The 62,413-nt window shown below is 39.4% G+C and overlaps 1 protein-coding gene across 1 annotated transcript; it reads right to left on the reverse strand.

Annotated features, from left to right (window-relative positions):
- Positions 1-26,598: 26,598 nt before the first annotated feature.
- On the reverse strand, positions 26,599-60,661 carry dos (daughter of sevenless). The gene is made up of 4 exons (XM_068364870.1): positions 60,381-60,661; positions 57,272-57,397; positions 50,662-52,383; positions 26,599-31,348 (listed from the first exon to the last, which is right to left on the reverse strand). Exons 1-4 carry the CDS (start codon positions 60,456-60,458, stop codon positions 31,124-31,126), a joined length of 2,151 nt encoding a protein of 716 aa, XP_068220971.1. The 5' UTR covers positions 60,459-60,661; the 3' UTR covers positions 26,599-31,123.
- Between the last annotated feature and the right edge of the window lie 1,752 nt (positions 60,662-62,413).

The raw sequence follows: 62,413 nt of genomic DNA on the forward strand, positions 1-62,413 counted from the left end.
AAAAAAAAGTCTTTGAATACAGTTTTCTTGAGTTGACTAAAGAAATGCTTTTTTATTGGCATTAAAGTGGGGAGTATACTTGAAATTCTCTCTTTTGCAGGTTCTATAGTAGGGATTATTTCAACTTTTATAGAATACTGAAATCAAGGTAGAATGAAAGATTTAAAACATTTTAAGGATAAACTGATCAAGAAAAATCTTATAAGACTTTTTCAATAAGCTATTTTTTTGTGTATTTAAATAAGAAAAAAATGCAATGTGCTTCTCAAAATTAAATTTGCAATCATAATTTGAGTTTTGTTAGGGTTCAAATTCATGCCCCATAATTTGCACCATGCACTGATTTTAGTTGATTCCGTGTATTATGTATGTACAGCAGTCCTTTGGTAATTAAAATTTACTATATTGTATAAATTAGAAATTTGGTAATAAAGTAATATTTAGAAAACTTAATCTGGATTTTAGAGTACCCTAAACCAAGACTACAGTTAAGTTTAGAACATTTAATTGATGATAGGAAACTAAATACCATATCTCTTTCCTTCACTGGTTACCCACCTCCACTAGACTGTTGGCATCAGCAATATGAACATCAGGGGATGTTCATAGATATAAGTGGAATCTTGATTATGAAATTTGTTACTGTATTGCTATACTCGCGTGATGCTCATATACATGCTCACCCTCCTCTCCACTACTAGTGGCGGCAAGAGAAAGGAGAATTTTTTCGACTTTCAGACAGCAGACAATGATACAACACGTAGCATGTTATTGTTGGTAGGTGCCGTTAGTCTCATTGTTTACTGGAGGCATTAGTATATTGAAAGGAAAGAAAATTGGTAATTTTTTCAGTTTAATGGGTAATCTTTACATAATCAGGCTTCCAGAGACTAAAGCAATATGTATATAAGGGAAGTATAGAAATGACAAATTTCATTATTGGAATTCCATTGTTTCACCACAAAGTTGTTTCTTATAACTAGTCCACATTCATGGCATTTTGAATGTTGCAAACACTTAAGTCTTTGGTTCAATAAATAAAATAAGAACGACTACCCGTGCAACATGTCCCTATGGATTGTTGTCTGCAGCACTCAATTACTGTACCTCATAGTGCGTGCTTCATGCAGCTCAACTAAGTCATCAGATTTTTTGCAGAGGCTCCCTAAAATTTTTTAACTTATTCAAGAAATTCAGCTCCCTTTACACATCTACAGTATTTCATCCATTCACCTTTCTATTTTGTCAAGGTGATAAAGATTGATGATAACTTTTTAGCTTGGTAGATTTTATCTTTATTGAATGGTGAGTTTTTGTTGTCTATCTAAATGATGGCTAGCAAGAACTGATTGTTAATACTGTACCTTTAATTGATTATTGAAGAAGATAACACTATTTTGCTATTATGTATAATTCTGCTGTAAAAACAGAAGCTTGCTAAGTCTGGGAAATTGGTATTTTTTGTTGGGCAATATAGGTGTCGGTTTACTGTATATTACAGGGCTTGAACCTTAATGTCTTGCATGCTGTTTTTTATTCTGGGTATATTTAATATGTATAATCCAAGGTAATTTTAATATTGGACAAATTTAATCTGTCGTATTAATTATCCTTAGATATTCTGCCTCTTGTTATGTATTTTACTAGTAGACTTTATTGTACATTTGTTTGAGGTAATGTTTCTATAGCATCCATATTTAAAATGTATACTGCATGTGTATTTTCATATGCTATTCAGCGAGTCTAGTCATCTTCCAATTTAATGCTTTGTTTTCAGTAGTTTGAACAATGTGTCCGACGATAAGGGGCTTCGTATTCAGAAAGGGTTGGATGAAAAGACCTGGGGATAGACATACGTGCAACATGGGAAAAAGGCATTATAATGAATTGTTTTTGTGTTTTTGCAGGTACTGTACTTACATTGTTGCATTTCTTTTGTGTGTAGTTCTTATAATCTCATGTAAATTTTGTAGAGATCGGAGTGCAGAACATGTGAGGTTGTGTTGGTGTTTAGAGAAATCAGTATCAGAAAAAGATCAAATTACATACAAACCTGTTAACAACACAAAATGAACTTGGGCTTTAGAGAAATATCTCTTCATCTAGCACTGTAATTTAGACCACAACCTAATACTGTAATATTGATTATGTAATGGGTCCAGGGTTATTTTAGTCCCAAATTAGACTAAGAATATTAAAGCTTTTTTTCACCAACTTAGTATCTTAAAACATTCAATAAAGGATTTGAATTATAATTTAGTTTAATTGTACAGTATTGATTAATGTAAACTTATTGCCATTTTAGTTAAAGTTAACTGCCAACACATGAGTCAGCTTGTTCCTACACAAAATACAAACCATTGTCCTTAGGTTGGAATGTTTTCAGCACAAGCTGGACGGCCATTGAATCACTTAACGAGCAAGTAAGCGACAGGTGGAAGTGGAAGCGAGGAGGCCTGCCTCTATACCTCAGTCTCTTTTCATTTGTTTTCGGCTGCATCAGTAGCAGACATACTGATGTGCACTTAATTAAACTTTTCATTTTTTTTTCCTTTTAAGAAGTGAATGCTGGCTGTTGATTGATATGATATGAAGCAAGACACTCATAGATGGAAGGAGGGACTTTACATCTGGTTTTTGTTAAACTATCTGAAAAGCCACGCTCTCTCTCTACTTGTTGCTAGGAGAATGGTTGTTCACAATCATCCTAGTGTGCCAATTGTAGGTCATGGCCTCGCTCCTATGCTTTGTCAGGCGTATGCTTTGAGAGGGAGGAAGAGAGCTGTACTTCTTTGTTGGGAGTGTTTGCTAATGCCACTCTTGCAATTACACCCTTGATATGATCTCTTGGAGTAGGCCTATGTGTTAGTGGCAAGGAGCCCTCATAGCTACATTGGCGGACTTTCATGTTCTGGTAGCGTGTAGAGTGCCCTGGTGTTCAGCGCACCCCATTGTAGGTCGGAGGATCTTTTCCGTTTGAGATACCGCTAACGTCACATGTGACCTAAGGAAGGTTTTGGCCAAGTTAGGTCTTGCAGGTAGGTTCTCAGTGCCAGTGTCTTCCTTGGTTGACGCCAGTGGTGAAGGTCGTGGTTATTGCGTTCCCAGTGTCGGTATCTCTTGTGATGTCTGCAGTGGTTACCCCCCCCCCACCCACTTCCCCTGTCCCTTCACTGCAACTCTTGTGCTTATGGGGTCTGGGGTTACTGCTCCCCCGTAAGTGTGACTACCCCTTCCCGTGACAGTGTTATGGATCTGTTGGAACAACCTCTCTGGTTTCACCCCTTGTGGGAGAGTCGTCTGGATATCTCAGACTTCAACACCTCTGCTTACATAATTTGAGGGAAGGGTTGGAAAGAGGAAGAAACGTGTGTTCTTCCTCACAGTTCTCTACAACTTCTGACTGTATTCCCAATTCTTCTAAGAAGTAGAGGAAGAAGTGCAGTCAGCCAGAGGCCATGACCCCATGTCACAGCTTATGGCAAGTGAAGAGACTTACACTTTAACTGGAAAGGCGGTAGGGTTCCTCGCCCTCACTCCCACCTGTTGCTTAACTGCTCATTAAAACGATTCAACTACTGTCCAGCTCGCACTGAAAACATATTCCCTGCCTAAAAGACTCATGTTTCTGTAGCTAGGAAAATACAAATCACTTTAAAAGTTTGTGATATTAGTTGTAGAGTTGATGTTACTGTATCTTTCATTTCCTTGAATATGTATATTATAGTTTTAAACTCCACGTGCTTTTCCTACCAAATATCTCATTTGAGGGCAATAGATTAGGATACGTACAGATTGTTAACATATTTCTAGTCTAGCCATATATATTTGTCAGAATTACCTGTATGAATTTATTGATTTTATCACGTAAGGTTGGTGATTTACAATGTTATATGTTTTTAGTTGTTTGAAATTTTTCATTATTTAAATTGGCCTAGTATTCCTTAATAGAATTTTTATAATTTTCCATTAGGTTCCCTTTTTGTGTTATGATTGGTTGAAATTCATTTCAAAATTTTATTTCTTACACATGCAACCTTTTTGTGATATGTCTATTGGTGCTTTATTTCTGAATTTGGAAGTGTTAAGTGTCTTCTTGTGTCAGTGTATTGGCTTGTTGTGTTGATTTTTATTAATGTAATTATTATTTTTATGAAACTCCCCTGATCATTATGCTTCTCCCTCAAAGCCTGGTTTCAATACTGATGTTTATCCTAGAATAAAAATTTCCAATTTTCTTAACTTTCAATAGATATAGACAATTTGGTGGTTAATGGCAATAACCTTTGCTTGAGTACACCACCGATCATTTGTCTTTTTACTTCCCTTTTCTCCCTCAAGTTCTGCAGGCAGAAGGCTTTCCCAATTTTATCAGGTAGAGAAAAGTCTGCATCTCAAGTAATGGATGCTGTCCATGGTCAAAGACAGCTATTGAATCCAGAGCTATTTGAATTCCTCAGTCTTCTGAACCTTATCCAAGAAACCAATACCTTTTCCAAATGTTTTGAAAATAGGGATTGTCAAACTCACAGAGATAAATGATATAGAAGGACTTCAATCCATTTCCAGGGTTTTACAGCTGATTGTTCTTGGTATCTAAAGCATCAGGAGATTGGAGACTGGATCTAGATGTTTCAACTCTAAACAGGTTTATGGTTCTTGCCAAGGTTTTGGTGGAAATTCCCTCAATAGTCTTGGGAGCAGTAAAGAAAAGAATTTGGATGTTTAAAATAGATTTGAGATATGAGTACTGTACTTTCACATTCCATTCCTATTCATCAAAATTCAAGCAATATCCAGTTTGTAAAATAGTTACCATGGTTCTAGGCTAAGAGGTGAATTTCAGGTGCTAGATAAGTTTATTATTTTAGGACTTTACATTACCTATCTCCATCAGTCTGTAGGAGTCAGCATGATGAACAGCAGGGAATTTAATAGAAATGCATGTTATTTTAATAATTAAATTCATTATTTTTATACTCCACTGATGTCAAGAGGATAAGGATTTCATTTCAACTTCGAGACTAAAAAGACGAAGATTCAGCAACTTACGAAAGCCGAGGGAACTGCCATTAACCGCCAGATTATCTCAATATTGTACTTGAGCAAAGGAAAATGGAAATGGTTTTACGGTGAACTTTGGTATTAAACCAAGCTTTGAAAGGGAAGCATGAACATCAGGCAAGTATATAGAAATAGTAAATTTTTATCACTAAAATAACTTTTATTAATTTTTCATTATTGGGGGTTTCCTTTACTATTAGTATATTAAAATATCATGTTTGTATGTACAAGGTATTCTACATTTTCTTCTGATATTAGCAGGTATAATAGTTTGTTATCTTTCGTTAGAATATTTGCTGATTTTTTTCCTTGTCTAACATAACTTTTCAATCTACAGTACTGTAATGATTAATATTCTTAGTTTCTGGTCAATTTGTGCAAGTTGCATTTATTTTCAAAAAATTTTTCTTTCATATCATGTTTCAATTCGTGTTTTTTTTAAAAGCTTTTGTGGTTAGTGGCATTTTTAAAGCATTTAAGGAGGCCGGCCGCCTAATGCCGTTTTTTAAGGACAGGACTTTGACATTCATACCACTTAATAAGGTGACTTAGACCATCTCCAAACTGCATAGGATTTTTGCCTCTTTTGACCTTCGGTTTTGCAACGCCAGGCCGATCTATCCAGAAAATGAGTGTCTTTCAAATTCTATCTCCTCCCTTATTAATTAATATTAAAACCTGGGATTACTACCTTATATAGACCTGATGTAGACCTCCAATCAAATGCAGTTTTTTTAAGAAAAAAATACAAAACAAAAATTGGAAAAAGGATAACATCTTATTGTTTTAAAATATCTTCTAAGTTATATACCCAATTTCAATGCTATATCTTAAAAACTAAGGGAGAAGATAGAATTTGAAGGTCAATAAATATAGTTTTGAGATACGGACGTTCAAAGTTTTCGTTTGTATTTTTACAAAGACAATATTAATAAATTATGATTATTATGAATTTTATGTTCTTTTTTGGATATTAATCTTGCTTCTTAAGCTCCTGTCAGTCAAGGTGACCGCGCCTCCATCCACATCACTCTCCCTCTCTCTCTCTGTCACTAATTTCGCCGTTATTACCCACTTCTGAACTCTTATTAGAGCCAATTTTCTTCTTCCTTATGTTAGCAAGATGTTGAAGTTTTCTTTTCCTCTTTGGCATGAGGAACTTCTTACAAAAAAGAAGAAGAAAAAAAAAATAGGTCAGAGGTCAAACTCAAACCTTTACTCTCCCTGAGGTTTATACTACCACTGATGGCCAAAGGGTGTAATTTTTTGTCTTGTGACTCCTGGAATCTATACAAATGCCATTTTGCTCAATTTTTCTTTTTATATTAAAATATGGTCACCAAAATTTACAATAACAGAAGAAATCCTTTATTTTCTTGTAGGGATCAATTTTTTCAGCTTATTGAGTTACTTTTACTAATTACCATGTAACTATGAAAGTAAGAGGAATTTTGACAAAGATATCGTATAAGCTTTTTCCATTGTCATACGAAGCTCAGTGAATTTTTTCAGGATTTTGTTTTTTGTCCTATACCCCCATATATTGGGATACTGGCCGGGCCCCTTAAGTATATTTTTAAAGTATTTGAGTGAAGGGCATTTATTTCAATATTTAGTTTTCCTTCTGACATTTTTGGTACTCATTTCCACTCCCCATCATGTTTTGGTAATGATGTTTGCCTGGATGTGTGGACATATCAAGCCCTTAATCATCCCAATCCTGTATTGTAAATGAAAAACTTGAGAAAATTAGTTTGCAGTTCATGCCACAGTTTTTGTATTTTGTTCCATTTCAGTACCAACTACCTGAAAAAATAGTACAGTACTACCTTCTCTATAGTGGATAATTTCATTTCTATAAAGAGTTTTGGGTAAACTGTAGCTCCTCCTATCTTGTCCAAGTAATTTTAGTTTTCAATCTGCTGTAGCATGTGTGCAATAAATTTGATGATGCCAATTTATAAATGTCTTAAATGGAAGATAAATAATTAATTCTTGATAGATGATTCATATTGGTGGATTTAGAATTTGCAACTTGTCCTGATAAACAATAGAATTTGGTGTAGATTAATATTTGAAAACATTGATTTGATAATGAATTTTATTGTTTTAGCTTCCATTGGTTTGTGATAGCTTTGATCAAATCATTAATTGTTAATAATAGTTTGTTCCAACACGGAGTACTTACCTCGAACTACTTTCTTAGGAGTATCTGGGATCTCCTCCCAACCGACCAGAATTCTGTGTAGTTTACCCTACTCCCGTTTTCTATGTGGGGTAACCTCTGGCGGAGTTATACGAGCCATGAGGCAACCCGGGGTTAGAGAGCATGCTTGCTCAGGTCTCGATCTCCAGTAAGTTTTTTGGTCGCGTTGCGTTAACACCTCGACGCGCTCTCCTTATCCAGTGCGACCCTTTGTGTCTCACGCGGTCCCCACGTGGTCCCATTGTGCTCTCTCCTTACCCTTTCTTACCCTTTCCCTCTGTGTTCCTGTGTCTCGCGGTGCCTTACTAGTGCGTGATGGAGCATCCTCATCGTTGTCCCGGGCCTATGGCCGGAAAATCGTGTGGCGCTTTTCTGTCGAAGCCTAGTCGACCCACATTCCTTGTGTTCGTCATGTAGGGGCACCGTGTGTTCCCCTACGGCCACGTGTCCGGAGTGCGAGTCCTGGAACGAGGTGCAGTGGGTGCGATATGGCACCAAGAAGAAGAAGGCGTCCAAGAGGTCGCCTAGGAAGCCGAGCATCTCCTCGCCACTTACTTCCCCCGGTGCTTCGTCGGATAGAGCTTCTCAGCCGTCTTCCTCTACCCAGAGTAGGGGAAGAGGCCTATTGCTCTTCCCCAGGAGTCTGAGATACCTAAAAGTGGGGATGTTTTGTCGGTCCAGGCAAGTGGGGGGTCTGAGGAAGGGACGGGATTGTGTTCGGAGGACGGAGTCCTGGTGCCAGCAGGGCCGGTCTCTTCCGACAATCCTATGTGGGGGAAGGCTGCTGTAGCCTCTTCCCCCGCTTCATGGTCCTGTATTTCAGGTATGTCTACAGCCAGGGGAGATGCCGAGAAAGAGGACTCGCCGCCGTCGGATCCCCTCACATGAGCGCCGCCAAGGACGCCCTTCAGATCGCCCATGAGGCTGGAGGAAGCGTTCAAGGCCTGGTTCCCCAGCAAGAAGTTGCCTCGCTCTCCCCAGCGCCTACAGCAATGCTCCCGCCCATCTTCATGGAGCCCTCGTCGCCTACGGATCGTCATGTGGAACCACCAGAGACGCGGGATGACTCGGACCCTTCGGTGCGGTCCTATAGGTTGTCAGGCTCCTCGTTCGAGGCTTACTCTTACTCCTCGGAGGAAGGAGCCCCAAGGGACCATAGGAGAAGACAAGACAGGTCCCGCAGAAGGCGGTCCCGTTCCCGTTCCCGCTCAAGATCTCGGCACGCCAGGAGGCACGCTAGATCCCCCAGGAGGAAGTACAGAAGGAGTCGCTCCCCTAGAGAAGAATGGGTGCGTGTTGCCATTCCACGCAGCCAACTCCTGGGAACTTCAGCAGTTCCGGGTACCTCTGGCTGGCTCCCAAGGGCTCGTTCTCCCACAACGAAGTACGTTCAATGCAGGAGGCCTGAGCGGCGAAGAGAGTCCCCAGTTCAGGCCCCAGGAGACAGGCATAAGTCCGCGAAGGTTCCGGCTCCATCCACCCAGCGGAGAGAGTCGCCCCTTCGGCCAAGCAGCTGTGTCCCAGCCTCCAAGTCTTTGACGAGCCGGCAGGAACGCGAGAGACATTCAGCAGACGTGAGGAAGCCCGTAGTAGCCTGGTCCTCCTTGGGGAGAGACAAGCCTAGGACGGAGGCCTCCGTCCCAGCGGCGATGCCCGTCCTCCATCCAGAACCGCCGAGGGGTATGCCACGACAAGAAGATGCCTCCTCCTCAAGCGCCACCCTCCGTCAGGGGTGCCCCTTTTCAGGCAGAGGAACATTCGAAGGAGGGCCTACGAGACGGTGCGGAGGGCTCAGCGGCCGAGGTCTCGGCATACAGGAAGGTGATAGCTCTCATTAGACGGCACCACAGACTGGACGAGCCGAAGCCCGCTACAAACGACGACTGGCTCTTGGGCCTTAGCAGGTTGGTTGATACCCCCGTGCAGCAGAGGCCTTCACTGGCGCTTCCCCTGGCGAGAGACGTTAGACTGGGCATGGCTCATATTGACAGGATAGTGGCCAGCCATGCGGACGCCCCCAAGAGTAAGAGCGCTTCCAAGCTCCTCCAGGGCCTCAAGACCCAGAATAGGTTCTACCTCCCTGAAGGGCGCCGTGCCGGGCCCTGTATTGTAGAACCTGCAGTCGCCATCCTAGGTCAGGGGGCCACACAAGAGAGAGCTACCGCCGCCCCAGTTTGCTTCAACCCGTCGGAGACCTCCATGATGGAGGATTTAGCCATGGATCTGGTCTACGTCTCATCGTTGCTAGATTGGTGGGCCTGCACCCTGGTGGGTTTTCAGGCCTCGCACGACCTCTCGGTTCCGGAGAATCAAACATTACTGAAGGAGCTGATTAGCTCAGGCGGTAAGGCCCTCAAATTCCTGTCATACCAGTCCCTCTCACAGGCGGCCAATTGGGTCCTTCGCAAGAGGGACACGGTCCTCAGCAAATTGGTCAGGAGGCTCCCGGACAGGGAAGCGAGGGCCTTTAGGAACTTACCCCTGTGGGGTGAGTCAGTGTTCCCTCTGCAGGCGGTGGAGGAGACAGTAGAGAGGGTCAGGAAGCTCAAGGATGCGGTTGAACTCAGACCCCCTCCAACAAGAAGACCTGCCCATAGAAGACCATCCTCCGACGTCTCTCTCCCTCCCCGCGCTTCACCTAGCCAACCCAGAAGGCAGAAGGGACCCCCCGACTACGGTCTGGCCCCAGCCTTCGCAGCCCACCCATCGAGGAGCCCCGACTTTGCAGTCAACCTTCAGGCCTTCCTATTCGGGCTCCAGGACAGGGCGTTCAGGCCGCGCCTCTCGAAGGAAGTAGGAGGAGAGGCCCCCTACTCCTGCCGACGCCTCAGGTGGGGGGATGCCTCAAACGATCTTGGCAAGCATGGCGGGATCAAGGAGCGGATCCGTGGACCGTAGCTGTACTAAAGGAAGGGTACTAGCTGCCCTTCTCAGCGGAACCCCCACCTCTGATCCCAGATCAACAGGCAGAGTGGTTGGCACCCAAGGACCCCTTGAGAGTAGCAGCGTTACAGGAAGAAGTCTCGGCAATGCTGGCGAAGGGTGCAGTGGAACCAGTCAAGAACCCAGGTCCGGGGTTCTACAGCAGACTCTTCCTGGTGGAGAAAGCGACAGGGGGCTGGAGACCGGTCATAGACCTCTCAGCCCTCAACAAGTTTGTGTGCAAGACCGATTTCAAGATGGACACCCCGAAGTCGGTCCTAGCGGCCTTGAGGGAGGAGGACTTCATGATGTCCATAGACCTCAAGGACGCCTACTTCCAGGTCCCTGTCCATCCCTCCAGCAGGAAGTTCCTAAGAGTGAAATGGGGTACTCAAATGTTGCAGTTCAAGACCCTCTGCTTCAGACTTTCGACAGCTCCTCAGGTCTTCACGAGGATCTTCGCAACAGTTTCAGCCTGGGCACACGAACAGGGCATCCCCCTGATTTGGTACCTAGACGACTGGTTGTAGCTTTCAGCCTCAGAGGAAGTACTGAGGGAGCAAGGCGCGAAGCTCCTGCAGTTCTACAATGTTTTGGGTATCATCATCACCCTGCAAAAGTCCCAGCTGATACCCTCCACCAGGTTGACCTACCTCGGAATGGTCCTAGACTCCCGGTTGGCGAGAGCCTTCCCTTCCGCGGAGAGACTGGACAACCTGGAACAGATCCTCCGCCCTTCCTGTCGGGCCATCCCAGGAGAGCCAAGGACTGGCAGAGATTGATAGGCCATCTTGTGTCGTTGGAGAAGTTAGTCCCCCAGGGGAGGCTCAAACTCAGGGGAGTGCAGTGGAACCTGAAGGAGCTCTGGAGCCAGGGGGACTCCCCACACAAGATAGTCCCGGTGTCCTCGGAGACGAAGGAAGTCCTGGAGTGGTGGTATGTCAGATCGAACACCCTCAAAGGAATGCCCTTCCAAGCCAACCCTCCGGAGATGCTTCTGTTCACGGACGCATCCAAGGAGGGTTGGGGTGCCCATCTCCTCGACAAGACAGCAAAAGGAAAATGGGAAGGCGAGGAGATGAGCCTGCACATGAATGTGCTAGAGATGATGGCAGTACAAAGGGCGTACCTAGAGTTCGTCCAACTGCTCCGGGGAAACACCGTGGCGCTGATGTGCGACAACGCCACGGTGGTGGCCTACGTGAAAAAGTAAGGAGGACTGAAGTCGAAGGAACTGTGCAGTCTCACGATGGAGTTCCTAGAATGGGCCGAAGTAGAGCAAATCAAAATCTCAGCCAGGTTCATTCCGGGGAAGAGAAACGTCCTGGCCGACGGCCTCAGCAGGATGGGTCAAGTGCTAGGGTCCGAGTGGTCTCTGCACCCAGAAGTGGCCAAGTCCCTCATTCTGAAGTGGGGCTCGCCGGTGATAGATCTCTTTGCCACGAGACTGAACGCACTGCTCCCCATATTTTGTTCTCCTGTGCCAGATCCAGCAGCAGCCTTCGAGGACGCCTTCCAGCACCCTTAGGACAACCTCGACATTTACGCCTTCCCTCCCTTCGGGATGCTCAGACAGGTCCTCAACAGAGTAAGACTGACGGACAGCCTGTGGATGACTTTGGTAGCACCCTGGTGGCCAGAGAGAGAGTGGTTCGCAGATCTAAAGGAACTGGCTCGCCTTCCACCTTGGCCTCTTCCGGACAGACCAGACCTTCTCCGGCAGCCTCACTTCCAAAGGTTCCACGAAAACCCTCGGTCCCCCTGCCTTCACGTGTGGAGGTTATCGAGCGTCTCCTTCATCGAGGACGGCGTCGAGGATGTCAGGGTGCCTGAGACGTTCGTCAGTCGCGGTATACCAGGCGAAGTGGGCTACCTTCACTAAGTGGTGCTCCTCGAAGAACATCAGGCCGTTAGGGGCCTCCATTCCCGAGGTAGCAGACTTCCTGGTCTACCTTAGGGACGAAGTGGGTACTTCCATCCCAGCCATCAAAGGAGTCCGGGGAGCCCTGGGGCAGGTCTTCCTCCTGAAGGGCATCGACTTAGGAGCCTCCAGACATATCTGGATGCTCATCAAGAGCTTCGAGCAGTCGTGCCCCCACCAGGCTGTTAGAGTGCCCCAGTGGGACGTGGCTAGGGTACTGAAGATGCTTTCGAAACCTCCCTTCGAGCCCCTCAAGGACATCTTGGATAAGGAGCTCACCCTCAAGATGATCTTTCTGTTAGCTCTGGCATCAGCAAAACGAGTAGGTGAGATTCATGGGCTGTCTTATGAAGTCTCACACTCGAAGGGATGGCGAGAAGCTACCTTCAGATTCTTACCCTCCTTCGTAGACCGGACTCAGAATCCAGCGGTTTGGGACCCCAGGTTTGAAGGATTCTCGGTGCCAGCTATCCCTCGTTCGGACAACCCGAGGGACTTGCTTCTTTGTCCAGTCAGGGCAGTACGTAAGTACCTCGAGAGGACGGCCAAACTTCGCCCCCAAACCAAGAGTCTGTTCATCTCCTTGGGACTGGTAAAGAAACCAGTCTCCAGAAATACGATCTCCTTCTGGCTGCAGCAGGTGATCATGAGAGCCTACAGTAGTGCAGGGGTTCCTCTTCCGGGGAAGCCTAGACCCCGCGACATTAGAGGGCTAAGTACTTCGTTGGCCTTTGAGTAGAACATGGCAGTGGGCCAAATCCTGAGGGCAGGTACATGGTCTAGTCAATCAACCTTCACAGCTCACTACTTAAAGGATTGTTCGAGGAGGTCCCTGGACGGATTCTCTCTGTCCCGTCAGTTTTGGGTAGTTTTCCCTATTTCTCGTGTTTTCCTTTGGGGGTCAGCAGAACCTGGCCTCCTATCTCGGTTCCTTTTTCTCTCCTCATCACGGTCGCTGGGTCCTGAGGGACACTCCCACCTCCCAAGGTATAAATCTCCTAAGAAAGTAGTTCGAGGTAAGTACTGTACTCCGTGTTGGAACAAATCACAAATTTTAAGTAATTTGTATTTTTCCTAACAGTACTTGCCTTGAACTACTTTCGAGTTATGGCCTGCCCATCCTACCCCGAGTGCCTTACAGGACTTAGTAGAAACCTATCTGTCAAAACTTACTGGAGATCGAGACCTGAGCAAGCATGCTCTCTGACCCCGGGTCGCCTCATGGCTCGAATCACTCTGCCAGAGGTTACCCCGCATAGAAAACGGGCGTAGGGTAAACTACACAAAATTCTGGTCGGTTGGGAGGAGATCCCAGATACTCCTAAGAAAGTAGTTCGAGGTAGGTACTGTTAGGAAAAATACAAATAACTTAAAATTTGTGATTTCTAACATTTTGTTTGTCTTCCAGCTTTGCATTACAGATTTGTCTTTAAAATCTTGTCTCCTTTTCCATCTTTTGTGTGTAGAGCATGCAGTTATTTATACTTAGGCCTTTGCTTTGTTTTCAGGTTGAGTTTTCAGTCTTCATATACTTTACAGGCTTCAGTTTATCACCTTAACATTTTAAGTTTGTTCTTGTGATAACAATCAAGGTCAGCAGCTTCTTTAGATCAATTCCAGCCTCAGGGAAAGGTTTGACACGAGTTTTACTTTACTTAAGTAAGTCATGAGGTACTAAAGTTCTAGTGTATTAAGGTATGTTGCCAATTTTTAGTCATGTTGAGGCTGGACTATTTTTCTTAAGACATGGTGAATGCTATAAATTCCTATGTACTGTATTCTTACACAAATACAAAATTTTAGTCAGATTATTCAGGGCAACCTGGAACAGCCATTGAATCCTAAACAAGGTAGTTGGGTAACACTTGGGGGGGGGGGTGAAGGGGATTTACTCTCCTAGATGTCTGGGTGCCTTGGGGTCACTTTCTTAGTTGGGTGCATACAGTGAGGAAATTTTTTTCATCATTCTGTTTTTGCTGTAGGAGCTTTCTCCTTTACTTTGGCCTTACTGCTTTTTACTGTTCATCTTTGCAATGGATGAAATGATGCAAAGTTGTCCCAGTAAAGAAAAAGTCCATTGATCCCCATTCTCTTTGTACCTTATACCTGTGTGCAAGGCTCCTCATATGATGACCATAGGCCATAGTCCCTTTCTCAGTACCAAGGTTTGGCAGAAAGAGGAAGGAGGTTTAGAAGGTTTTGCAATCATATTCGGGCAGGAATACGCATGTCCTTAATGAGGAAAATTTCTGGTTCTTTTCCCTCCCATTCCCAGAATTAACCTGTTTCTAAGATGGTCACTCCTGGGGTTCAGTCTTCTCAGAGTAAGCATAAGGAGAAGGATGGCTTTAGAATTCCCTCAGTTCATGGCTCCAGTTGTTCACCTTGACACTCTAACCAAGTGAGGGATTCATGCCTTTGCAGCATTGAGACATGCTTGTGTCCGACCTGCCCAGTGCAGATGATGATGTTTGTCTTAAAGAGCCTGTAGCCATTTTTGGCCATTTCAGGAAAACCTGTGTGAGTTCTTAGAGGGAAGCTCTGGTTATGACCATTGTGGCTATATATCCAAGCAGATGAGGATTCCCTTGCAGTTTCCCCCTCAGAGGGAGTACTTTCGTCATCCAAACGAGCACCTGAGTCGGAGAGAGGACAGACTTCTTCACTTTTATCAAGATCCTCAGATCTTGAAAAACTTGGAGTTTTGTTTCATTGATCCAGAAGACTATTTGCAAAGACTGCGAGATGATACCAGTGTGAAGACCTACGTTGCTGTTGATAGACGATGCAGAGGACCTTGAATTGGTACACAGGTTACGGTTGCCTGTTCCTGTTGATAACGTCCTTGCCTGGTTATCGCTAGACTGGGGTTCAAGTCCTGCTCAAGCTCGTTAGTTCCTTTGGTCAATGCAACCTCACCATCCTTGTAAGCTAAGGATGAGGGGGTTTTTGGGGGAGCCTATAGGTCAATCTGCTGAGTCATCAGCAGCCATTGCCTGGTCCTCTTGGGCAGTGTCCTTGACTCTTGCAGAACGACGATGTTTACCCGAAGGAGAAGGACTCCAAGAAGGAAACCTGGATCGCTTGTCAGGTCGTCTCGTCAAAGAGCATACAGAAGAAGCACTGGACCTAGGAGACTGAGCACAAGCGTAACTGGAGCACAAAGGTGAATAATGACTGGAGCACGAAGGTGAGGCACAGTAAGAGCACGATGGAGAAGAGCTCCGATTGACTCCTGATGGAATAGAACTGTAGGAGTGCATCGGCAAAGCTCTTCTAGAGCGTTGAGGTGGTGAGAGCCTATAGCACAACGGCGATGAACGATCGTAGAGAGGAGATTGCCTGGAGCATGAAGGCAAACACTAGCTGCAATGACGTGAAATGCTTTGAATCTGCCGATGGAGTGAGGTCCTCTGCAGCGGTAACCTGGAATACTTACGTCATCTGCGAGGAGAAGCCAAAGAGCTAAGTTTAGGTGAGACTGAAGTAGGAGCATCAGGAGAGCACTCCTTGCCCTAACAGGATAGGTCCTATGACCCGAAGGTCTTGAAGGCAAAGCTCTAGCAGAAGGAGGCGGAGGAGCAGGCAAAGCTCTAGCAGGAGAGGGTCTTGAAGAGATCATCGGAGACTGCTTACGAGAGGACAGTCTAAGAACCTACACCGGAGAGACAAGATCGGTCCCAGGCTGAGAAACAGCCATGCAGGAGGGCACCGTAAAGCTGCGAGATGCCCCAGGGGAACAAGGAGCAGCAGAGAGGAAGACATCCGACGAGAAGACTACTCCAGCGTAAGAGGTCCTGCGGAGGCCAAATAGGAGCAAGAGCTGCCTGCTGAGAAGACAACACCGAAGAAATGTTCTGCTAGCTATGTTTCTCCTCTAAGAAGCGTTGGAATTTCTCCTCCGAAGCGTAGTGTGGAATGCCTAAGGAGAGCCACAACAGCAGAAGGGCACCTGTCCTCGTAAAAATAATAAAGAATGATGAGAGAAACCACCCTAGGTAATGTCATTTCACTAGGGGAAATAGAGGAGATTCCCTGCCCCTGAGCTTTTCTACAAACAAAATGACCATCACTCTTACTTAACCATCCATCAGAGGAGGTCAAAAGAAAAGTAACCATCCATCAGAGGAGGTCAAAAGAAAAGTAACCATCCATCTCAGGAGGTCTAAAGAAAAGTAACCATCCATCGGAGGAGGTCAAAAGAAAAGAGTTCCAGGAGAAAAAGCAAGCCGAGGAAACCATCCTAAGGCGAAGAATCCCTCTTTGCTTTCTTTTTCCTCCTGCCAAACAACACCCACTGGGAGGATGGCGACTTCCTACACTTCTCACAGGGTGAGGCATCGGCCTCCATGTTGCTCATAAATGTTATGCATGGCTTCAGCGGGATACCAGAACATCTCCGCACGATGAAGCAAATCACTAACACACAAGCACATAGCTGGAGACAAAGAAAAAATAAGGTTAATGCAAAGCATAAACTGCCAAAAATATTTACTGCCAAGAGGAACAAGTTTATCCTATAACACCTGAAATTCAATTGAGGTTACAGTGAGCTGAACTGGTGGTTATTTAACTGCCGTATTTTCAGCCTTCGTTGTATATCTCCTTCTATAGTAAAGAATGAGGGTTTGTGCTCTTGTAGGAACAACTGCTGAACATTTAGTCCAAGATTTTTTTTTTTTTTTTTTTTACCCAAGATGACCTCAAACAATTGATTCCTTAAAGTAAATTCACTTATTGGTTCTCATAGACCCTAAGTACCAAGATTTGTTGCACTTCACAAGTAACCTTACCCTGGATGAAACACCATTTAGTATACCATTAACCCTTTCATTATATCTAGGTTTCCTCACTTTTGGTTCTGTATTTATGAGACTTGGATTTATCCCAATATTTGACAAGAGTTGGATGTTTTTGAGACAACGATTCTTCCTTTTGTATGTTGCAGTTGTCTCGCTGAACTAGGGTTCTTGGTATGACTGCTGTTAGTCTCTGTATCAGCTTCTTGTTCCATATCTGTCCCTGCACCATTCCAGCCTCGTCCTTTTGATCATAATTTCCAAAACCATTCTTGAGCATCTCAGTTTGAGCCAGCACCTAATGATAATTTTTACCTGGAATATTTCCAAGAATAAAAAACCTAAATAATGGCTTCTTCTAAGCACATTGCATACAGTTTATGTAGTGAGATGCACTGTATTTACAGTCATATTAAAACTGGATGGCTACAGATACTAAAAATAGTGCACAGACCTGTTTCTTATCAATCATATTGTCCTAGGTTACCAAATGCCTTCACACAACTGCAATTGTGCACCTGGGCCTCATAGTATAGTCATCGTTTCTTCGCTGATCATCTTACATAGCCACTGTTCTCTCCTGTTTCTCCTCCTCTTGTTTTGTTAAAGTTTTTATAGATTATATAGGCAATATTTGTTTTAATATTGTTGCTGTTCCTAAAACAATTAATTTTTTTCCTTGTTTCCTTTCCTCACTGGGCTGTTTTCCCTCTTGGAGCCCTTGGGCTTATAGCATCCTGCTTTTCCAACTGGGGTTGCAGCTTGGCAAATAATAATGATAACATATAAAATAGTTTACACTGCTTATTCTTTGGCACTGCAGACATGCATGTTCCTAAAACATCAGGGTGTTCAGCACCTATCTGCCAACTTCAACTTTTCATCCTCAACATAGCTGTCAACATTCTCACTAATGGTAGCAGTTACCTATCTTCGTGAGTTTAGGTTGATCAAAGTTTTCATCTTCCATATAGTTCTTCGTGTCATTAAAATCATAAAATTTCCCTCTGGTCATTTTTATTCTATTTGGGTTCTATTTGACTAATTCATAGGCATCTGGCTCTGTTGCTTGCATGTTACACTAACATTCTCTGCCTACAACCTAATATTTCAAATTCATGAACAGTCTATCCTTCAGCCTGCTCTCTTGTCTACTGTCATACTTCTTCAGAAGTGCTTGTCTTTCAGCCTTCTCTCTTGGTTTCTGGCATTCTTTAGTGCCAGGTCTTGCTGTTCCATAAAGAAATTACAATTCTTGATTTTCTTCTTGCAGTCATGATGAATATATTCAAACTTGCTGAGTAAAATCCTGTCGAAACACATGCACTTTTAAATATGGTCAGTTTTGCATAAATTTAAGTCAATACAAATAAAATCAATCTTAAGTCAGACCAACTATTTTTCCCTATTGCAATTAAAAAGTTTCCATATAGGATAATGCAAAGTACTATTATATCAACAATTCATTTAATTAGGCATTTGAAATAACATTAGTAGGCTGATATACCTAAAAGCATCAACAGGATTCAAGGGTAAATAACCCTGTTTATACTTGTGTGCATACATATATACAAACATTATCATCTTAATCTTATTTAAATGACAGTAATAGGCCTCCAATCAGGTCACTACAAGAAAGAGGAAAGAGAATTGCTGTATAGCATGTATAGGAAACAATTGTTACTTCTTTACCTGTGAGTTATCATTCCTGCAATCTACCTCTAACATTACATTGTGCCAATTAAAAAATTATGGAAAAAAATATTTATTGACATGTCCCCATTGTGCTATGTAATTGCAAACTGAAATCTAAATCAATAAAAAGGCTGCTGGTCATTGCATATAATGAAATGACAGAAAAGATACTTGGAGAAATATACAGCTTAAAAACCATAAATATTTTCTATAATGCATCTACTGTTATACAGTTATTGCTATGAAAATAATCAAAGATAATCAATCTTTTTCTTAAAATTGAATAGCCTGAATTAAAACCTGCAGTTAACACTACCTTAAATACAATTTACCAGAATAGATTTTACTTTTTTTCTTTTTTTTTCCAATAACCATAAATTGACCTTTTTTTTCTAAAATACTTACATACACAATAATTCACCAGGTGAAGTTGAAGCAAGTGACTTCTCTCTCTGCTCTCACAATTTATTTTTCAAACCTCACAATTACAACTGAAATTGCCTACAGTATTTTAAATAATCAGTTATCCTCTCTAAAGGTTCTAAACCGAGACACTGTAAAGATTAGATTACCAAGGCTGCTGTGGGAACAAATACAGTATGAGTTTTTAAAGCTCTGAAAAGCTTCAAGGACAGGCTTTCTGCTATAAACTACCAATTTGGTCCCTAATAATGAACATTCTGTTTAACTACAATTAGTTTATTTTCTTATCAGACACTGAGATTCATTTGACAAAATCTACTGTCTACTATCCCGGACTTGGTCTGCCAATATTCCAACATTGTTCTTGCTTAAGCATTAAGAAAATAAAGGTTTCCTGTGAAATGAATTACTGTTGTGCACTCTCCACATATGATATATTGAGTTTTAAAAAATGCAGATCAAGGCTATGTAAATTTCATAATCTAATATTCCATTGAAAAATTATACAGCCATCAGATTTAAACAAATTGTCTACTATATATTGATACTTTGAAACCTGTCTATATAATTTTTAAGAAATAAAAAATAAAATGTGTTATAACTTACACTTTCTAATTATGTTATTGAGCTTTATATATCTTAATTATTAATTAATTTATCATGTACTTTTAAAGTACTGGCCCTGCCTTATACTGTACATCAATCAGAGATGTAAAAATACAGAATGTTATTACAATGAATGAAACATGATACTCTAAATTTGGCTAAAAATACAGATTGTTTATGAATGAAACATGATACTCCAAATTTGGCTAAAAATACAGATTGTTATTACAATGAATGAAACATGATACTCCAAATTTGGCTAAAAATACAGATTGTTATTACAATGAATGAAACATGATACTCCAAATTTGGCTAAAATACAGATTATTACAATGAATGAAACATGATACTCCAAATTTGGCTAAAAATACAGATTGTTATTACAATGAATGAAACATGATACTCCAAATTTGGCTAGTCAGAATTTTGCATTCTCTAGAGGGGGCCATGAATTACACAAGTGATGTAACATATTTGTATATTTTTTCACAATATTACACAGGGGCTTGAAAATTCACTCAAATATAACATTGATGATTATGGCGTGCTGTGTTTGGTCTTGTATAACTCATGCTTATCAGTCAAGGCGATTTCACTTTTATAATTGTGAATGCACCAAAACTGAAAAGACAAAAAAGGCATCACTATAAAGACCAAAATACAGCCCAGAAAACTCATATTACAAGAGAGAGCAACTGAATTTTCAAGCCATTGTACAATAATGTCTCGTTGTCTTATCTATCAAACATTCTACTATGCTTTGTGTTATGTAATTATGAATGCTTCGCTGTATTTGGTGTAGATATACAACTAAGAATATTGTATCAAGTTTCTTCTAGTTACTTAGGAAATGAGGTATGGGAGTGTTATTAAGGGAAGCAGCAATTACTCTCATATTTTCAGCATTCACTGATGTCTGTTACCTGACCCCCCAAAAGTTAAGATCTGGCTGTATACTAATTTTACACAAAAATATGACACAATGATGATAATTTCCATTAAATCCAGAATCAAATCCAACAGAGATAAATTACTACGTTATGAAAAATACATATACCAACATTGCCATAAAATAACTTGCCTTTCAGAATTTGTCAAAATCAGTAAAAATGAGAATTCAAGGCACTAAACCATAGGGTTCATATCAAATATTCTTAATAAGGTGACAGAATGTACACAATAGGGGGAAAACACCACATTTTGCTTGTATTTAAACTGAGGCTTGCTATTCTAGCAAAATGAAATAGTTAAGATTGTGAACTTTCTTGAAAACAATATCAAACCAAATGCAAACTTCAAATTTCTTTTGATACAGTGTTTATAATGAATTTGGTACATCTTTATTGCTGTTATAATTTAATTAACTGCAGACAAGAAAACACTTAGCAATTACCGTAAACTCTAATGGACAAATTATTTTTGTACCCTACTTAAATAAACATGCACCTTCACAATTTATACGACAGTGCCAAGCTGTCAGACCAAACTTTCGTAAATCAAGTTAATTCATGTTATGTAAATTTTCCACATGAAATTCTTTGGAGTTCTTGCTTAACTATAAGTTATACCCACAACAATTAAGCAATCCAGTTGCTACAGCACTACTTTTGTCAAAATTTCCACAATTGAAAGTTAACAAACCAAATGTCAACTATATTTTCTACCGACTGGTTTTTAATATCATAAAACAAGAATATGACAGGTTGCCTACCTTTGAAGTCTATACATGATACTTCCTTTTAATGTCTGAATACACTACAATATTACTTTGCTACTGTATAAATTGATTAATTACCAAATTGTAATTGAGCATTGAAAGTTTCCAAATACAGAATACAAAAAGGCTCTATTCCAATAAAGAATTATAATCCTGATAATTTGGCCACAAACTCAATATTGCACACAATATACTGTGCAAGATTGAGTTTTTAGACCTTTCTCATGTTCATTTTATGGCTGGTAACAATTGTTATTTTTTTTTTATAAATAGAACAAGATCTCAGGAACCTAGATATTGTTTTTTCTATACAACAGTAGTCTAGAAATTTTCTAAATACAGTACTGTAATTTATAAATTCTTAATTGGTGAGGTAAAATAGTAGTTTAACCAAACCACCGTGTCACTGAAAATTTGTATGATCTTTTCACCTGAGATATTGGAGAATTTCATACAGCTAAGTTTTCCTTTAGTGCATAAGTTAATGTATAAATGTTGATGGCAGTATTTTTGGGCGCTTTGCAGATTAGTTTTTACTTTAATCTATTTACATATTTTCTATGAACAATTTAAGACATTGTGCTTCTAAATTTACAAAACATTGCTTATTAAAGACCAAAATCGATTCACTATTTCCCTTCACCTTAAACATCAATTCTGTAACCGCACTACCGTGAAACTCCTGCTGAGGTTATAACATACAAGCACTTTTTAATTCCAGGGTTAAAACAGGCTGTATTCAAGGGATACTTTCCAAGAAATTAAGAGAAATTAGAAAACAGGACAGATAAAAAGAAGACAATGCACACATTTCATTCACTCATAAATGTAATCGACATCAAACATTTAGTGACAGAGATAAGAAATGCTTATATGATTAAAATACCTAAGAAAACCAGCATAACTAACTACACAGAAATAAAGCAGTATCCTTACGTGATAATTTACATATATAAAATTTATACTCCACTTAACTCTTCCCTGGCCTTAAATTTCAGGGACCCAAAAATGTTAGAGAAATAAAGAAAACTATTTACATAAGATTTAAGAATTGCATCATTAAAGGTGTGAACACATACAGTACAAATGTAAGAAAATCCTAACCTAAATAAAAACTCCCATGTCTCCATCCACATTCAGAAGTACTATTTCAAAGAGTACACTGACAGCAACAACATAGAAACCATTAAGCTGTGGAAAATTTAACAATTAAAGCTACACAAATAGCATTAATGTTGATTCTCCCTGATCCTTTCAAATAAAACCATGGTTAACTAAACAAATGACTGTTAACCCAAATTGCGATTTCCCTTGCCTACCGGTATCGCTTTTCAACATCAAATTTTAAGATTATTTTTTAGCATACATTATTTAAAAAAGATAAGTCCAAGAAAATAATACAAGAGAGCAACATGTTTTGGACATGATTATTATATGCATGTACACAGTATAACAAAACTGTTTAAATATATCAAGGAAAATAAATAATCTAAAAAAGAACCTGCAAAATCTATATGTCTACTCTTTGCCATGGATACCTGGGTAATTCCCAAGGTTGCATTCTAGAGGGGAAAAAAATTTAAGGTGATATGCCATTGCATTGAAATATAAAATTAAAAAAAAAATTCTGAATTAAATTCTTGTCATACTATAGCACACTACAGCAAAGCTGCCCGTAATAAAAAAAAAAAAATTAATTGGGGGAAATCGTGGGCAATAGCATTACACACATTTAAAAATTCCAAATCAATTTCTGTATAAACCAAGAAAAATACCTTGAAGAGCCAATTGGAAAAAGTTACTTTTGCCATCAGAGCAGAGAGAATAACTTGTTATAGGTAACATTAATTAAGTATTGCATTAATACATTTTATCATAAGCTGTAACAGCAGAGAACATCAGATACCCCAAGTAGTAAGGGTCTGTTCTTTTTTTTCCTAAAAATTATTCGCAACTTTCAAATGGTCACCTTTTTTCTGTAAGATGAGACTTGAAACTGACCATCACATTTCTGTAAGAGATTACTGCATTCTACAGAAACTGCTTGTGGTCCATAGAGGAGTTAAGTCTAAGCCAGGAATTTTAAGAATAAAAGGTATTGTTTTCAGAACTAAATCACAGTTTAATAAAATGGGAGTTTGTGATATACCGTATCAATACGCCCCAAAAATTGGAGGCAAAGAAGACCATTCAGTAACAAGGTGGAACTGGAGTAAGTAAAGTTTAAAGATGATGGACAAGAATATATAATGAATGGTGAAAAATAACTGTAAGCGCATGTTCAGACTACAGGTCGTGTTATACCATACATTTCATGTACAGTAGTTTTTTCAAACCACCTTTTCCCAGTACAATTATTGTGTCCTTTGACCTGGTCTGTCAAAGGACCCAATACGGTAACTCTAGCAGTAAAGGGTAGTACTGCGTTGGATCCCTCTCTGGTTACGACTCATTTTTCCTTGCCAACACATACACTGAATAGTTTGGCCTATTCTATACACATTCACCTCTTTCCTCGTACACTTGACAACACTAACGGGACTGAAAAATTCTTCTTCACTCGGGGGGTTAACTACTACACTGTGATTGTGCACTGGCAATATTAGCTATATTAGGCAATTCTTCTAGGACTAATGCTTCTGTACCATAGTCTAACACTATCTTGGGTTAAAGTTCTCTTACTAGAGGGTACACTATGACACACTATTCTGTGTTTCCCTATTTCCTTTCCTTGCTGAGTTATTGTCCATGTTAGAGCCCTTGGGCTTAGCTAGTAATAATAATGAACATCTCTCAATTTCCTAGAAGCAGTAATGGGCCCATGGCTACTATTGGCTATCTGGTAAAAATAGACAAAGCTGCAAAATTATTCCATTAAATGAAAATTTTTCAGCATCTAATTATTTCATAATTTGTTAAACTTATTAAGAATATTTTACACCCAGACAGATCACATGAAAAATTTCAATGAGTTTGGCATTGAACCCAAATTAAATTACACTAGTTAACTGGTGTTTAAGGTAGCATATCACCCTCTGCTGAAGAAAATACTATACTAAAGTGCGAGTAAAATTCTCTATGAAATGTCAGTTAGATTGTCATTTAGATCAGATTGTTTGAATCTTTTCCAGACTGAAAAGGCTGACCCGAAGAATTTAATTTATATGGTGAAACTTTAAAGCAGGAATGGAATTTAAATGGTGTATAAGTTTGAGGCAGGATATAAGGAAGTCGGACAGCTAGGTAGAACATCCCAATGAAAATAGACATTCAGACACTGCACAGATATCAAGTATTAAGTATTGCCAATATTGGGCTTTGCAAGGTAGAGTAAATATGACAGTTATCATCCTTGCAAAAATGCCAGTTGTAAAAAATACAAAAATAATAGTTAGGTTAAAACTAGTTTAACCAGACCATTAAATCCTTTCTAAAGTTGAGAGGACTATTTTCAACTGGTAAAAAACTGGAGTGAATAAGTTGAAGATAAAGAAAAGTAGATGGGAAGAAACCAAATGAAATACAAGACTGGAAATGCTAAACTTAGTACAGACAAGGCAAAGGGACCTTCAAAGAAGTATGCCATGCAAAGGACACTGTACATTTCCTGGGGAGGTGAAATAAGCATTGAGGAATTGAGATGTGTTAGAAGTGTCTTTAACCAAGTTTTTTTATGTTACATCTTGTGATCCTCTATGAATTTCCCTGTATTCTTCAACTTGAGCTTGTTTAAGTTTCCCAAATTTATAATGTGAATACAGAATTAAGAGAATTAGGTTTTAGATCTTTAAAGTATAGATTTTATTTGTACGAAAAAGTTAATTATTTCTTTAAAGGTGAAAAATACCCTACATCTAGGGGTCTTAAAAATATATTTCCATACAATACTAAAATTTAACTAGTTTCTGACAAGATATTTTCCTGTTTCCTATAGCTTAGCTGCAATTAAATTTCTTCAAATTATTTTCATTTAGCAGGAGGGATAAATGGATGAAAAAACATGGCTAGTATGAACAAACTTCCTTCAACCAGTTTAGCACGAAAAGACTACTAAAATACCTGGTAAGTAAAGTTTGATCTGACCCTCTGCAGTCTCCTTTCTAGAAGGGTCTATTGTGAACTAGTGGGGAAAATTGGGAAAAAGACAAAGTTAGAGCAATGAAAAGGTATAGAAAGAAAAAGGTGAAAAGCATTGCACCTGTATGACAAATCTAAAGGCAAACATGTTATGCTTGTCACCTCATGTGTAACTGAGTTATCAAGATGACTCGATGAAAAGTGTGAATACTGTACTGTGAACTCTACTTAGCCATATCTGACTATCTCTGCATTTGTTACTCCTCTGTTCTAGATGGCAAGAATTAATATTACTGTACACACACAAATTCCAAATTCAATGTGCAATGACTTTAAAAGATATACAGTACAACAAAATATGCAAATATTAGAAAGGTTTAAAATCATTACATGATTATGCTTACTCTCATTTTTCCTATTTGTCCTTCCGGACGAAATCTTTAGCACTGCATTTAAAACAAATCTGAAATTTGTTCAGTGAACTTGTATATACTGTACCACAGTTTGGATCCATCACATGACAAGATTTTAACCGGATCCATGACTCGAAATCAACCTGCCCTTCCGTCCCTACTTCTACCATGCAACAGGGTTTGGGTTCCTTCCATTTACAGTTCAGTGACAATGTCTCAACAAATCAATGAAAAGAAGTTCAAACTACTGGGTTGGACGGAATGTTTGAATCATGGTTTCAAAGTTGTTTCCAAACAACCGCAATACGTAATCAATAAACTCGCTTCAATAGTTCACATCAGTAGTTAAAAATGTCTAAATCATAGCATTAAATAAAAGTGTATATACTGTACTACTTATATAAGAGTATGTATACATGAAAATGTGGTGTACGTATATTCTATAAAATATAGCTTTATATACATTGCCAATATTGAAGCTGCACTTCAAGCCATTATTTGCATCTTAAATTGTAACCCCCCACAATATGTATACAGTATGGTGGTATGCACTTTCAGCTTATACAGGTGATTAGGAATAAAGCATTCAACAACATACAAAGCCCTTCAGCAACATTAAACTCCACCATAAAGGAAATAAGTTTGAAAATGATGAAAAAAAAAAAAAAAATGTTCTTTGCTTAAAATATATAATATTCATTCCCTGGAAAAATAAGGGGAGATGATCTAATTTAGCATAATCAAAAATCAGCTGATACAATGTTGTCATGGAGCATGGATTAATGCACCAGAATTTATTAGTCAAGATTACCAGGAACCAAGTCAAGTTAAAGAAGAAAGTTTTTCAGATTCTGTACAAATTAAATTATGCGATATATATAACAAAAGTATGCAACAGATACTATGTCCAACTTAATTATTGAGCAAGAACAACACTATGAACTAAAATTATATGTAAAACCTAACAATTATCACTGAGTTATTCATCGGATTTTTAAAAGACAAACTCTACAATCTAATAATCTTAAAACTCATTTCAGCTTACCTACAAAATCACTTCCACATAAGAAGATCACATAGAGTTCCCAGCCAAAATTCTGTATAAAACCACATTCCCGATGTCAATTCTGCAAACACTCCATCACATTCAAAGCCACAATGTTTTGCAGGATTAAGCTGCAAGGACGAAAAAAACTGCGCTGCACCAAATTTTCTGCACCACCGGTAATCTTGGAATATTGCTATAAATTTCACGTAAAGGTAAAATCAGTCAATCCTTAACCAAAAGTAACCATTTGTGACATCATCCAAATACAAGACAGTCAAGTATTATCATAAAGAAAGACATAAAATAAGATGCAAACACTGCTGTGGCCTTGGATGAAATGTAGAAGCACTGTAGATGATACAAAACAACAGAACAATGATTGTAGAACTGAAATACTATAAAACTGTAGTCAATTGCTTAGCCATCACACAACTCAACAATAATTCAAACTATTTTTATTAGAAATGTTAACATATAAAATGCTAATAATTCAACCAAGAGCACCTCCAACTACAATGTATGTTTCATCTATTGCATATCTATATACTGTAATGCAGCATTTAAAACTTGAGTATTCAATAATTGGAACATATGCCACACAAAAAATCCGCCGATGAAATTTTATAGTAATGATGAATCCGGATAATCAACGATACAACAAATAATTACAAAGATAATTTGAATGGCATCCTTCAATTTGCACACCTCACTGAACAACCAAGGGAACTAATAGTATTTTTCCATAAAATTTCAGGGTTTTTCAGTAGGATCATTTAACATCAGAAAAAGTAGAATAATTAACCTTGCAACTTTTCAAAAATACTTATGTCTCAACTCAAGAGAAGATGTATCATTATGCAATTCAGTCAAAGATAAGATAAATGAAATCATTTGCTAAAATTTCAATGGCTATGTCTCAAGCACAAGGACCTAAAAATTTTTTGATAGATAGAAAACCACAATAAATACCAACTTCAATTACTTCACTCCCACTACTCAAGGCGGGATGTAACGGAATTTCCCAAATCTCTTCTGTAATTAGCACTGATGAACCCTGAGTGTTAAGAGCAAACTAGAAAAAGTGTCAAAAGTTCAAAAAAATAAATGGAAGGCATAACAAGAATACCGTCCTTCAAAATTACAAATTTAAAAAACTAGCAAGAGACTTTCAGCGTGACCACACACTGATGATCAGCTACGATGTTTCTCATTACAGTACAGATATTAAGATTCGTATCATTTAATAGCCACATACCATTGCTTCTGATAGCATTAAGAAAATTTCAACTATTGGTTCCTTCTTGTCTACTTTAGAAACATCCCTTAGGACTATTGTAATGTATTTTACATGATATGTTACCAGTAGGGTAAGGCATATAAGGCACTATCAACATTACCAGATACATATACCATTCTAACACAGGAATACATTACAATGTCAAAAGTTATATGTCACAGTATAACTGATCACTTAGTCTGACATATTTTCCTTCTATGTTACACCAGTTTGGGACTGCACCTCAACTACAGAAGGGTCAAATCAAGAACTTGCCTACAAAATCCTAAGAACAATGTCAATGAATGCACATATATAAACTTTTTGAACATCCAAAGCAAAATGTTGGTACTACTTTTCACTTATTCTCCCTGTTACAACTAGATATGGAGGAATTTATGCCTCAACATTACATGATGCCTAGTGAACAATATAATTAATTTTCCTTCAATTTTGTAAAGTTGATGAAAAAAAAAAATTGTCTAGAGGTCCTATAGATATTAACAAATGTATTATTGACTTAGCTAGCACTAAAATTATTAATGTATTTCTGTACAATCATGCTTCTCCAGAACTAAAAATGCCATGATATACTTGCTGATAAAGATACAATCTTTTAAAATACCCTTTCATATGTTTGGGTTTAAAAAAATAAAGAAAAAATTATGACATACGAAAAAAAAAATAACTACGACCAGATGCTAAAATTAGTTTGCCGTTCAACTAAGACCAGAATTGTAAGTGGCTTGAATACATGTTTTCTGGAAATCTACACAAATTGTTAAATAGGAAGAGAAGTTTGTTTTAATTGTGCTAGGCATTCACCCAAAATTTAAACTATATTGCAAACACTTACAAAACAGGAATCAAGTATTAACTATACCCAGCATTTTTGCCTCGAGTAAAATAGAGAAATGGCTGAGCTATCAGCACATAATTGGTACTTAATTTCATTTCATTGAAGATAAATACCATGGCTTACTCTCTGCAAACAAGATAAAATTACAGCAAACTCAATTTACAGGTAAAAGATATTGTACTTGCATCTGAGAAGTAAACTGCAAGACCAAGTACATTAAATTAAAAACAATGCACCTCTGCCAGCCAATAATATCCTAAATCTAAAATTATATTTAACTAACAAAAAGAGCTCTAAGCTCTCGAAGCTCCATGTAGTCTTATTCACTAACAAGTAGCTCTATTCATAAGTTAATGCTTTCACTTTTCTATGCATGAAAGACAAGTTTCTCCTTTTCAGAATAGGAAAATAGTGTCCAGCTAATGACCTTTTTCCTCCTTCGTAACAGCAAACACCTTAACTAATATAAGATAAATACAGATAAGCAGTATGTAACTTTGATGTAACATAATGAACAATATTCTCCTCTGGGCGATATATGTAGTTTGAACAAATAAACTTAGAAGGGGCTATGGGAACAATATTTACATTACTGAACAAAAAACTTTAAACCAAGTCCACTGTCTTGTTCATTCAAAACACAGAAAACTACATCAAAATTCACATACACTATTGTACATAACAAGCACTCAATTCGTTATTGAAGAAATAAGAATCAGAAATGTCATATTTGGCTCCAAAGAGAAACCATTTTAATGACAATTAAAAGTACTGACTTTCGTGAGCTTTAAGTCATTCTTGAAGGCCTAAAATGGTAATGGAAGTAAGCTTGGATGGTCATAATAAGTTGGAAGAGGAGGCACATTCTATCTGTAATTGTTCAGATCAAAAATGTAAATCCTATCCAGATTCACAGTAAATCTTCAAGTAACAAATACAATATGCCTTATATGAATAAAGACACTGAAGGTTTTGAAGATATGTCTCCTCTATCTCAGATTCGTACAACTGTTTCCAAAATTTCCTCCTCGTATTTTGTAATACGCAGGCTGAATCTTTCAGCAGCCAGCTATTTCATAATGTTCATGAAAAACCTATTCTACTGAAAAACTACTACTGCATGTTCAATATGAACCTCTATCAATAGATGTATAATTCAGTCTTTCTTGAACAAACTATTAGAAATTTAATGATTTTGGGACGACACTTTATCTCAATAATGACCACTCTAGTATTCTGAAAATAACTAGACATTTTCAATGAATAGGCATACCCTGAATAATCCAATTAACAGACAAAGTGGATTATTATCTAAGTTATAAATAAAGTATTTAGTGCCTCTGACCTTGAACTTTATATCGTTATTATTTTTATCAAAAAGTTATTTAACAAGGCCAACAAGTTAAATTCCAAGATCCTCACACGGCTGGTCATAAAGGTTTATTATTGATGGGAAAAACTGGAGCAGAAAAAGTCGAAGTGACCAAAGGACAGATGAGCACTAGTCAACAAATCTATTTTCATACTACCATATTTGTTACAATCCCTTAGCCTTAGCACAGATAAAGCAAAAATGTATGTATTAAAATGATAACGTTTCCTTTTGATGTCAAAAGGATTAATCTTTTTCTCAGCAAAGGAATGTGTTCATGATAGAGAAAATCCGTGCAAAATGATACAGCTGTGAAAATACACCCATTACACCATTACCAATATGATAACAGTGAAAAATAATCTTGTTTTATTTTCCAATTCACAGCTCATTTCATCAGAAAAAGAAGGCCACTATTAGAAAAATTTCTTTCAAAGAAGAGGGGTCTTCAAGGAAAATAAAATAATAAAAGACAGCAGTCTAGTCTGCTGTAACTAAACACATTGAGTGCACTTTGTAAAGATCAAAAGTGTATGCAGTTATTATTCCTTCATCACACAAGGAAATCCCACAAGGCTACTTTGGTATCACATTCAAATGTTATTCAACATTATAATAGTAAAAGTATCAAATGAAACGTAACAATAAGTGCTACAACAGTGCACTTACCACAACAATAAATCTATCTAAAATTGCAACAGATCTTTTCACATGCAGTAGTTCTGCTATTGGTTCTTACGATATGTGTCTTCGACAGTCTTCTTCATTTCATTAAACACTTCCGTTTTAACAAAATCTATAGTCTTGTATACCACAGAGGGCCCAGAGGACACAGCAGAGCTTTTCGCTACAGGTTTTAATGGTTTAGGGCTGTGGCGGTTTTCCATCTCAAGGTCCAAGTCCGTGTATTGAATCTCGTGTTGTGATCGGGTTGGTAGTGGAAAGAAGATCTAGGAAAAAATATATTTAACAATTAATAAATGAACAGCAATCAAATCTTCATTATGTAAAAACTTGTGAAATTTAAATTTCCGCTTTTATCTTTTAAGATTTTTTAGCACAGTACAGTATGAGGATAAAGTACCTTAAATTTGTATACTGTATATAAAAAACTGAATTTTAATAAATTTCTCTATTTCTGTACTCTCCTGATGTTCATATTGTTTATCATAAAGCTTCCATATATCAACATTTACCAAAAAAAAAAAAAAAAAAATTTCTTGTTTTCTTTCCTTTAAACAGGCTTAGACCTCTAGTGTAGCATTAAGACAATCTAGCAGTTATTGGCAACAAGCATGGAATTGGTCAACCATACCATCTTTCAGTCTTGATGTTGAATCTAATCCCTATCCTCTTCACATCACTAGTCAGTGGGGAGGGTGGACAAGGATATGAACATCAGGCGAGTATTGAAATAAATTTTATTTTTATTTCTATGAAAATCCCGCAATCTTCACATTATCATTATTATTACTAGCTAAGCTGCAACCCTAGTTGGAAAAGCAGGATGCTATAAGCCCAAGGGCTCTAAAAGAGAAAAATAGCCCAGTGAGGAAAGGAAATATGAAATAAACTATATGAGAAGTAATGAACAATTAAAATATTTTAAAAACACTAACAACATTAAAACAAATCTTTCGTATATAAACTATAAAATAGGACTTATGTCATCCTGTTCAACATTAAAACATTTGCTTCGAGTTTGAACTTTTGAAGTTCTACCGATTCAACTACCTAATTACTGTATAGGAAGATCACTTCACAACATGGTCACAGCTGGAATATAACTTCTAGAATACTGTGTAGCATTGAGCCTCATTATGGAGAAGGCAGGACTACAGTATTAGAATTAACTGCAAACCTAGTGTTACGAACAGGATGAGATCTTATGCAACATGTATAACAAACTTATTGAACAACAGTGCCAGAGATTGATATCTAGATCAGGAATAAGAAATTTAATAGTCCGTAAGTTCCTGTCCAACAAATTAAAATGAGAATCGGCAGGTGAAGACCTGACAGGAGAAAAATACTCGAAACGGGGTAGAAAGAAAGAATTAAACACTTTTTCAGAATAGACTGACCACAAAAAATCTTATGCACTTTCTCAATATGCCAATTTTTTTTGCAATTGAAGAAGAGACAGGCCTACTATGAAGAGTCATAGTGTTAAAGAAACATTATCAATGCTGAAATCACGATGTCAAGGAGTCACTGTCCTTAACCTACTTATCATACTTTTGAGTTTTGTTAGAATTCTACTTAATACACCATGATTTGCAACATACACTAATTCTAGCTGGATCTCTATTAGTGGATTCAGCAACCCCAGATCTACATTCAGGAGATGGAATTGATGCAAAGATAACATCATCTGCATATGCAACAAGCTTATTTTCTAGGCCAAACCACGTCATATGTATATATTATGAAAAGTAATGGGCTAAGAACACTACCCTGAGGAACACCAGATATCACATTCCTATACTCACTACAGTGCCCATCAACAACAACTCTTTGCGACCTTTTACTTAAAAATTCAATAATAGTGCTAGGAAAAGACCCACCCACTCCAAATTGTTTGAGTTTGAAAACAGGGACATTATGATTAACATGGTCAAAGGCAGCTCTAAAATTAAGGTCAATCATATAAACTTCCTGACCACAATCAAGGGATTTCTGTACAACATTGGAGATTGTAAGAAGGACATCACATGCTCCAAAGCCTTTATGAAAGCCAAACTGTAAACTAGGGAACAGATGATTACCTTCAGCAACCCTGTTTAGACAATGTGCTAGAAGACATTCAAAAACTTTAGATAATATGGGAGCTATGGAAACTGGGCAGTAATCAGTTGGACTTGAGCTACTACAAACACATTTACATAGTAGAGTAACATTGTCATTTCTACAAAAAGTGCTAATAACTCCTCTTCTTACTAACTAGCTCAAAATAACAGATAACTCTGTAGCTAAGAAATCTGCAGTCTTTATAAAGAACAAAGGAAAAATACCATTTGGATCTACACCTCCATAAGCATCAAAGTCCATCATGAGAGCTTTAATTTTACAAGATCGAAAAGCTAAACTAATTAGTTCAGCCTCAGGAAAACAGAAATGAGGAAGATCAAGTTTCTTGTTACTCTGATTACTATCAAACACATCAGCCTAAAGGGTTGCCTTTTACTTTGGACAGTGAGCAACAGCCATCTGGTTTAAGTAAAGGAGAAACTGTTGTCTCTTCACCAAAGAGTACATATTTAAGGGTAGCCCACTTCTTATGTTCTAGGTTGTACCAGAAAGGGTTTCTTTTATGATTAAATTGTATTCCTTCTCAGTTGAAGCATAAACTCACTGAGCATAAATTCTAATCTGAGTATATTTAATCCAAGTCAAATCTACACTGTTACCCTTCCAAAGATGATAGGCCTCCTGATTCTCCAAATGAGTATGTCTACAATCACCATTGAACCAGGGTTTGTCTTTCACTCGGTACCTTAGCACACAAGAAGGGATACGCCTTTCTATCATGTTGACTAGATTCTAATTCAAAGGAACAACAGGTTCAATACTTTTATACAACTGTGACCAATTCAGGGACAAAAGATCACTCATATTACCGACTCCAAAACTCTGGGTGAGAGAAGGAAACTGATAGTCAACAGACTTTAAATAAGGAACTTATTTAATACACTAGAATCATCTCGTTGTCTTGTATCTTGGTAAAAAACAATCTTGGACTAAATTTTGTAATAACTTGATTCCCCAGATTGTATTCATAAATACTCCTTTATTACCTGAATCACTTACTTATATAGTTTACCCAACACTGTTCCATATAAAAATCAATAAAAAACAATTAAAATTCACTCAATGAAACAAAGTAACATTTACTTGAATAATAGTTTCCTATTACTACTTTACAACATCACACTTCAGTGTGTTTAACTGTCTTCAATGATATAAAAAGGTAGACTTGACAGTAACATGAAGGTGAGCTGACTCTTGGGGGAGGCAGAGGGTGGGGAGCCAATGCTAGATTAAACAAGTTTACTATTAAAAAATCTTGTCAATGGAATTGTAATCTGAAAGACTTCCATAAAAGACTGTGTAAATGACCTTAATTTTTGAAACATCAAATTGCCTTAGATATTTTCCGACCCAAAATACATTGTATTTTTATCATGTTCAAGGAGTAATTCCTAAGTGACAAAGACGCTTCCCAAAAATGGGGGACATAGGTACATATTTTATGAGTTTTGTGAACTTTCTATCTTTTATCTATAAATTTGTCTTAATAACTATTTCTATCGTGAACATCAGCTATGTGAAATAGGTTTTTAATAAATCACTTAAGAGCTGTATCCATATTTGTGTGCATGTAAGCAAAGTATTTTGCAGTGCAACTGTTGAGTTCCTCGTAGCTTAACCAAACAGCCCTGTCATTCTCTGTCCAAAATAAAAGGCAAACTGATGTTTCACAGTAAGCACAGCAATGAGAAACCATTTTTTTAAAAGGCTAAACTAAGGAGTTTTACCTCAATCTTTTATTTGTAGACCCCAAGAGTATTTTTACTTTTTTAATACAACAGCTGATTAATTAGCTCCTGCATTGTCTAGTACTTTTATAAGTACCAAGATGTTCTTTTTGTACCAGATGAAGAATTGATGTTACTCCACTGGGTAGTCCTAGCACAACAAATTAACAAATTTCCCCCAGATTTCCGTAATTCTCATATTACTTAGTTTGTTAAAGTATGTTGGTAAAACGTCTGAATAATCATCAATTCCCTGATAAACAATTTGGATTTTGCAAGGGCCAAGCTGCTAGTGAGGCACTTTTTCTAATTACCAATATCATACAGAAATTCCTAGATTCAATGGATAACGTGTGTTTGATTATTCTCGACTCTAGTGCTGCTTTCACCCTGAAACCCTTGTTATACAATTTAGACAAAGGAAGAGGTGGATCATATAACCGCAACTGAATTCTCAGCTAATAACAAGAAGGAAGCACTTGATAAACAATGATATAATGCAGTTTGCAATGAAATACCAGCTGTAAAATGACTAATGGCTTAGGAATTCATTTCACTATTGTTGCTTTCATTAAGGGAGGATGGTGAAGATTGATTAATCGATTTATTTAAAATTCTCTGACATCCTGACATCGAAGGTCATCGATGCTGATATCGTTTGTTATAAAGTATAAGAGTATTCAATTTAGAACCATAAAAGTGAAGCTGTCATAATAAAATTGAAACAGTTTTCAGAAGACCTGCTTCAGAAATAAATATGACATTCGTAGATAATTTGTATTTTTCCCTAACTAATAAAAACCTGGTGTTATTTATCATGGATATTCTTTCGGCAAAGCTGGAAGGTAGCCAATCAGACTTTTGGTGCGAGGTGGCAACCCTACCTAGAGACTGGGTAGAGGGTGACTAGGGGTACCAGCCACCTGTATATATATCCACAGAGTGATGAAATAGTCACTTTTCTTCACAGGAAGGACTTATTGGGGGACAGGAGATAGCGGGACAATTTGTATAAATAACTCCAGGTTTGTATTAGTAAGGGAAAATACAAATTATCTACGAATTTGTCATTTGTTCCCCAAACTAACAAACCTTACGTTATTTATCATGGATGACTCACCCTTAGATGGGTGGATAAGTCCAACTACTGGCATAGTTATTAACCAGGGTTTGCCTAGTACAGTATTAGACTGTAATCATGGGAAACCTTGCCACCTCGCATATCAACACAAAAATGAATGAAAGAGGCCTGAGCAAAGTGGATGTGAGATATAGCATATGAATGTCTATGTCAGAAAGTTTGTATGATTGGCCTTGATTTTAGTGCTGCCTTTGACCGTGTTAATCATGAGGCCCATGTTTTCGAACTCAAAACAGTTAGGAGTGGGAGGGTAATTTCTTAGCATTATCATTGAATTTTTATGCAATATATCACTGAGTTGTTGTTGTTGATAGGCACCATAGTGAATATATAGGAATGTGATATCTGGTGTTCCTCAGGGTAGTTAGCATTCTTGGCCCATTACTTTTCATACTATATACAGTACTGTAGTTTGGCCTAGAAAACAAGCTTGTTGCATATGCAGATGATGCTACACTCTTTCCATCAATTCCATCCCCTGAATGTAGATCTGGGGTTGCTGAATCCCTTAATAGAGATCTAGCTGAAATTAGTGCATGATGCAAATTATGGGGCATGATTGTAAGTAGGTCAGGGACGGTGGTTCCTCATCACCCGGATCTCAGCACTGATGATGTTTCTCTAACTCTGTATGATTCTCTTAAAATATTAGGAGTAATTCTCGTCAGCAAATTTACTTTTGAGAAACATTAGCTCTGTCTTCTTCAATTGCACAAATAAATGCATTCATTGAGAAAGTCTTTTAAGATTTTCTGTGATCAATCTATTCATAAGTGTTTTAATTCTTTCATTCTACCCTGTTTTGAGTACTGTATTGTTGTCCTGTCTGGTCTTCAGCTGCTGATTCTCATCTTAGTTGTTGGACAGGAACATACGGTCTATTAAATTTCTTATTGATGATGATGATGATTACTAGCCAAGCTACAACCCTAGTTGGAAAAGCAAGATGCTATAAGCCCAAGGGCTCCAACAGGGAAAAATAGCCCAGTGAAGAGAGGAAATAAGGAAATAAATAAACGATATCAGAAGTAATGAAAAAATTAAAATAGAATATTTAAAAAACATTTAAACATATAATTAATATAGACAAAAAAAGACTTATGCCAGCCTGTTCAACATAAAAACTTATGCTAAAAGTTTAAACTTTTTAAGTTCTACCGATTCAACTACCCGATTAGGGAGACCATTCCACAACTTGGTCACAGCCGGAACAAAACCTCTTGAATACTGTGTAGTATTGAGCCTCATAATAGAGAAGGTCCGTCTATTATAATTAACTGCATGCCTAGTATTACGAAGAGGATGGAACTGTTCAGGAAGATCTGAATGTAAAGGATGGTCAGAATTATGAAAAATCTTATGCAACATGCATAATGAACTAATTGAATAACAGTGCCAAAGATTAATATCTAGATCAGGAATAAGAAATTTAATAGACCGTAAGTTCCTGTCCAACAAATCAAGATGAGAATAAGCAGCTGAAGACCAGACAGGAGAACAATACAGAACTAAAAACAAGGTAGAATGAAAGAATTAAAAACTTCTTCAGAATACACCTTAAAAGACTTTCTCAATAAGCCAATTTTTTGTGCAATTAAAGAAGAGAGAGCTAATGTTTTTCTCAAAAGTAAATTTGCTGTTGAGAATCACACCTAAAATTTTAACCCTTTTACCCCCAGGCTATTTGGAAATTTCCAACCCTTAACCCCCAAGGGTTATTTTTTTTCAAGCACATATTGCAGTAATTTTTTTTTTTTTTTAAATTGCTCTAACAGCCTTAATTTTGGTCATAGAGAGGTCAGGGTGGTCTCATTCTCTTGGTAAATGCCTGTCATAGAGAGGTGAGGTTGGTCTCATTCTCTTGGTAAATGCCTGAAGTTTCTCAAAAAAATATCAAAAATATGAAAAAAAAAAAAATTCAAATAGCAGTTTTTTCCAAGGACGTACCGGTACGTCCATGGGGGTAAAGGGATGAGTTTTGTGAAACATAACAGTACATCCTTTGGGGGTAATAGGGTTAATTGTCGTACAAAAGTTAGAGAAACAATATCAATGCTGAGATCTGGATGTTGAGGAGCCACTGTAGACCTACTTACAATCATACTTTGAGTTTTGTTAGGATTCAACTTCATACCCGATAATTTGCACCATGCACTAATTTTAGCTAGATCTCTATTAAGGGATTCGACAACCCCAAATCCACATTCAGGGGATGGAATTGATGCAAAGAAAGTAGCATCATTTGCATATGCAACAAGCTTGTTATCTAGATAATAATCTCTGGCACCATCGTTCAACCGAGTTCGGCTGGTACTGCTAGGAGGCCACAGCCCACCCTCCCCCATTATTCACCACAGATGAAGCTTCATAACGCTGAATCCCCTACTGCTGCTACCTCCTCGGTCATCCAAGGCACTGGAGGAAGCAGCAGGGCCTACCCGATCTGCGTCACAATCGCTCGCCATTCATTCCTATTTCTAGCACACTTTCATGCCTCTCTCACATCTATCTCTCCTATCACCCAGAGCTTTCTTCGCTCCATCCATTCACCCAAACCTTGGCCTTCCTCTTGTACTTCTCCCATCAACTCTTGCATTTATCCCCTTCTTTAGCAGACAGCCATTTTCCATTCTCTCAACATGGCCAAACCACCTCAACACATTCATATCCACTCTAGCTGCTTACTCATTTCTTAGTACCGTTCTCACCCTCACTGTTTCTTTCCTAACCCTATCTACTCAAGATTCACCAGCCATACTTCTTAGACACTTCACCTCAAACACATTCAATTTCTGTCTCTCCGTCGCTTTCATTCTGCACAACTCCGATCCATACATCACAGTTGGTACAATCACTTTCTCATACATTCTTTACATTCATGCCCAACCCTCTATTTTTTACCACTCCCTTAACTGCCCCCAACACTTTGCATCCTCCATTCACTCTCTGACGTACATCTGCTTCCACTCCAGCATTTGCTGCAACAAAAGACCCCAAGTACTTAAAGTGATCCACCTCCTCAAGTAACTCTCCATTCAACATGACATTCAACCTCGCACCACCTTCCCTTCTCGTACATCTCATAACTTTACTCTTACCCACATAAACTCTCAACTTCCTTCTCTCACACACCCTTCCAAATTCTGTCACTAATCGGCCAAGCTTCTCTTCTTCTCTTCCGCGTCTGCAACCAGCACAGTATCATCCGAAAACAACAACTGATTTACCTCCCATTCATGGTCATTCTCATCTACCAGTTTCAATCCTCGTCCAAGCACTCGAGCATTCACCACTCTCACCACTCCATCAACATACAAGTTAAACAACCATGGCGCATTTCACATCCCTGCCTTAGCCCCACTCTCACCGGAAACCAATCGTTCACTTAATTCCTATCCCAACACATGCTTTACTACCTTTGTAGAAACTTTTCACTGCTTGCAACAACCTTCCACCAACTCCATATAACCTCATCACATTCCACATTGCTTCCCTATCAACTCTATCATACGCTTTCTTCAGATCCATAAACGCAACATACACATCCTTACCTTTTGCTAAATATTCCTCGCATATTTGCCTAACTGTAAAAATCTGATTCATACAACCCCTACCTCTTCTAAAACCACCCTGTACTTCTAAGATTGCCTTCTCTGTTTTATGCTTAATCCTATTAATCAGTACTCTACCATACACTTTTCCTACTACAGTACACTCAACAAACTAATACCCCTTGAATTACAACACTCATGCACATCTCCCTTACCCTTATATTGTGGTACAATACATGCAAAAATTCATTCTACTGGTAAAATTGACAACACAAAGCAAATATTAAACAATCTCACAAACCATTCAAGTACAGTCACACCCCCTTCCTTCAATATCTCAGCTCTCACACCATCCATACCAGATGCTTTTCCTACTCTAGTTTCATCTAGTGCTCTTCTCACTCCCTCTCTTGTAATCTCTCTCTCATTCTCATCTCCCATCACTGGCACCTCAACACCTCCAACACCAATTATATCTGCCTCCCTATTATCCTCAACATTCAGTAAACTTTCAAAATATTCCGCCCACCTTTTCCTTGCCTCCTCTCCTTTTAACAACCTTCCATTTCCATCTTTCACTGTCTCTTCAATTCTTGAATCAGCCTTCCTTACTCCCTTCACTTCTTTCCAAAACTACTTCTTATTCTCTTCATATGAACGACCCAATCCCTAACCCCACCTCAGGTCAGCTGCCCTTTGCCTCAATTACCTTGCGCTTTACTTCCACATTTTTCTCTTTGACCATGGTAACGCCACACTAAGTCTTTCGAGGCCTCTGAGTACCAAAGATCTGGTCTAGGAACATTGCTTTGCCCTCCTGGGAGGTCATACCAGGATCTGACAAGCTGTTGAAGGATCTCATGCAAGCTAAGACCTGCCAAAAGGGTGCTCTGAGTCCTTTCAATCCTGTTCTGAACGGAAGTTGAGACTAGCCGCTCTTGGAAGAAATTCTTCGTCCTTGTCCACATCATCATCTACCTCCAAGCATTCGTCCACAGAAGCCTGGGGTAGGTCAAATTCGTCAATTCTATCATGAGAAGGACCCCCCTCAGGGGATCCTGCCTCTAACTCCTATCTGTTTGGATCCTTTATCTTAGTATACTTGGCAACCGTTTTAGAGTCCTTTGACTCTTTCCGAGGAGGAAAATGCTTATCCAAGATCGAGGTCTTAGGAAGACATTGCGGTTCCTTCAAAACTTCAGACTTGGGGACAGGAAGTTTGACAGGAATCTCCCTCCGATCAGAGGTTAGTCTGTGAACATTTCTACCTGGAGTTAAAGTAAGTCGTTGCAGACATGAGTCTAAAAACAGAAGACATCTTACCTTTAGTACTGGGATCGGACGTAGAACTAGGCGCTAAGGAGACGCTACTCGGGACCGAAGTCCTCCTTAGGTCTGAGTGACCGTCAACATGAGGGAAAACCGATGACAAACGCTAACGGAATTCGTGGGGTATCCCTGACTTGAGAAGGACGAGACCTAGGTGGAACGGCCAAACCAAAGGACTTTCATAGGTCTGATAACAGTATCATACCAAGAAGGAAGCTTTCCTCCTTTCAAAAGGTCCGAGGTTTCCTTTGGAAGACCGGGAGGAGCAGAACGCCTATGAATTGAAGGACATTCAGATGCCCGAGGCACCTCAAGAGAGAACCTCTGCGGCATAGAGAGATCTTCCTTAGTTACTCTTTGGGGCCAATCGGGAGATAAAGGTACACCCGCAAACTTATTTGGGGGCTTTTTAAACCCTTCAGGGAAGGGAATTGGTCTACCGCTAGAGGTGGTCTTAGCGGGAATCGTCACCAAAGGTGTTGGAATTGTAAACAAACCTGATTCCACTATAGAAGCTTGTGAAAAACGCGAAATCGGGCAATTTACTCGTGAAAACGGGAATACCATGCGTGAAGTTGCGAAAATTGCGCCGAAACGCAAGCGATTCCCAAGCGGAAACTTCCGAATAACAAGGAACCAAAGGCGAAAGAGAAGCAGGAAGAGCTACGGGAACCTGAGGAATTGGAGGACGACACTTTTTGCATCACTAAAGATGGTAAAATTGCCCTTATCTTTTAACCCTATTTTTTCAATAGCAGTTAGTAAGCCATATAGTTCGGCAGTTAATATTGAAGATAATAGAAGAAAAACACCTCTACAATCAAAAGCACTACTATGTACTTCAAATCCAACGCCAGCATCAGATTTGGAGCCATCAGTATACATTAAAGTCAATTCCCTATGTTCTTTAACATGATCCATAAAGAGACCTGAATTCTAAGTCAGTCATGTTCTTTTTAATAACTATAAAATATTTACAAAAAGATATCTCATGTAATTTCCAAGGAGGGGTTGATGATATTCTAAATGGCAGCACCTTATTTCTAGCTATATCAAGATTGTTTACTAATGTTTTTACCCGAAAACCACAAAGTTAAGGAGATTTTGGGTGCAACTCAAAAGATCTACAATGCCTTACAAGGTTTGCAGTCAGATAGGCTAAAGAATTAGGAAGTCTTTGCAACCTAAACCAATACCGAACAATAGAAGGCTTTCGGTAAAGGTCTAAAGATAATTCTCCAGTGTCTACAAGGAGGCTTGAGATAGGCGAGGTTCTAAAGGATCTTTTGGCCAATTTGTTACCAGTAGGGTGTATATATTCTAAAATCTTTAATCGGCTTGGGGTGGCTAAGGATTATATTTCACACCCACAGCTAATATTAAAATAAAATTAAAGCCTTGTATAACTTTAAGAGTTTTGCGGTCTTCTCCCTGACATGTGAGACAAAACTTTTAGAAGTTTAGAAGCTTCAGAGCCTCAAGACATTTTACTTTCAAGGCTTGCAAGTGAGGAATCCATGTCAGCTTGCAATCAAATCTCAATCCTAAAAAACTAGCTTCAATTACACATGGGATCCATTGACCTTTGATGTTCATATCAGGGTCTGGATGTACTCTCCAATTACAAAAGAAATGGAGAACAACAGTTTTGCTTGTAAAAATCTCAAATCCATTCATATTAGCCCACTGAATAATTTTTCAATTGTGAGTTGCAGTTTTCTCTCAACCATTGCCATTCTAGCTCCAGCACATGATATGGAAAGATCATCTACAAATAATGTTGAGAGAATATCTTGGGGAATGGCAGAGGATATCCCATTAATGGCTAATGCAAATAGGGTTACACTTAGCACACTACTCTTGACAACTCCTTCCTGACATTTCCTCTCCGACAGAGTTTCACCCACTTTAACTTGAAAAAATCTATGTGAAATAAATGATTGAATGAAAAATGGTAGCTCTTCCTTGTACATACAGTAATGTTCTTAGAGCGGTGCGTTCCCTCCTCGCGTAAGTGGGAAAATATCAATCGGAGACAATTGCGGCAGATTGATCCTTCTACAGCAACCTCTCCTTCCTCAAGGTAGTAGTAGTAGCAATAGGCAATAATGTGTGTACGTAGGGCTATCCACTGTAGACTGATGGTGAGCATGAGCTAACAAATGAGTACGAACTAACAGGAGAGCACATGCAGAAAGATGAGTACACACAAATAGTACAGTGTGCGAACAATAGTATGAGTTTGTGTCAATAGAAGGGTGCACGCGGACAGAAAGAAGCTCTGAAACTGGTGGGTATGCACTACCATGTGATCCTGTATAAAAGTGTGTGCAAGTAGTTGAGGGCCTGCTCCTGTAGGAAAGTGCTCTAAGGGACATGCATAGGAGAGAGCTCATGGGTGGAAGCACATGATAGCATGTACTAACATGTGAGGGTTCATTCCTGTAAGAGCACGGACGCAAGTAGATAAGGGTGCGCAAACAATTAAGTAGTGCACACTGATGGAGATCATCTTCTATCCTCCTCACTGTAGGAGTGCATGTGCACACAGGAGAGAACTCTAGGGGGAACAGGTGAATATGTGCTCCCTGGTAACACTGTCTCTCCCACTTGTTAAGAAACTGTAGCAGTTACGTCTAAGCAAATCCTATTAATTGGTCTTCTCAGATCTCGCCCATAAAGGGGAAAAAAAAAGAGCTAACATACTGTACTCTCCAATAAATGAAAACAGAGTGGCTACTCAGTCTGGTGGCAGGGCCACCCACCACTAACTACCAACACCCAGTTATAAATTTTAATAGCAGAGTTCCAGCTATGCTGAAAGCATACCCTATTAAAGGACAGGAGTTTGTATTCATATATAGGAACAAATACAGAAAAGCCTCTGCTTTGGAGTTACCAATAAGAAGATGACACTATCAAAAACCGAGTTGATCTACCCCAGAAGCCAAACCAAATAACAGGTAGACTTCATACAGTACTATATCAATTTTGTAAGATATATTTATCATAATTAGAAAAGAAAAATAGATAGACAAAATCAAGTGTTTGATGTATTTGTCCATCCCAATTAATAAAAGTGAAAGGTGTCTAGCTTCAGCTCAAATTTCCTGAAAAAAGATGATCGTCGGAATGTCAGCCAGGCAAAGACCCACCCCACCTACTGTGGTGCCCAACTGAAGCAGGACCTTTCTGCTGTCCATGTGAAAAGTCTAACCCATTACTACTATTACTAGCCATGAGACAAACAAAACTAGATTTTTTCAAAGTATTTGTAAGAAAACAAACATTTTATGGAGTAACACTTCTATAGAGTAAAGAACCTGCACAGTGACTATATGGATAATAATATATTTTAATTATAAAATAAATTTTTGAATATACTTACCCGGTGAATATATAATAGCTGAGCCTCCGGCGGCTCGACAGAAAAACACACAAAAACTCGCGAGCGATCGCTATGAAGGTTGCGGGTGTGCCCACTAGCGCCAACTATCGGCCAGATACCGCATATACATGTAAACAGACCCAATTTTTCTCATCCCGCTGGGTCTCTATCGGGGAGGAAGGGGGGGCCTTTAATTTATATATTCACCGGGTAAGTATATTCAAAAATTTATTTTATAATTAAAATATCATTTTTAAATATTTAACTTAGCCGGTGAATATATAATAGCTGATTCACACCCATGGTGGTGGGTAGAGACCAGAGTTAATTAAGTTTACAGCGTATATGCTTAGAGTTTTTGACAGTTATATCATAACAAAACCCAAATATATAAAGGTACCTGGTAAGGAAGTTGACTTAGACGATTACTCTGCCTTATTAGTCTGTCTTCCTCACGAAGCCCAGCGATCCTCTTAGGATGCTGAAAGACTCCCAGGAGCTGAAGTATTAAGGGCTGCAACCCATACAACAGGACCTCATCAAACCCCTAATCTGGGCGCTCTCAAGAAATTACATTTGACCACCCGCCAAATCAAAAAAGGCTGCGAAAGGCTTCTTAGCCTTCCGTACAACCCAATTAAAAAAAACATTTCAAGAGCAGATTAAAAGGATATTGGAATTAAGGGAATGTAGTGGTAGAACCCTTACCCACTACTGCATTCGCTGTAACGAATGGACCCAGAGTGTAGCAGTCCTCGTAAAGAGTCTGGACATCTTTTAAGTAAAATGACGCGAATACCGATTTGCTTCTCCAAACGGTCGCGTCCATAATACTTTGCAGAGATTTATTTTGCTTAAAGGCCACGGAAGTTGCTATAGCTCTTATTTCGTGCGTCTTAACCTTAAGCAAGCATCGGTCTTTTTCATTCAAGTGAGAATGAGCCTCTCGTATTAAAAGACTGATAAAATATGACAAAGCATTCTTTGACATAGGCAATGATGGTTTCTTAACTGAGCACCATAATGCCTCAGATCCACCTCGTAAGGACTTAGTACGAGCTAAGTAGAACTTAAGAGTTCTAACTGGACACAGCACTCTTTCAAGTTCGTTGCTTACGATCTCTGACAGGCAAGGTATATCAAAAGACTTAGGCCAAGGACGAGAAGGCAGTTCATTTTTGGCCAGGAAACCAAGTTGAAGTGAACATGTGGCTTTTTCTGTAGAAAAGCCGATGTTCTTACTGAAGGCATGAATTTCACTGACCCTTATAGCCGAAGCCAAGCACACTAGGAAAAGCGTCTTGAGGGTGAGATCCTTCAGGGAGGCTGAATGTAATGGCTCAAACCTGTCTGACATGAGGAACCTTAGGACCACGTCTAAGTTCCATCCAGGAGTTGCCAAACGACGTTCCTTAGAGGTCTCGAAAGACTTAAGGAGATCTTGGAGATCTTAATTGTTGGAAAGATCTAAGCCTCTATGACTTAAGACCGAAGCCAACATGCTCCTGTAGCCCTAAATCGTGGGAGCTGAGAGGGAGCGAACATTTCTCAGATGTAAAAGAAAATCTCCTATTGGGCTAAAGAGGTACTGAAAGAGGACATAGATGCTGGCTTGCACCAATCTCGAAAGACTTCCCACTTCGACTGGTATACTCTGAAGGTAGAAGCTCTCCTAGCTCTCGCAATCGCACTGGCTGCCTCCTTCGAAAAGCCTCGAGCTCTTGAGAGTCTCTCGATAGTCTGAAGGCAGTCAGACGAAGCGCGGGGAGGCTTTGATGAACATTCTTTACGTGGGGCTGACGTAAAAGATCTACCCTTAGAGGAAGACTTCTTGGAATGTCTACCAGCCATTGAAGTACCTCGGTGAACCACTCTCTCGCGGGCCAGAGGGTAGCAACCAACGTCAACCCTGTCCCTTCGTGAGAGGCGAACTTCTGCAGTACCTTGTTGACTATCTTGAATGGTGGGAATGCATATAAGTCCAGAAGAGACCAATCCAGTAGTAACGCGTCTATGTGGATTGCTTCTGTATCTAGGACTGGAGAGCAATAGATTGGTAACCTTTTGGTCAACGAGGAGGCAAAGAGGTCTATGGTGGGTTGACCCCAAGTAGCCCAAAGACTCTTGCCCACGTCCTTGTGGAGGGTCCATTCCGTGGGTATCACCTGACCCCTCCGACTGAGACAGTCTGCCAAGACGTTCAAGTCCCCCTGGATGAATCTCGTCAACAGGGAGATGCCTCGATTTCTTGACCATATGAGAAGGTCCCTTGCGATCTCGAGCAGCGTGAAGGAGTGTGTGCCTCCTTGCTTGGAGATGTACGCCAAAGCTGTGGTGTTGTCTGAGTTGACCTCTACCACTTAGTTTCGAAGAAAGCTTTCGAATTTCATCAAGGCCAAGTGGACTGCTAATAGCTCCTTGCCGTTGATGTGCATGCTCTTCTGACTTGAGGTCCACAGACCCGAGCATTCCCGACCGTCCAGGGTCGCACCCCAACCCAAATCCGACGCGTCTGAGAACAACACGTGGTTTGGGTTCTTGACTGCTAGGGATAGTCCCTCTCTCAGACTGATATTGCTGTCCCACCATTTCAGGCATGCCTTTACTGGTTCGGAGACTGGGAATGATACTGTCTCTAACGTCTTGTCCTAGTTCCAGTGAGAGGCTAGATGGAACTGGAGAGGCAGAAGGTGTAGTCTCCCTAGTGAGACAAACTGCTCCAGGGATGAGAAAGTCCCTACGAGACTGTTCCAACTCCTGACTGAACAAACGTTCTCTTTTCAGCATTAGTTGGACTTCGAGCAGGGCTTGTTCTATTCGGGTGGCAGACGGAAAAGCCCGAAAAAACTGGACTGCGAATCTCCATCCCCAAATATAGAATAATCTGGGATGGGATCAGTTGGGACTTTTAGGTTGACCAAAAGTCCCAACTCCCTGGCCAGACTCAACGTCCAATGTAGATCCTGCAGACAGCGAAGACTGGACGATGCTCTGAGAAGCCAGTCGTCCAAGTACAGGGAGGCTCGGATTCCCGATAGATGGAGGGATTTTGCCACATTCCTCATGAGCCTCGTAAACACGAGAGGAGCAGGACTGAGGTCAAAGCACAGGGCTCGAAACTGGTACCCCACATTCCTGTAAACAAACCTCAGAAACGGTTGGGAATCCGGGTGTATAGGAATGTGGAAGTATGCCTCCTGAAGGTCGAGAGAGACCATCCAGTCGCCTTCCATTAATGCTGTCAAGACAGCCTGGTAGACTTCATCGTGAAGTTTGTCTTGACAAAGAACACATTGAGCGCACTTACCTCTTACGTACTCCTGCAGTGAACATGGCTGCCAGATCATTGGAGCCATCCCAGAGGGACTTGTTCCTGCAGAGAACGTGGCTGTCAGATTATTGGAGCCATCCCTGATAGCCTTGTTTATGCATGACATAATTGTACAGCAAAACTCAAATGCTCGAAAAAAAAACTCCTAACAGGAGATGGTCTAGCTCTGAAGTCGACCATAAAATCTTGGAGCGTCTCATGGCCAGGCGCCAGGGAGAGTCTATGAGGTTTGAGAAGTCTATCTGGGCAGAGGCAGGAACTCCCAAGCCGAGAACTTCTCCCGTGTCATATCAGACTCTCGCTCTATAAGCCAGCTTAAAAGTAGGGAAAGCAAAGGCTGTCTCCCCCAAACTCCTCCTGGTGATTAACCAGTCGCCTAGCAAACGTAAAGCTCTCTTAGAAGAGCGAGAGAGCACTAGCTTAGAAAACAACGGCTTCGAAGTAGCTAGGCCTAGTGTAAACTCTGACGTTTAGGCGAACGAGGAGCAGCAGTTACAAAAAGATCCGGACAAAGATCCTTAAAAATCAGCATGATTTATTTAAAGTCCATAGAGGGCTGAGCAGCTTTAGGCTCCTCTCCGTCTGACAGAGTCCTCAAGGGAATATCAGTAGGAGGGGGATCAGCAACTTCCTCATCTGAAGGAACCTTGTCCGACAATTGCCGAGTCTCAAGCAAGGGAGAGACCTGCCGTGGTGGCAATGCTTGACAAGCAGAGTCCACACGCAAAGGAGCAACAGTAGCAGTCAAGGACGCTATGTCATGTAACTGCTTAAAGGACTGACCAGCAACAACAACAGGTGCGGGAGGATGCTCGACGTCAACTCGAGACTGCCTTGACTGCTTAGACTGAGCAGTCAAAACAACTCTTGACTGCGGTGCTTGACGCTCAACGTCAAAACAAGTCAACTATGCTGGTTGGTGAACGTCCTGAACGTCAACAAGAGCAAGCGGCAGCGGCTGAACGTCCACAAGCGGCTGAGAGTCAACACGGGACTGCATCGAGTGAGGCTCTACAAAACACGATTGACGTGACTTTGTAACGTCAATGTCAACAGGACGAGCAAAGGCTCGTTTGGGCGGCTGACGGCCAGGATCTCGATCAGCTAAGCGGCGAGGATCATCGTGAACCTGCTCAACAGAATAGTCCTCCATAAGAGAGGCAAGCTTATTCTGCATGTCTTGCCGTACAACCCATTTAGGATCAACGGGAATGGTTGCGGTAAGAGACGAGGGTAACGTCTGACTGCAAAACCTTGCCTACAATAAGACTCTCGGAGCCTGTGTTACGCTTTTGTTTAGGCGGCGAGCAGTCTTCCGATGACTGCATAGGGTCAGAGCTGTCCCAATGGCTACAACCAGGACGCTGGACCTATCCTGAAAGGACTGACTTTCGCTTAAAGGGCCTCGAAACCTTGCTCCACGGTTTCTTACGCGAAAAGCCTTCGGATGACGAGGAGAAAATCGTCTCGCTCGTCTTATGGTAGGGGCGGTCTTGGTGAGACACGCCTGAAACCATAGAGGGAACGTCTGTTCGCTGATCAAGGCCTCTCGAAACCCATAAGTCGTACGACATTACTTCTCCCCTGGGCTTGGGAGCACAGGCACGAACAGACGAACCCTCGGTCGCAACACTGATAACACTTTGCGCAATTATCACTTTATCACTACGATTTTCTGTTTTGCACTTACTTCACTGAAATCGAATTTTTCAACAATTCACATTAAAACTGAGTTCTACCTGAAGCACGCAATTCTACCCTCATCAAAAGGTTATAATTCCGAAATAAGTCGTATAATGTAAGCACATTAATACAAGCAAAAAACAGTAAACATATTAAGATAAAAAGATCAGTGGCTGGGAAGGAGACTAAACACTAGTTCATTCAAAACTACGTTTTCAATCTCTCACCGTACAGTGCCTTGGGACGAGAATAAAAACTAAAAACGTTTTATCCTTTCTCCCCGTACCGAGACTAGGGACGAGAGTAAAAAACTGACTCGAGAACAACGTTACTCGCTTGGGACGAGAATAAAGATCGGAACGTTCTCTCTTCCTCTCTCTCTCTCCGTCTCTCTCTCTCTCTCTTGATTTCGCACCGAAGAGAAAAGCCCACTTACCTTTCGTCAATAAACAGGTTATTTGACCAAAGGAAAAAACTGAAAGGTTTTTCAATTAACAAGTTCCTTTAAAATAGTATTTAAAACATTTAAATTTGAAAGAAGAATGAACAAAACGTCAGAATCGATTTACTCTTTCTGCAAAGTGAAACCGTGATTCTCTCTCTCTCTATCGTAACGATAGAGCGCAAACTGCGTAGCATAAATAAACTAAACGTTAGTTCATCTTTGAAACAGTACGAAGACTATTCAAAGAAAATCTTTCATAACATATCTACTAAAAAATATTCATTTAATAAGTTTTAAATCATTTGCTCTGTAAAAGTTATTTACGATTGAAAGGGCTCAACGTTGTTTAACTTCGGTTTCCAAGTTAGGACCGCCTACTCTCGGATTAGGAGAGGAATAGGTAAGGTCGCATATAAACAAAACATTAAAATTTATCTTGATGTTTATTATAAATGGAAAGCTAATCGAAGAGGCCTAATAAAGGCGGTTGAGATATAAAATATATAGAGGAAAATCTATAATTAACAACAACAATTTATAACGTGATAAGATAATTGCTAAAAGCCTAAAACACAGGTTAACAGCGAGTAATGGTACGTCTTGTCGATCAGACCGACAGAGAAAAATTGGGTCTGTTTACATGTATATGCGGTATCTGGCCGATAGTTGGCGCTAGTGGGCACACCCGCAACCTTCATAGTGATCGCTCGCGAGTTTTTGTGTGTTTTTCTGTCGAGCCGCCGGAGGCTCAGCTATTATATATTCACCGGCTAAGTTAAATATTTAAAAACAGTACTACAAACACATACCTGTTTATCTTGTGTATCCTCTGGAGGAAAAGATTTTACATAACATACCTGTTCATCTTGTGTAGAGTTCCTTCTACTACTTGGGTTTGACGTTCTCTCCGGCTCATCTCCACTTTCGTTGTTAAGACGACCATTACCCAAGCTTATTGGTGTGGGTGAAGGAGCAGCCCTAATACGTTGATCATGTTTTTTATAACGAAGAGGCGCAGGATCCAATACAATACTTTTAATAGCAGGCTGCTCAGGAGGCATCTTCATTGGTTTCAAATTTCTATCTACAGCAGGTGGTGCTGATCTTGGTGGCAAAGGTGAACCACCTACAGCCCCTAAGGCATCCTTAGAAGACCCACCAGCAGAGGGAGGTGGTGACAACTCTGATGAACTTAGGTTTCCCCCATCAGCAACTTTCCTGGGTTTTAAGCCCCGGTCAATTGCTGGAGGATGAATTGGACTAATGTTAGCTTGAGGAATATTGGAATAAAGTCCTGCAGGTGATATTCGTGGATCAAAGTCCTGTTTATCATGAGTGTCATGGGACCTCATATCATACGAAAAGAATTGGTTTTGAACTGGGACAGCAGTGAAATTATTATGACAAATTCTCTGTTTCGATCTTTCCGCTGCTTGAGGACTTAAAGTCTCTGTATGTGGCTGTGACCTCACCACCAAAACCTGGCCCTCGTCTACCAAATCACTTGGAGTCGGAGGAACAGAACTGCTTACCGAGACAGGCGAGGGTTCTGGATCTGAAACGCCTAAAGCAGTTTCATACGAAGCTAAATGGATGCCAGTTCCATTCTTCACTTTGTCATTTGAGCTATTTCTACGTACAAGATTAGTTTTCACAATTGTGTCTAAATTTTGGTAAAGCTGTTGTGGATTTTCAGTTAGATGAGGAGGTTTTGGTGGACGAGGAGGAGCAACAAATGGAGGTGCACCTTGTTGCTGTTGTAGCTCATCTGACAGTGTGAGACTTCGCACTTCATTGCTCATAGTAGCAGGTGGACCTCCTACAGCACCACCTTGGCCATCCTTAGGAAGAGTATGACTGATTCCTCCTACTGGTCTCATGTTATCACTGAAAAACTTTGCTTCCGCTTTAGGAGGCGTCAGAACCCATTCATCTTCACTAAAGACACTGCTCCCTTCTGTCCCCAAGGGAGACTGCACACTTAGTGTATCTTCAGAAGTAGTTCCAGAAGGCCTAAATTGCCTCTGTAAATCATAAGCCTCCCTTGGTATGGCCCCAGTACTTGCATTTGGAGCTAAACTTGAAGAGGACGGTTGACTGTCGGTACATAAAATAGGTGCAGAGGGTGCCATTTCATTAGGTATACTGGAGCGATGGCTGTCGGAGCCGTGTGACGAGAGGTTAATATCATCTGTAAATGGGAAGTTTGATCCTGTTATTGGTGTTCTTTTCCCAGTTATACATTCGCTTATTGGTATGTAAGGACCAGATATGGATGAAGGAGACAGAGGCGGAGAATCTAACTGGACATGATGATCCGAAGGTAAACCATGTAGGGGTGCTGGAGGTGTAGCAGGAAGTGTGTTGGAGGCTGTAGGCAAATGTTCCAAAGATGGCATAGGATATTCATCATCTTGCGAATATACCTTGAGGCCACATACTTGACACACACAGTCAACCCATTTGTTCATTTCTTGTTCTGTTTCTGCACATAAATAATAAATCCTCTTAGGTGTCTTTATATCAAACATGAACTTGTAATCTGATTTTCGATTTGCAAACGTCAAACCAGCATCAACCTGCAAGAATTAAATTGCTAAGAATCTTCACATTAACCTTATTAAAAATGTACCAAGACAAAAAATTTAAAATAATTTTCATGCTTAATTAACAATGTCCTCTTACATTTGCTATCATAATAGAAAAACCAATGAATCGCTGATTATAAGATAAAATGACAGTTGTAATACAGTTGTAATACCCAACAAGGGAAAACTTTCAGGTAAAAAAAAAATTATTTTCAAACAGTGGGCAAACTAGAAAAGTATATTTCCTAGAGGCGATGAACGGTATACATTCACATCAAAGAAAGAAATAAAGAGGTCTGAGCTATGAAATAAAAAAAAGCTTTAAACTATTATGCTATAAATATTAAACATTCGTTAATACATATGCAGCCAATTCCTAAAATATTCACCTAATCTTTTTACAAGACTAGAGATCACTGACAAGTTGGTATTTGGTGGATTCAACCTAATTTACATCTATAAAACCAGTATCTGACTTACAAATGGATTCCCTTGTGCCGACCATTACATAAAGTTCTCAGTAATAGAATGAGGACCAGTTTAAGTTCTGGGGTACAGTATTCTGCACAATAAAATGAGGTACATTACAGGTCGGGAGCGGGAAAGCAATGTCCCTCTGCGTGCTCTCTAAGCAATTACTTCAAATGCAGCTGAGACTTTCTAAAGGGTAGATGATAGCGGGAAAATATGATTAAAAGACTCAGGTTTGTATAGTTAGGAAAAATACAAATTACCTCCATTTGTCATTTGTTCCAACACACAGATACAAATCTTCGTCCTTTACATAGGAGACTCGTCCTCAGGTGGGAGGAAGGCTCCTTCCACATAGCTGAAAACTTATCCCAGGCTGCAGAGCTATAGTTCCTTTACACATTGTGGTTTGATAATACCAGCAGGTCCATGGTCTGTGCACCAAAGGATGCAGAACAGAAAATCTCTGTTGTAACAAGGAATATCAATGGATTTGTCTGGTTCCAACCTTGAGACGTCCATATACGCACGGGTCTGCCTGGTTACAACAAAATCCCCTTGTAAGGAGTGTGGGGAATGACACTTCTATACCATGTACTGTAATAGAAAAACTTCAAGTAAAGTGGGGCCTGCCTGCAAACAAATCTATTCTAGCTAGAAGTGTTTCCGATGCTGTGTTCCCATAGAGGGGAAGAAGAAAGCGAAAAGAGAGTGCTAGTCAATCTTCATTTTCATCTAACACATAACCCTCATCCTCGACCCAATGTTAAAAGGTCCTGTGAAAGGAGCCAAGGGAGCTACCTACACCACCTGCTGTGTAGCTACTACAGGTCCAAGCAAAAAGGTGTCTATGGACCTGTGAGTCGATTCCTGTAGGTAATGGTCAGTAAACATCCTTTGATGTTTACACACACTTGCCTGAAGCACCTGCACCAGAGATTCTTACGGAATGACAGGGTCCTAGATACTCCCCTGGCATCATAAGTTTAAACACTCCTGAAGCAGGAGGCAAGGATGGCAAATGGGTACAGTCAGTGACTTCCCCCAGCCAAGAGAGGATCACATTTAGTTACCTTCTACTTCATTCTCTTTGTGTTGATAAAGAAGAGCTGCAGGTGAGGTTGAGTTGTTTGTATATGTTAAAGGTAGTGGTCAGGAACTCATAAAACTCAAAAGCTGCAGATCAAGACTGTCGATTACCCCTCTAAGGTTCGCGATCTCAGATGAAAAACTCTGGAATTGAGAACTAACGGTTTTAGCTAGAAGATCCTGGACGAAGGGAGAATGAGACCTGTTACCAGCATTCGGTATGAGCAACGCTAAAGTAGAGCCCATGAAGCTTGTTAACTCACTTGTTAGAGGCTAAGACGAGCAAGAAACCCGTCTGAGAAGTTCCCTGTCCGAGGTAAGCCTCGACAGTTCAAAGATCTTATTAACGTCAGAAGGTGTTGGTCTCCCCTCTCTCGGAGGATAGGACTGTTCAAACTCTGTACGAGCATTGAGAGCTCTGTCAAAGCAGCAATATCTGCTCCTTTCAGTCTAAAGATCTGACATGAAGGCTGAGTGATGGCCCCTCACCGCCAATACCGAGAAGAGCTTTTCTCTTCAGAGGTAAAGTAAAAATTTGGCTAACCATGACATAGAGGGTCTGAGAGACAAAAGTTCTTTTCCCCAACCTCAGAAGATGGTCCACTTAGTTTGACACACATTAATTGATAATTCCCAGAATTATCCTGACATCTCTCCTTAACTTCACATGAAAAATCTATCCATTAAAGGAGATGCTGGATAACCTCCACATGTGAAGCCGAAGTGATTCCACCAAGTTCCTTATTTCCTTTCATCTATAGGCTATTTTCCCTGTTGGAGCTCTCGGACTTATAGCATTCTGCTTTTCCAACTAGGGTTGTAGCTTAGGAAGTAATAATAATTAAGGTTGCAGCTTGTGATCGTGCACCTGTGTAATGGTGTGCCAACACCTAGTACCATACCAGGTACCGTATTGCTCTAATGGGAGAGCGAACTAGAGAGATGGAGTAACCGTAAGAGCGAGTGATCGCTAACAGGTTAGCGATAACGAACAAACAAGAAAAGAGGTAACGCTCCAAACAATGCTTGCCTAGCAAGCATACGGGGGAGCGTTCTAACGATGCTCGCATAATGGTGTCGTCACAAAGGGTGCTTGCTACTGAGAAATAAGAGTGATTTCATTGCAAAAGGTGAACACAGTTGTGAAGACTTATATGAAACTCCTACCGATCGGTAAGAGCAGCATTGTTTCCTTCAGTCTGTATGAAGTCAGCTGACTGACTACATTCCTGAAATGGAGGGAATTTGAGGTACAGTACAAACAAAAGCTCATACAAAAGATTGCCTCTATGCAGAAAGCGTAATATAAAAGCTGAATGCATGTAAAATTGAGCCCCAATGAGCCTCTTCATCATTCTGGGAATGGAAGTGCTTCAAATGAGCACGCCTGATATCCTTGCTGTCTTTGTAATAATCGAACGCACGAGAGTAATAGTGCACACCTTTAGGACGTAAGAAATATATCTCTCATTGGGGAGAACACACGAACGTACTCGTGCACACAAATCCAAGCCGTTAGGAATATTACAAATTTCAAAAGTATTTTGTATTTTCCTTAAATACACACTAAGTATCTCCCTTTGAGGAAAGCAATCAGGTTTGGATCCTGAGTCATGATCTCCTGAAAAGCTCACGAATTCTTTTCAGGTATACAAGAAGATCTGCTCTCCGGTACCAACCAAAGGTTTAACTTTCTTTGAGGTGTAAGCCTTCCCAGAAAGAGGAAAATGGGTTAGATGGAAACCTCCTATCCCCCAAGGCATAAAGAGACTCGGGATCTGAATAGAATCAGTTTGTTTCTAGGATAATTGAGTATGTTCCCTACAGAGAACTCTTCCACTCCGAGTAAAGAGAAAGAGCGTGAGGTCAACTCATTACATCAGGGACAATTTTCAATTATAAGCGAAAAAACTACTCTAGGTGATCTCGACCTTCGATGAGATCAAGGATGAGGATCATCCCGAGAGTAACTGGGCATCAGGAGTCACGAATCTAGTAGCCAGGGAGGTTTACTGGACAGACTTGCCTGTCATAATTATGCATGTGGGCCGATGAGCACAAGCTTGAAGGCACGAGTTCTAGCTCTCACAGGCGTAAGTCTCCCCTACATCCTGGACATGCTTGCTGGAGAGGTACATCTTGGTCTTATGAGGTGGTCAAGAGTGATGCACATAATGGTGAGGTATTGTGACCCACCTGTTCTAAACTCCTAACCGGGTGAGCGCATACCAGAGGTCTAGTAAGGATAGGTTAATCACCCTAATCATTCAGGTGTATGTGTGGCCATGCCAGCAAGTGTGAAGAATGTCATAACCACACCCCTTAGAGCTAGCATGCTCAGGTGAGAACACGCATTCACATCTGAGCACACACATTGTGTGTGTTGAGAGACATGTTATTCATAAACACAGGGACCCTTCATTGGGCTTTATGTCCCATAGGGAAGTGAGTGGGAGATATGCTATCATTAAGTATGTCTCCTCCACAAGGGTAAGCGGGCTCATTAGTTAAGCATGCTCAAGTTCACTAAGAAGTGAGCCGATCGCAGACAAAGCCCAGGGATCAATGTTCCAATCCAGTTGGGGAACGATTCAACAGCGCTCGCTTGAAGTATATTGCTTGCAAGCGTGTATCCAAAGGATATTGTATTCTTTCAGGTAAAAGATTGTTCTTCCCAATAGCGTTTCCTTCCGACTTCAGTGAAGTCGGACTCAAGGGCAGCATATTGACCAGCTGTTCGAGTCATGGACGACATGCTACCATTAATCATGTCTCAGTTCAAAGGACAAAGTTCTTAAGATGTTTTAGCATCACCAAAGGGAACAAGTGTCCAAGAGTAAAGAATAAAATAAACAGGAAAGTGAATAATCGCCAAAATCTCCAGCCTGTGGAAGAATATCTAGTCTCAGTGACAGCTGCTATCAAAATGACTGCTCAGTGAGCAGTAGGTGCCTGTTTACACTTCGTTATAAAAGTTCTACCTGCCGCGTTCTCCAGCTTCGCTGTTATCTCTACTACATAAAGGACGAAGGTTTGTATTGTAGCTAAACCAATTTTTAAAGTAATTATGCTAATAATATGCCTAACATTTACCTATCAAAATTTTTAATCACTAATCCAACATTTGGTTTGTCCATCATAATTAGACACTAGTACATAAATGAGAGAGAAGGATTTGCAATCAGTTTAGACAAAAATTTGCAAAACTACTGAATTCTCAGCAGACCTAACTTTGTATCTAAAAATTCTTGAGATAAATGTACAGTGGTTCATATCAACTCTTAATACAAAAGCATAGAATATCAACTAAACTACATACCTGATCACATTGGTCAAGGTCAATTTTTCCCTTCAACTTTCGACATGTTTTGTCTGTATAGTATTCTAAAAAGTATTGACCCGGAAGTTCTCCTGACTTTAAGACAAACCATCTCCTTCGCCACTTCTGGAAAAAAAAAATCAATTTAATGCCACCAAAAATAATACATTATTATTTTTATAAAGTCTTTAACATCAAAAAACAATTTCAACGTGTGATACCCAGGTGTAAAGACTATTATTATTTTCATTACTTGCTAAGTTACAATCCTAGTTGAAAAAGCATAATGCTATAAGGCTAAGGGCTCCAACAGGGAAAATAGTCTAGTGAGGAAAGGAAATATGGAAATGAAATAAACCACCAAATTAAAATAAAATATTTTAATAACAGTAACAATACAGTATTAAAATAAATCTTTCAGATATAAACTATAAAAACTTTTTAAAAAAACATGAGGAAGAGAAATAGAATAGTGTGCCCAAGTGTACCCTCAAGTAAGAGAACTCTATCCCAAGACAGTGAAAGACCATGGTACAGAGGCTATGGCACTACCCAAGAGTAGAGAAAGACGGTTTGATTTTGGAGCGTCGTCCTAGAACTGCTTACATAGCTAAAGTCTCTTCCCTACCTTTACCAAGAGGAAAGTAGCCACTGAACGATTACAGTGCAGTAGTTAACCCCTTGTTCAGCAAATATTTTCAGTACTAAATCAGAGCTGATTAAAAGCACCATTGTTTTGGTACAATTTTCCGCAATATGTCTTCACTTATTGCTGGAGCCATACTTTGGAAAAATATCAATAAAATCCATAGGGTTTTTGCTTTATTTATACCTTCTATCAAAATGTTATCAGAGCTGATGATGTTTTAGGGAGTTTATGGGCTTAACTTTTACAACACGACTGCTACGTGCTGACAAAGAAGCTGAACATTTCAATAAGTAGCGTAAATGTTTTGTTCACCCGCAATATCTTCCAAACATATCTAGTTGGTAAACTATATGAATTGCAAATAAAATATTTACGTACAATAATACGCGCAGCCCTATTGATTTTTAAATAAAATTCATTTCAGTACCAGAGACCTACTCTAGTGCATATGGCCTTTACATTGACAAGACCTGGCCGTTTTAACCACATAACAAATATTGTACTGTATAGATACAGTAATGTGGGCTATTCACATACTGTACTGTACAGTACTTACCGATAAAATATTTTTTCATATTCAATAATCTTTCGTATATATCATAATTATTCTACTTATAAATTTCCCGGTTTATATTTTCCCTTTAGTGTTGTGCTGAAACTTTGGTCTTATGTTCAATGGACTGCATAGGATGGGTATGATCCACAGTCAGTGCTTATAAAGTATGAAAGAATTTCACATTTAAACCTTTTACAATTGTATTTACCATTATGCCGAGAAGAGTAGCTTAAAACATATAAAGGTTATAAGATTACTAAACCTGTGCTGAAAATTACAACTTCAACACACACACACAAATTAATCGATTCATAACTTGCATAAAAATTCAAATTCATGAAAGATATACGTACTCTAAAATGTTGTTAGGCTATTCTGTTTTCAGTGAAAGGCTGGAACAGGGAACCAAGTTTGACAAGAAAAGTCAAAAGAAATATGGTCCTCCCTGCTCAAGGGGCACTGTATCAATTCAAGGGCCACTGTATCAATGTGCACAGCAAGGACTTAGCAAGTATATGGGAGACCAACGAATTCAGACTCTATTGAATTCGTCATATCACTTCTCATGCTGAAATACATTGGACACACGACAACACATTGCCAAGAACCAACACTAGTACCGGAGTCAAGGCCATCTGATTGCTAATATACGCTCAACAAGAAAAATCTTTTTAATTCGTCGATGAACGCGTTAGGACGTTCTTTTTCTGCACACTCCTAGGTCAGGAATCCTACACAACCTTTAAGTTAAGTATAGTCAACCTTTAAGTCAAGTACAATTGTTTAACTTTCAATTTTGTAATTAGTACTGTATGTATATTAAAACACTCAAAAAATAAGTGAAAGACTGCATATCAGTCCTTTTTTGTGGAGTGAGAGCTTATTGTCCAATCGCAAGACTACATAATACAAAGCTCAGGAACCTGCAGTTGACATGACAGGCTTAACGTTGTGGCAACAAAATTTGCCAGGTGTATCATGTAATGTACAGAAAATCTGGAGCCTTTGTATAACGATGGACCAAATCTCACGCATGTATAGAACCTAAATTTCCCGGGTTTTATTGTAGTGTATTACAGGGCATTTACCATTTCCCGACCTAACCTATCATAACCTTCAATCCACGTCCTCGCCTATTCACCTAATGGGGGGTAGCTAACGTCCCTCTGCGACTCCCCTTGGACTGTTGTGTTCTTTGTAATAGGGTTGAAAATAAGGGAGTTATGGGGCATGGCCATCATCATCCATACAACCCAAGAATCAGTAAAATACTTCTTTCATCTAATTCTGTTGCCTAGACAAGTAATTGCACACTATGAAAAATCATTCTAACATTACTGTAAGGAGCAACATTAAATATTACTTGTTCTGTTTATTTTAAAATTTGGCAATTTCTTGAATTGTGGTTAGTAAATTGTAAAAGATAGCATACAAAGGTCAAATTACATGTTTATATCCCGACAAATATCCAAAACTAGCATTAAAGAAGAAATCTCATTCAACTAACCTAATCTAGGATCTAGCCCAATTCTATCATCTGTTATACAACAACTGGAATAAATATGGTTTATGAAAAGCTCCCCCTAATAAAATTTCACAGGAGAAAAGCTCAGTGATACAAAATATTTCCCTTCAAATTCGGTACACATGACTCAGAGGGAGATTAAATCCTCAGACCTTCAACATAAGGGGGGCCTGGGGAAGAGTACTACGGGGTACAGCCTTATCACTCCCCGTTCAGGACATTTGATAAGGAATTATTCGACAACGACCCATCGAAATTAAACCCTAAAAAGAACTCTATAGTTCCTTAAACAACCTTAAGTTACTCTCAGGACAGGAAACCCGTTATAAGATTATATATTTAAGGTTTTGTGCCCATACCCATTTCACTTGACACTTACTGCCCTCCAAAGACGTTTCGGTGGAGGGGACTTCTCCAGAAATCCCTCGTGAACAACCTCCATACTGCCGTGCACCATCGCCTTACGCTACTATTCGAACACAGCATAGTATCCGCAATTGATGCCGGGAACAAGCGCACACACTATTATTCACTATCACGAACACTCGAGGGCCATAATCATTGCTTTTGCTCTCTCGGGTTGAGGCCTCCCACCCAGCCAGTTGTTGCTACCGGTAAATTCCACCTCGCAGGGTAAGTAGTGCCATCGCTCTGAGTGGCGGTTCTTCTAGTGGTTACGCGTTCAACTGACTTAATGTTACAATGTTGGTGTTGTAATTATTATTATTATTATTATTATTATTATTATTATTATTATTATTATTATTATTATTATTATTATTATTATTATTAGCTAAGCTACAGCCCTAGTTGGAAAAGCAAGATACTAGAAGCCCAAACGCTCAATGGAGAAAAATAGACCAGTGGGAAAAGGAAGTAATAAAACTACAAGAACATGTCTCAATTATTATTATTATTATTATTATTATTATTATTATTATTATTATTATTATTATTATTAGCTAAGCTACAGCCCTAGTTGGAAAAGCAAGATGCTATAAGCCCAAACGCTCAATAGAGAAAAATAGACCAGTGGGGAAAGGAAGTAATAAAACTACAAGAACATGGCTCAATTATTATTATTATTATTATTATTATTATCATTATTAGCTAAGCTACAACCTTGGTTGATAAAGCAAGATGCAATAGGCCCAAGAGCTCCAACAAGGAAAAATAGCCCAGTGAGGAAAGGATATAAGGAAACTAACCACCAGAGAATTAATGAACATGGCTATGGTTATCACCTATTATTATTATTATTATTATTATTATTATTATTATTATTATTATTATTATTAGCTAGCTAGCTAAGCTACTCGAAAAAGCAGGATGCTATTAAGTCCAAGGGCTCCAATAGGGGAAAATAACCCAGCGAGGAAAGGAGATAAGGAAACTACAAGAAAAGTAATGAACATGGCTATGGTTGTTGATGATTCATTAAATCATCTGATTTGTACCTTATTCGCTCATTGATCGAATGACATTTAACGTCGCTGCTGTAGCCATGGCTATGGATATGTAGGCCTAATGGTAAGATTAGTTTAATTATTCATGCATTGATCAATTCCTACAAACGTTGCAATGGCTATGGTTATGTATAATCATTATGTGATCTGTTCATATCTAAATTTAAAGTCTCTTCATTCACCAAATTATTATTATTATTATTATTATTATTATTATTATTATTATTATTATTATTATTATTGATATGCATACAGTTAATTCTAATAGTCAAGCCTTCTCCATCATGAGGCTCAATACTACACAGTATTCTAGAAGTTTTATTCCAGCTGTGACCGAGTTGTGGTAGAATGATCTTCCTAATCGAGTATTTGAATCGGTTGAACTTCAAAAGTTCAAACTTGCAGCAAATGTTTTATGTTGAACGAGCTGATATAAGTCTTTTTTTATAGTTTATATATGAAATATCTGTTTTAATGTTGTTACTGTCTTTTTAGATATTTTATTTTAATTGTTCATTATTTTTCATATCGATTATTTGTTTCCTTATTTCCTTTCCTCACTGGGCTATTTTTCCCCGTTGGAGCCGTTGGGCTTAGCCTATAGCATCTTTCTTTTCCAACTAGGGTAATAATAATAATAATAATAATAATAATAATAATAATAAAAATAATAATAATAATAATAATAATAATAATAATTGGCTCCGATTACCCTAGCTGTCGATCACGGTAACAAGCTGATCATACGTTCAAAGACTATTAGGAATTAGAAAATTAAAGGAAACTTCGTCATTATATTTTCAAAAAATATAAGTTGACGTGACTTTTTAAAAGTTACTTTGACTTCAAAAACTCGCTTTGAAAATTTTGGATTTTAACTTACAAAATGGAACTTAACTGGCCGTTCGCCCAGTCTTTTTCGGAATACTTACTTAGTTTTCCTTTA

Source organism: Palaemon carinicauda, chromosome 42, assembly GCF_036898095.1.
Source record: "Palaemon carinicauda isolate YSFRI2023 chromosome 42, ASM3689809v2, whole genome shotgun sequence".
Classification (NCBI taxonomy): domain Eukaryota; kingdom Metazoa; phylum Arthropoda; class Malacostraca; order Decapoda; family Palaemonidae; genus Palaemon; species Palaemon carinicauda.

Bases quoted from the DNA above. Each gene is read 5' to 3' on its own strand.
- dos (XM_068364870.1), bottom strand. From the start codon at position 60,458: ATGGTGCACGGCAGTATGGAGGTTGTTCACGAGGGATTTCTGGAGAAG. The intron at 52,384-57,271 runs GTATGTAGTTTA...TAATTCTTGCAG, and splicing joins ACCTTGACCAATGTGATCAG to GTTGATGCTGGTTTGACGTT. The intron at 31,349-50,661 runs GTATGTTATGTA...ATTTTTTCCTAG, and splicing joins ACTCTACACAAGATGAACAG to ATCTTCTTTCCACTACCAAC.